The sequence below is a fragment of the Setaria viridis genome, chromosome 2, assembly GCF_005286985.2.
Source record: "Setaria viridis chromosome 2, Setaria_viridis_v4.0, whole genome shotgun sequence".
In the NCBI taxonomy this organism is placed as follows: Eukaryota; Viridiplantae; Streptophyta; class Magnoliopsida; order Poales; family Poaceae; genus Setaria; species Setaria viridis.
In genome coordinates this window covers 32,906,393-32,975,699 of record NC_048264.2, presented here as the reverse complement: position 1 = coordinate 32,975,699, position 69,307 = coordinate 32,906,393, and the positions used below count along the sequence as shown (strand labels likewise).

The 69,307-nt window shown below is 45.5% G+C and overlaps 9 protein-coding genes and 1 long non-coding RNA gene across 11 annotated transcripts in view; 6 read left to right on the top strand and 4 right to left on the bottom strand.

Moving 5' to 3' along the window:
* Positions 1 to 284, top strand: part of LOC117843204 (transcription factor bHLH94) — a 1,936-nt gene extending 1,652 nt beyond the window's left edge. Inside the window, exon 3 of the mRNA XM_034723766.2 lies at positions 86 to 284. Within this exon, the coding sequence (XP_034579657.1) occupies positions 86 to 187 (102 nt within the window). The 3' untranslated portion in view covers positions 188 to 284. The remainder of the gene's footprint in view (positions 1 to 85) is intronic.
* Positions 285 to 16,320: 16,036 nt separating this feature from the next.
* LOC117842485 (uncharacterized) lies at positions 16,321 to 17,962 on the bottom strand. The gene has a single exon (XM_034722951.2). The coding sequence runs from the start codon at positions 17,776 to 17,778 to the stop codon at positions 16,690 to 16,692; it is 1,089 nt and encodes a 362-aa protein (XP_034578842.1). The 5' UTR covers positions 17,779 to 17,962; the 3' UTR covers positions 16,321 to 16,689.
* A 1,316-nt stretch (positions 17,963 to 19,278) lies between these two features.
* LOC117841979 (uncharacterized) lies at positions 19,279 to 21,408 on the top strand. The gene is made up of 6 exons (XM_034722309.2): positions 19,279 to 19,486; positions 19,622 to 19,666; positions 19,776 to 19,886; positions 20,001 to 20,071; positions 20,265 to 20,458; positions 21,047 to 21,408. The coding sequence occupies exons 1-6, from the start codon at positions 19,419 to 19,421 to the stop codon at positions 21,158 to 21,160; spliced, it is 603 nt and encodes a 200-aa protein (XP_034578200.1). The 5' UTR covers positions 19,279 to 19,418; the 3' UTR covers positions 21,161 to 21,408.
* Positions 21,409 to 21,558: 150 nt separating this feature from the next.
* Positions 21,559 to 23,089, top strand: LOC117841980 (blue copper protein). Its single transcript, XM_034722310.1, has 2 exons — positions 21,559 to 22,341; positions 22,435 to 23,089. The coding sequence occupies exons 1-2, from the start codon at positions 22,176 to 22,178 to the stop codon at positions 22,749 to 22,751; spliced, it is 483 nt and encodes a 160-aa protein (XP_034578201.1). The 5' UTR covers positions 21,559 to 22,175; the 3' UTR covers positions 22,752 to 23,089.
* Positions 23,090 to 24,955: 1,866 nt separating this feature from the next.
* LOC117843143 (mavicyanin) lies at positions 24,956 to 26,212 on the top strand. The gene is made up of 2 exons (XM_034723704.2): positions 24,956 to 25,559; positions 25,670 to 26,212. The coding sequence occupies exons 1-2, from the start codon at positions 25,385 to 25,387 to the stop codon at positions 25,996 to 25,998; spliced, it is 504 nt and encodes a 167-aa protein (XP_034579595.1). The 5' UTR covers positions 24,956 to 25,384; the 3' UTR covers positions 25,999 to 26,212.
* Positions 26,213 to 29,346: 3,134 nt separating this feature from the next.
* LOC117842138 (blue copper protein-like) lies at positions 29,347 to 29,885 on the top strand. Its single transcript, XM_072291871.1, has 2 exons — positions 29,347 to 29,518; positions 29,629 to 29,885. The coding sequence occupies exons 1-2, from the start codon at positions 29,347 to 29,349 to the stop codon at positions 29,883 to 29,885; spliced, it is 429 nt and encodes a 142-aa protein (XP_072147972.1).
* Positions 29,886 to 30,766: 881 nt separating this feature from the next.
* Positions 30,767 to 33,360, bottom strand: LOC117842140 (uncharacterized). Its single transcript, XR_004637464.2, has 2 exons — positions 32,640 to 33,360; positions 30,767 to 32,170 (listed from the first exon to the last, which is right to left on the bottom strand). It is a non-coding gene; the product is annotated as an uncharacterized lncRNA (long non-coding RNA).
* A 341-nt stretch (positions 33,361 to 33,701) lies between these two features.
* On the top strand, positions 33,702 to 34,696 carry LOC117842139 (mavicyanin). Its single transcript, XM_034722501.2, has 2 exons — positions 33,702 to 34,015; positions 34,098 to 34,696. Exons 1-2 carry the CDS (start codon positions 33,856 to 33,858, stop codon positions 34,409 to 34,411), a joined length of 474 nt encoding a protein of 157 aa, XP_034578392.1. The 5' UTR covers positions 33,702 to 33,855; the 3' UTR covers positions 34,412 to 34,696.
* A 19,494-nt stretch (positions 34,697 to 54,190) lies between these two features.
* Positions 54,191 to 54,972, bottom strand: LOC140221707 (uncharacterized). Its single transcript, XM_072291458.1, has one exon. The coding sequence runs from the start codon at positions 54,861 to 54,863 to the stop codon at positions 54,450 to 54,452; it is 414 nt and encodes a 137-aa protein (XP_072147559.1). The 5' UTR covers positions 54,864 to 54,972; the 3' UTR covers positions 54,191 to 54,449.
* A 3,370-nt stretch (positions 54,973 to 58,342) lies between these two features.
* Positions 58,343 to 69,004, bottom strand: LOC117844752 (isoamylase 3, chloroplastic). 2 transcript variants are annotated; one of them, XM_034725533.2, is made up of 24 exons: positions 68,648 to 69,002; positions 68,461 to 68,521; positions 68,305 to 68,379; positions 67,810 to 67,967; positions 67,062 to 67,149; positions 66,126 to 66,362; positions 65,944 to 66,048; positions 65,650 to 65,754; positions 65,434 to 65,568; positions 65,251 to 65,337; positions 65,064 to 65,121; positions 64,420 to 64,483; positions 63,857 to 63,956; positions 63,154 to 63,254; positions 62,723 to 62,774; positions 61,322 to 61,384; positions 60,690 to 60,779; positions 60,524 to 60,596; positions 60,048 to 60,127; positions 59,858 to 59,962; positions 59,661 to 59,759; positions 59,364 to 59,425; positions 59,129 to 59,240; positions 58,343 to 58,938 (listed from the first exon to the last, which is right to left on the bottom strand). In XM_034725533.2, exons 1-24 carry the CDS (start codon positions 68,755 to 68,757, stop codon positions 58,825 to 58,827), a joined length of 2,334 nt encoding a protein of 777 aa, XP_034581424.1. In that variant the 5' UTR covers positions 68,758 to 69,002; the 3' UTR covers positions 58,343 to 58,824. The 2 variants fall into 2 exon arrangements, with proteins under 2 accessions (XP_034581424.1, XP_072147558.1); XM_072291457.1 differs by lacking the exons at positions 58,343 to 58,938; positions 59,129 to 59,240; positions 59,364 to 59,425 and having other exon boundaries at positions 59,697 to 59,755; positions 68,648 to 69,004.
* Between the last annotated feature and the right edge of the window lie 303 nt (positions 69,005 to 69,307).

The following is a 69,307-nucleotide window of genomic DNA, read 5'->3' as shown; positions in this document are numbered from 1 at the left end:
TTTAATGGAGCAGATCGAGATTGCAGTCTTTTTGACTCGATGCTGATGGATCATCGATCACATGATGTTCGTCTCGTTAACGCAGGTAGAGGATGATTGCCAGCTTACCTCTGTGGATGAGATTGCAGCGGCGGCTCATCAGATCGTCGAGAAAACACACCAAGAGCAGGGCTGCAGCTTAGAATAGCATCGAGCATGAATGCATGCACGCAACTTTTTTTAGATCTTGTAGCAAGTGAAGTGATTCCCTTTGTGCAAATGAATAATGTGTACTTACCAGATTAGCTAGTCTTTCAATCAGTTGAATGCATAACTTATCTTTGTTCATTGATAATGTCCATGGCGAAGCATGTAAGGTCACTGAATTCCTAGCGCGCCAGCTAGAGAACAATTCCAAATCCACGGTGCGGTGGAGATGGCATGGCATTCCCTTATGGGTGCTATCATGTTCACCACAGGATCTGTCATAACCGACAGGTCCTGTTTCACGCCTCCTGAAGGGATTCTGTTCCCCTTGTGAAGCGCCACCCCCCTGCCAAAGCACCAAAAGATTCCCAGCTGCAATCCTGTGCACATGGATCATAGAATCAAAGAGTTGTGTAAATCACAAACAAATTCACAAAAATACATGTGTCTGTGTGCAAGAGAACCGAGCAGCTCTGTCAGATCCTTCACTGGGCTTGGTGGGTATCGGGTTTTTCTGCTGTGTACCATAAATTAGAACGTTCCTGCAAATATCATATCGCTTTTCATCGAAAGAACAGGTAGGGAGTATGGTTTAGTGTATGGACATCAAGCAGGACTGAACAAGGGAAACGAGTAGAAAAGAAGCAACTAGCTTTGTATGTGCCTTCTCACTGACCCAAGAAGTATGGCAGTGCTCCTGCCGGGTTAAGTTTCAAAAAAAATTGACCCAAGAAGAGGTTCTAAAACAGGCAACCTTTACCTGACAGCCCTTTTACCATTTCTGTCTAAGCATGATTGATCAAACACTGAAAGAACTGCGCGGACATTTCATCCCTGTGAGGCTTGCATCTGATTGATTCGACCAACAGGACAAACTACATGTGCATCTTGCTCGCATGCAGCATGTCGCTTTCACTCTTCAAATGTTCTACTCGGAAGGAATGCAATCTGGTAAAAGGAGGGAATCACCTGCGTAAAAATAAACAGCACAAGTTAGAGCTGAGTCCCATGTACGATGCATCGACCAATTCACCCAAAAACTTCAGCGGCCTGATAAGTAATAAAGATAGATGAGCTTGTTGGAGGTACGCCCTAGAGGCAATCATAGAGATGATGATATTCCATTTGTATCATGATTTATATTGTGTTCCTTAAATATCCATTAAAGGCTACTTGAATTGATTTGCAATTTTGTGAATTGTATGTGAAACTCTTTACTTGTATGGTTATTCTAAAGTTGTCCCTAGTCGGAGTTCATGTGAGGACACATATGAATATTAAACTAGCACATGTATTAGTTGATGACTATGTTTCACGAGTCACGGACATGGAGATGTTAAACTAATAATGTGGGCACATGTGGAGACATGTGCTAGAACTGACCCAACACGAGAAGTAGTTCTCTCTTTACACAACATGTACGCTTTGTACTTAGACCTGAGATTGTCTCATGTACTTAAGATGTGGATCGACTTACTTAGGGGCTATCAAACGCTACACCGTGACAGGGTAGTTAAAAAGGTAGCTTTCGGGTTTGTCAAGAAGCATCATGTGAGATATGGTCAATCAAGATGGGATTTGCCCCTCTCTAATTGAGAGTGATATCTCTGGCCCCTCGAGTGATCGGATTCGAAAATGCATGGCCATGCTACGTACGGTTAAGAGTTAACCTACAGAGGGATTTCGAATCACAGGATCGAGAAAGAGCGGTCGGCTTGAAGCTAGACCAAATATCGTGAGGCAAAGGGAATAGTATGTACATAATGTTGTGACGGTTCGTCTGATATGATCTTCGTGTGCGTATAGGAGTTGGCACGTCTTGCTAGAGGCCCCTGCCGACTATTGGGCCGAGTAGGAGTACTCGGACCATGTCTATACGTATCCGAACCTATAGTGTCACACACTTAAGGGGCTGGAAGCTCAATTCGGATGTGATCTGAGTTGGATTAGGTTTAGAAGTACTAATGGGCTTCGAACCCAGAGGCCCGTCAGGAACCTCTATAAATAGAGGGGTGGGGGCGTCCTAGGGTTTACACCTTTTGGACGAAACACATCTGCCGCGCCTCCCACGTCCTCGCTCTGTTGCAACTCGCGGATCTAGCAGTCCGGCTTGCGATGCTTCCTCCCTGCACGTGTGAATACCTTGGAAGTGTTGCGCCTGCACCACTTAGATGAGCCGCCGACGAGCTACGACGAGCCGCTGACGAGCCGACGATGAGCCGCGGCACGAGGATGACCTTGCTGCACGTGGATGAGCTACTGAGGTGCCGCTCGACATCGACGTGATCGACTACGTTCGACTACGCTGATCGTCTTCGCTGCCCCGACGCGATTCTACATCTTCCACACTAGTGCGTCGAGTGGTAATCCCGTGATCCATATACGGCAGTTTTCCTGGTTTACACGGTAGAAATTTTTAATTTGCGCTAGCGTAGCCTACCTCGTAGCCCAACAGTGGTATCAGAGCCGTAGCTATTTTGTTTTGGATTCGGGATGCGTGCATATGGAGATATGCGAGTTTTCAATTTGATCTATATCCTGGTTTCGTGTTCTTGCTGCAATGGTTGTGTAACGACATACTCCTACCGGTCGGTTTCCGTCATCGGAGATAAGTGATACACGTAATGCCAGTTGCAGCGAACAAAATCAATGTGATTGGTCGAATCGAGATCCAGGTTCATACGCCAGACGCATGAGATGCGCAACAGTAGATTGGATCTACTGCCGGGTCGGAATTTTGCCGTGTGCGTGTGCTTCGGTAAAACAGTCGTAACTTTTCGGTACGATCTCGGATCGGGGCGAATTTATATGAAAATTGATCTAAAAAAAAAGTTACACATGAAATTCAACGGTCTAGCCGTTTTTGGCGAAATTAGATTTTCCAAATTCGGCTTGGAAGATAGAGTTTTGGGCCTCTGAAGTTTGGAACGTTAGAACGCCTAACTCTGTTTTGCAAGATGTATGTATCTTGTTATCAGTATGGCCCCTTTGTGTATGTGATGCATGTATGTAACTCATTCGTGACCTGCGTGTCGCGCGTACGGCAACACGGCTGGAGCCATATGTGTTGTCACTTTAATGTATTTAATGATCTGTGTACCAATCTGTGATGATCCAAGCAACTATATAATCTTCATTACTAGTTTCTTTACTAGCTATTAGGCGTAATAGCATGTTCTAGTTCTTGAAGGACTCATCACCAGGAGGATAGCGCACATGGAACATGGAGATGGAGATCACCATGGTGAATAGGTTCTGTAGAGATGGAGATCACCATAAGAAAACGGGTCATACTATGTCACAACTGTGTGAATGTTATTCTTTATATTTTACTTCCTGCATGATGTGATGTTAGAAATAGAACGATCCCTCACAAAGACTAAGTTAGTATGCCCTCCCAACTAAAACTTGCACGGTCCCATATCTTGTACAATTAGTGGTGGGTCTATAAAATTAGGGTGCCACTAGTTTTCCTTGACTAGACGGGTTTGTGTCGGACACTTACACGCATAAGGGTTGGTTTGCTTAACAAGGTTATCTTAACGGTTAAGGACCTTGGGGCATAAAGGTTGGGCGCCGAGACATGGAGATGCCACCCAACAACAGTAGTCATATGTGATATGATTAGCAAGAAGTTGCTTACCAATATACCTTGTTTGCTAGCGGTGATGCTAAAGCTCACTAGTAGACTTGTTAGTTGTGGATCCTGAATCACTAAGTATCAATAGAGGGATACTGATTTTAGTGGGAGCAGATTCTGTTAAATAGTTTAATGTGATTTGCTCTATCATGAATACGTTTGTCTTAGTGTATTTTGCATTACTTTTGTTGTAGATTAAATGGCACCTAGCAACACCACACCATTTGCTTTGCGTTCGGTCCTTGAGAAGGACAAGTTGAATGGAACAAACTACTCGGATTGGATCCGTAACCTGAGAATTGTTCTCAGGGCTGATAAAAAGGAAAATGTTCTAGACACCCCATTACCACAAGTACCTGCTGATGATGCATCTGCTGCCGTTAAGGCTGCTTACAAGAAAGCATTTGATGCCAATCTTAAGGTAAGCTGTCTTATGCTCGCTTGCATGGAACCTGAGCTGCAGATGCAGTTGGAAACAAATCATGAGGCACACGATATGATCGTGGCGCTCAAGGACATGTGCCAGACACAGGCTAGGACTGAAAGGTTCAATGTTTCTAAAGACTTTCTGGAGTGCAAGCTAGCAGAAGGCGTAGTAGTAGGACCACATGTAATCAAGATGGTTGGTTACACTCAGCGATTGAAGAAGCTGGGCTTCCCAATGGGCAAAGAGTTGGCCACTGACTTCATTCTTTCGTCTCTTCCGCCTAGCTATGGGAACTTCATCTCGAACTACCATATGCATGGGACGGACAAGGATCTGAATGAATTGTGTGGTATGCTCAAGACAGCACAGGTTGACATTAAGAAAAGTGCTAGTAGCAGCCATGTGATGGCTGTACAGAACAAGCCTAGCTTCAAGAAGAAGGGCAATTCTTGGAAGAAGAAGGACAAGGTTGGAGTGTCCAAGCCAAACCCAATGCCCAAGGCTAAAGCTGGACCTGCTCCAGATAAAGAGTGCTTTTATTGTCACGAACCTGGTCACTGGAAGAGAAACTGCAAGCAGTACCTAGCTTCATTGAAGAATGGCGGAAGTAAGAGTACTTCCACCTTAGGTACGCTTGTTGTTAATATTATAGACAACATATTTCTCGCTGATACAATTATTAATTCTTGGGTAGTTGATACCGGATCGGTTGCTCATATTTGCAATTCGATGTAGGGAATGATAAGAAGTAGAAACGTTGAAAAGGGATAAGTTGATTTTCGCGTAGGCAATAATGCAAGAGTTGCTGCGTTGACCGTCGGGATGATGCAACTCCACCTCCCGTCAGGATTTATTATGGAATTGAATAATTGTTATTTTGTTCCTAGTTTGAGTCAAAACATTATGTCTCCTTCATGTTTGATGAAGGATGGTTATTCATTTGCGAGTGAAAACAATGGTTGTGTGATCTCTAAGAATGATATGTTTATGGCTTTTGCACCCATTGTGAATGGATTGTTTGTTTTAAATCTTGATGGTTCACCTATCTGTAACATAAATGCTAAAAGGCCTCGACCTAATAATTTGAGTACTACCTACATGTGGCATTGTCGTTTGGGTCATATAAGTAAGAAACGCATGAAGAAGCTCCATACTGATGGACTTTTAACTTCATTTGATTTTGAATCATACGAGACATGTGAGGCTTGCTTACTAGGCAAGATGACCAAGGCACCTTTCATAGGTTTTTCTGAGAGAGCATTAGACTTGTTGGAACTTGTACATACCGATGTATGCAGACCAATGAGCACGACAGCCAGAGGAGGGTACCAATACTTCATAACTTTTACTGATGATTTTAGTAGATATGGATATGTCTACTTAATGAGGCAGAAGTCTGAAACCTTTGAAAAGTTCAAGGAATTCCAGAATGAAGTTGAAAATCAGCATGGCATAAAAATTAAGGCCTTGCAATCTGATCGTGGAGGTGAGTATTTGAGCCACGAGTTTAGCAATCATCTAAAGAGTTGTGGAATTGTTCCACAACTTACGCCGCCTGGAACACCCCAGAGAAACAGTGTATCCGAGCGACGTAATCGAACTTTGTTAGACATGGTTCGATCACTGATGAGCCAGTCGGACCTACCGTTGTCATTTTGGAGATACGCTCTAGAAACAACAGCTTTCACACTTAATAGGGTACCATCTAAATCCGTAGTTAAGACACCATATTAGATGTGGACCGGAAAAGTTCCAAGTTTGTCTTTTCTAAAGATTTGGGGATGTGAAGTGTTTGTCAAGCGACTTCAGTCGGACAAGATCACACCCAAGTTGGATAAGTGCATTTTCGTGGGATATCCAAAGGAAACTTTAGGATATTATTTCTACAACCGATCAGAGGGCAAAGTGTTTGTCGCTCGAAACGGGGTTTTCCTAGAGAAAGAGTTTCTCAAAGGAGAAAAGAGTGGAAAGACAATGCATCTTGAAGAAGTTCAAGATGAGCCGATTGGGCAAGAATCAATGAGTGATGCTATCGTAGCAGAACAAGTTGAGATACCCATAGCAAGAGAAGCACCGCCACAACCACGAAGGTCGGCAAGGCTTTGCGAAATGCGGGAAATATTATTGTTGGACAATGATGAGCCTACGACATATGCAGAAGCAATGATGGACCCAAACTCCGAAAAATGGCAGAGTGCCATGCAATCCGAAATAGAGTCCATGGGAGACAATCAAGTTTGGAACTTGGTTGACCCGCCTGATGGTGTTAAAGCCATAGAGTGCAAGTGGATCTATAAGAAGAAAAAGGACATGGTTGGAAATGTTCACATCTATAAAGCACAGCTTGTCGCAAAAGATTTTCGACAAGTTCAAGGAGTTGATTGTGACGAGACCTTCTCGCCCGTAGTGATGCTTAAGTCCATTCGGATTATTCTAGCTATAGCTGCATATTTCGATTATGAGATATGGCAGATGGATGTCAAGACAGCTTTCCTGAACGGAAACCTATCTGAGGACGTGTATATGATATAGCCTGAGGGTTTTGTCGATCCGAAAAATGCTGGAAAAGTATGCAAGCTTCAGAGATCCATTTATGGATTGAAGCAAACATTTAGGAGTTGGAACATTCGTTTTGATGAAGTGGTCAAAGGGTTTGACTTCACCAAGAACGAAGAAGAGTCTTGTGTTTACAAGAAGGTTAGTGGGAGCTCTGTAGTATTTCTAATCTTATATGTGGATGACATATTGCTGATTGGAAATAACATTCCTATGCTTGAGTCCGTAAAGACTTCACTGAAAAATAGTTTTTTGATGAAGGACTTAGGGGAAGCGACATATATTATGGGCATTAAGATCTATAGAGATAGATCAAGAAGGCTTATAGGATTAAGCCAAGATACTTACATTGACAAAGTGTTGAAATATTTCAGCATGGAAGAGGCAAAGAAAGGGTTCTTGCCTATATCACATGGCATACATCTCAGCAAGACTCAGTGTTCTTCGACTGCTGATGAGCGGGATCGCATGAGTAGAGTGCCATATGCCTCGGCTATTGGATCTATCATGTATAAAATGATAATTACTCGCCTAGATGTTTCATATGCGCTAAGTATGACAAGCAGACACCAGTCTGATCCGGGTGAGAGTCATTGGACAGGGGTGAAAAATATTCTTAAGTACTTAAGAAGGACTAAAGATATGTTCCTCGTCTATGGAGGTGAGAAGGAGCTCGTTGTAATAGGTTACACCGATGCTAGTTTCCAAACCGACAGAGATGATTCAAAGTCACAATCAGGATTTGTGTTCACGCTAAACGGTTGTGTTGTTAGTTGGAAGAGTTCCAAGTAGGAGACGGTGGTCAATTCTACGACAGAAGTCGAGTACATCGTGGCTTTGGAAGCCGTGAAGGAGGGTGTTTGGATAAGGAATTTCCTTATTGAGCTTGGTGTGTTCCCGAATGCGTCCATCCCATTGAATCTATACTGTGATAACAATGGGGCAATTGCGCAAGCAAAGGAGCCAAGGAACCACCAGAAGAACAAACATGTAATGCGGCGATTTCATCTCATTCGAGACTTCGTTAACCAGGGTGAGATCAAAATATGCAAAATACACACGGATCTGAACATTTCTGATCCATAGACAAAACCACTCCCGCAGGCTAAGCATGATGCGCATGTAAGAGCTATGGGTATTAGGTACCTTCTAGATTGACTCTAGTGCAAGTGGGAGACTATTGGATGTATGCCCTAGAGGCAATCATAGAGATGATGATATTCCATTAGTATCCATGATTTATATTGTGTTCCTTGAATATCCATTAAAGGCTACTTGAATTGATTTGCAATTTTGTGAATTGTATGTGAAACTCTTTACTTGTATGGTTATTCTAAAGTTGTCCCTAGTCGGAGTTCATGTGAGGACACACATGAATATTAGACTAGCACATGTATTAGTTAATGACTATGTTTCACGAGTCACGGACATGGAGATGTTAAACTAATAATGTGGGCACATGTGGAGATATGTGCTAGGACTGACCCAGCACGAGAAGTAGTTCTCTCTTTACACAACATGTACGCTTTGTACTTAGACCTGAGATTGTCTCATGTACTTAAGATGTGGATCGACTTACTTAGGGGCTATCAAACGCTACACCGTGATAGGGTAGTTAAAAAGGTAGCTTTCGGGTTTGTCAAGAAGCATGCTGTGAGACATGGTCAATCAAGATGGGATTTGCCCCTCTCTAATTGAGAGTGATATCTCTGGGGCCCTCGAGTGATCGGATTTAAAAATGCATGGCCATGCTACGTACGGTTAAGAGTTAACCTACAAAGGGATTCCGAATCACAGGATCCAGAAAGAGCGGTCGGCTTGAAGCTAGACCAAATATCGTTAGGCAAAGGGAATAGTATGTACATAATGTTGTGACGGTTCGTCTGATATGATCTTCGTGTGCGTATAGGAGTTGGCACATCTTGCTAGAGGTCGCTGCTGACTATTGGGCCGAGTAGGAGTACTTGGACCATATCTATACGTATCCGAACCCATAGGATCACACACTTAAGGGGGTGGAAGCCCAATTCGGATGTGATCCGAGTTGGATTAGGTTTAGAAGTACTAATGGGCTTCGGACCCAGAGGCCCGTCAGGAACCTCGATAAATAGAGGGGTGGGGGCGCCCTAAGGTTTACACCTTTTGACCGAAACACATCTGCCGCACCTCCCATACCCTCACCCTGTTGCAACTCGTAGATCTAGCAGTCCAGCTTGCGAGGCTTCCTCCCGGCATGTGTGGATACCTTGGAGGTGTTGCGCCTGCAGCACTTAGACGAGCCGCCGATGAGCTACGACGAGCCGCCGACGAGCCGACGATGAGCCAACGACGAGCCGCGGCACGAGGACGACCTTGCTACACGTGGACGAGCTGCTGAGGTGCCGCTCGACGTCGACGTGAGCGACCATGTTCGACTACGCTGATCGTCTTCGCTACCCCGACGCGATTCTACATCTTCCGCACCAGTGCGTCGAGTGGTAATCCTGTGATCCATATACGGCAGTTTTCCTGTTTACGCGGTAGAAATTTTTGATTTGCGCTAGCGTAGCCTACCTCGTAGCCCAACAGAGCTGCTATACTTCGAATATTTAGCGTGGAATACATGTATGTGCAGGCATGTGAGTAATGACAGATCTATGTACCACACATGATAGGTGTATTGATAAGATCACGGAAGTCGAACATGACATTGACGCATAATATGCTTAGGTGCATGTACAGAAGAACCACACATTATATATTGATTCAATAGAATGCAGCTACTTTCTCATGAATAGGACAGAGAAAAAAAAAAAGGTAGAGCAACATGGCTCGAAATCAATAGAAATAGGTTATATGCCAAGACAAGATAGTTATTAGGGGGTACTTGGATACCAGGTGCTAAACTTTAACAGTGTCACACCGGATGTTCGGATGCTAATTAAGAGAACTAAACATGAACTAATTATAAAACTAATTGCAGAACCCCTGAGCTAATTCACGAGACGAATCTATTAAGGCTAATTAATCTATCATTAGCAAATGGTTACTGTAACACCACATTATCAAATCATGGACTAATTAGGCTTAATAGATTCATCTCGCAAATTATACTCCATTTGTGCAATTAGTTTTGTAATTAGTCTATGTTTAATATTCTTAATTAGTATCCAAACATTCGATATGACAGGTGCTAAACTTTAGCGGGTGGGAGCCAAACAAGCCCTTAGTTAAGTGGACTAACTGCGGCTTTTAATGTAGTAGTCAATATAAAAACCAATCTCAACAGCACACATGGTATAGATCACGTACATACCAGACCTACACTTAAAAGGACCTAAACATGTTGAGGGCCTATCAACGACTTAACATCTTATTTCAGGATTCCATAGGGACAGCAATAGAAAACTTTCAAGTTGTAAGTTGAGCTCTTGAACCATGACAAAAGCAAAAGCATGTAACAGGAAACATTATAGTCAAGTTGTGATAGGAAAAATATTCAAATGATGTGGATGGGAGCAAAAGTTAGTAGGCTAATGTAATCAGGCACATCAAACCAAAACTCCCCAGAGCGAGAAGGGCAGAAAGCATCAGACATGTCATTCCAAAATGTACGTATTTGAGGGATAAAGCTACCCACGGGTCCCCACCGATTAGAATACTATTTAGCCCTGATAGGTGGGCTTGCCCGACCATACCGTGTGGGCTAAGGTATGAAGACACGTGGAGCACAAGCTCGGAGACCGGGCGAACGGATTCTGCCCGAATATCGCGGGATTCCGACTCAGATTGCTTTCCATATAATAACCGATTAGGATTAGATCCTATGCGATTGTAACCCTAGGTCGTCAGCTTATATAAGAGTACCTGACATCCAACCCCACCTCACATTAACTCTTCGCAGGACGTCCAACACAGGACGTAGGGTATTACTCTCTGGAGGTCCGAACCTGTCTAAACCTTACGTCCTTGTGTTACCATTCGAGTTTTTGGTCTTACGATCTCCCCCGCCTACAAATCTAACACCTGGGTAACCCCCTGGTGGACTGCCGGTCACTAAATCTGACAGTTGGCACGCCAGGTAGGAGTGATCGTGAGATCCTCCCCAACAAGCTCGATGGCACCCCGCCTCGGGGTCATCTTCCCCGAAAGCATGAAGGATTTCCTCGCTAATTTGATCCAGCTTTGCTTTGGGAGCATGCCGGTAGACTCCAACTCCACCGCATCCGTCGCCAACTCGGCACCCACTGCCAGCTCGACATCCGTCGGATCTGCATCAACGGAGCAAGTTCTCTACCCGAGAATCATCACGTCGCTTGCCGAGCAGGTCGGTGCTATCTCTCTCTCTCTCTCTCTCTCTCTCTCTGAGAGGGTCCCACGTATCCTCGCGGCAACCCACCCACCCACGCCCTCTGATCTAATCGTGAGGCTATATTGCATCAGCAATACAATTGTTGAGTGCATCAATCTCTCCTAGGCGGCACTACACGCCAGAAGGTCCGCGCCGGGCTCTCCCCGCGCCCCTTTTGGCCTCAAGAACTCGGCTGCCGTGCTTTTCGATAAACTTGCGCAGTCATTCCAGATCCAATCTGAAGACCCACCCGAACCCACCTAGTTTCCAGACTATGACGAACATCAAACACCTACGACGCTTCTACCCTTAGGACCTAAAAGCTATGTATTCTCTTTACACTTTACATTGAATAAATAAAACCTCAGAGGTTCTTTGCGTACCTACTACCTTCTCCCTTTCTTAGCCGAGCTCTTAATTACATTCGGGAGCTGTCCGACCTGTTCGACAGACCACACACTCGCCTTTACACTCGGGGGCTTCCCCCGCTATGCGCCGACCTCTGGGTCCCAACCTTTCTCCTACCCCTCTCAAGGTTGTGCGACTAACTCGTGTGGACACCATCCTAGCATGCGAAACCTAGACAACCTTGTGTTCGCCTCCTCTACAAGCTCGAGATCCGCTCTCAACAAAGTATTGGCCAGGCAAGGCTAGGTGCTTAGCGGCTACAGGCCTAGGCCACACGGTGTCCTGTCAAACATACCAAGGGAGGGAAGGAGTTTTGCCTTTACATAAGTTAATCAACAAGTTTTCTTGCCTCACGACATTGATACATTTTACAATTTTTTCATTACAAGTCCAGTTCCTTAACTACATCCTCCGTGGCTTGTTGATATTGCTCGGGCAGCTCCAGGAGGTTACCAGCATCAAGGTCCTCGGCAACACCCATTTCGACGCGTTCCACGGCCAGCCGAGAGAATTGCGTCTTCAGAAGCGCCATGACATTCTTGGTGCATTCCACGACGATCTCCTTCACCGAGGCCTTTAGCCGACTTGGCGCATCCTTCGACTCGTCCACGAACCAAGCTAAGTCATATATTCAATTCAACATTTTACGGCTTTCATATATCTCCACATGCCTCAATTGATCTATGTCTCCGTGACTTTCGTTGACCATCCTGGTCGCACCTCCGACTGCTTATACAGTTTGGTCCATCCACTACACAGGTGGTCGAGAGTTGCGCCCTATGAGTGCCCAGTGCACGATCTTTGCTTTACCGCACAGTTTCGACTGCTTTGCGGCTTGTCTGTCTCTCTTAACGATTGCTGAAGTACTTGGGTAGCACACGCTTTAATCCGTGAAACCTTATGATGCCCCATCTGCAAGCTCGAGATCTGCTCTCAGCAGAGTGTTGGCTAAGCAAGGCTAGGTGCTTAAACGTATCAGGCAAACTACCTGAGGAAATTAGAATAAAACTCCGAGTTATTCAATTATTAAATATTCTACAGTAGGCTACATAATGTTTGCATTCTAATTTTACAGCTCAGAAATGACTCGACGTGCTTCCTGCCACCCAGCCGACCTCCTAGGCTCGGGGGATGGGTGCGGGAGGTGACTTGGAGTGCTTCCGCGGCTCGTCTGGCTCCCAGCTCGGGGGCTAGGTGCTATAGACGACTCGGCATGCCTCCCGTTGCCCGGCCGACCTCTCTAGCTTGGGGCAGTAGGCGACTCGTCGTGCTTCCGTGGCTCGACCGGCTCCCAAGCTCAGGGGCTGGGCACCACAGATGACTGAGCGTGCCTCCTACCACCCGGCCGACCTCCTAGGCTCAGGGGCTGGGTGCGGGAGGCGAGTTGGAGTGCTTCTGCAGCTCATCCGGCTCCCAGGCTCGGGGACTAGGTGCTACAGACGACTCGGTGTGCCTCCCGTTGCCCGGCCGACCTCTCTGTCTCGGGGCGGTAGGTGACTCGACGTGCTTCCGTGGCTCAACCGGTTCCCAAGCTCGGAGGCTGAGCGCACATACGACTCAGCATGCCTCTTGCCACCCGGTCGGCCTCCCAGGCTCGGGGGCTATGTGTGGGAGGCGACTTGGAGTGTTTCCACGGCTCGTCCGGCTCCCAGGCTCGGGGGTTAGGTGCCACAGACGACTCAGCGTGGCTCCCGTTGCCCGACCAACCTCTCTAGCTTGGGGCAGAAGGCGACTCGGCGTACTTCCGCGACTCAGCCGGTTCCCAAGCTCAGGGGCTAGGCACCCATTCCAGGTCGGCGTGCCTCTGCGGCTTCGCCAGTCCTTGCGCTCGGGGGCTAGGTGCTATATTTGGATCCCTTTTTATGACGAAAATAATTCATTAGATTCTTGACCATTAGACCGATTACTTTAATTGCTTTAATGCTCGGGGGCTACTCCATATGGAGTGCGTTTTGCGACACCCTCCGTGTGCTTCCCTTCGATCTACAGGATGCAAGACATCCCGGAGCTCGGCAGTCGCATAGCAATGCGCATTTGGTCATACGCCTGTGGAAGCTTCAATTTTTCTTCCTTTTTTGAGCACTGCGCAGCCTCTCCATCACTATGACGGCATCGCAACTTCAGCAGAGTACATTACAAGCTTCATTGCACATCCATCAGGCTCTTGTTCGACTCCACATTGCTTAGGGGCTTGAGGGATAAGGGTACCCACAGGTCCCCACCAACCAGGATACTGGTGGGCCCACCCGACCATGTCGTGCAGGCCAAGGCATGAAGGCGCATGGAGCACAAGCTCGAAGGCCGGGTGCCCGGATATCACGGGATACTTGTTGTGGTCCGACTCAGATTGCTTTCCATATAACAACCGACTAGTATTAGATCCTATCCGATTGTAACCCTCGGTCGTCAGTCTATATAAGGCGGCCAGGGACGCCCCCTAAGGGTACCTGACATCCAACCCCACCTCACGTTAACTCTTTGCACCTGCGATTAGCAATACAATTCACCAGAACACAAGACAGAACACAAGACGTAGGGTATTACTCTCTGAAAGCCGAACCTGTCTAAACCTTGCGTCCATGTGTTACCATTCAAGTTCTTGGTCTACGATCTCCCCCGCCTACAAATTTACCACCTGGTTAACCCCCTAATGTACTGTTGGTCACTAAATCCAACGGTATGTTACACTATACAAGTACAGTATTGTTGTCTTGGTTCTTACCAACCAAACTAGCCTGTGAACAACTGGAGATCAGCAGCGGTTACCCCCATCAAACAGCAAATAGACAACAAATGGACAGCTTAACTGATGCATAAATGACTCCACTTGAAGAAAAAGATTGGGAAAATGAAAAAAAGGAAGACAATGATGGAGGAAGAGATGAAATGGGGGCAGAAAGTCAAGCATAAGTGGGTTTTCAGTGGTTGCCAAAGGAAAGAAAAGATACAGCAGCATCAGCAAAAGGCCAGTGAAAACAGAAAATACATTGTTGGTTGTTGTAATATCTAATCAGGCAATACAACATCTTCTACACTTTAGCTCCAGAACAAAGGTGGTGTGCTTTGCATATCTGTCAAGAAATGAATTTAGACGTACGGTACATGGATGGAGAAATCCAAGCTTTGAAGAAGTTATCAGTCAAATATTCTACATACTGAGATCTCGTCCAAGGTTCATGCATAGGAACCACACACACCATCAGAAGGAAACTTAAAAAAATTATTAAGCACAGATAGAATTGACGCAAAATTAATTTTCTTTCATCGATCAGTAAATGAGGTGACTACTAAACTCAATTAGTCTTTCAGATTCTGATAAAATTCAACATGTTTGCTCAACTTGCATTTACAAATGTTATGGCGCGTAAAGTGAACTTTAAGTTGTGATTTTAGCATATACTTTCTGGGTTGCTAAGTTAATTCCTTGACAGGTAAGGGCATTTACTTCATATGCATGAGCTCTCTAGTGTAATATAGAAAACGAATAGAATCTTGATGTAGCAACAGCATAGTTTTTCATACTACGACAGCTGAGAGCCTGAAAGTGAGCGACATGCTTTACCTACCGATTCCCAGGAAAACAAGGTAATAACTTATAACTTACTAAACACAATCTTTTTAAGAACGAATTTATGAGTTGTTTTCCTCACCATGCAGCTCCTATGTTTCCTAAAGATGCATTTTCAATCTTGCTCCTTGACATGAACTTCCTAAGCACTATGATAGTTTACAGTAAGCATTAAAAGCAGACCAGAAAAGAGTAGAACATAGAATCCAAATATGCACTCACTAAAAAAACATATTGTGAAATGTGATGCAAAGCAAATAGAAACAAACAATTGTGTTATTTCTTATTTCAATAACAACAAAAGTTAAGTAAAACTGGCAAACAGGATACAAATTATTGAAGCATTAAGGGGATACAAATTAATAATGAACAGTTAATTATGTTAGTACTTTTAACTAATATGTCTGTGAAAAAAGTGGCACCACTGGAAAAAATTAAAAAAAATGACTTTTCTTAATAAACATAAGCATCCAGTTCGTCATGGTTTGGGTTAATTGCAATCAAGCTTGGTGAACTCGTCATTTCATCATGAAATACTCCCTCCGTCCCAAATTACTATTCATTTTGGCTTTTCTAGATACATGGTTTTTGCTACGTATCTAGACATAGCATATATCTAGGTGCATAGCAAAAGCTATGAATCTAGAAAAGCTAAAATGAATAGTAATTTGGGACGGAGGAGTATCTTTCTATAGTACTATCTTAAAGGCAGTTAAATCAATGTTGTAACCAAATATCTCACATAAACCAAGCTGGCCACTAACAAAGGCCAAGGACAACCTTAGAGATGTAAGACACTAAGACATTAACAATATCTAAATGTATGAGTGTTGCAATACTATCACTTATGTTCAAAATGTACAAAAATTTGTAACATTACTGAGGAATCAGGTACCTCAATTTGGTGAATCCACCTTGATCTGAAGGAGAACACCACTGTGTTGTATCTGCATTTCATTTCCTATCCTGCCAACAGGAAAAAGCCCAAATGCAAAACCTGCAGTATGTTAGCACACTAGATATTCCAATACTAGTTATGCTTACTGGATCTTAACATCCACATGATAAATAAGACAATCACATGCTAAGTTACTAATTTAAGTTTGTGACCAATACATGCTCAATGCTATCCATACAGTGACACAAAGAATGCATCTAACAATATCATAAGCCACCACCAGGAAGTACTGGTCTCCCAAGCTACAGATTCATAATTTAGTATGTTTGCTCCATTCCTTTCAGACAAATAGAAGCTGATATAGGTGATAGTACATTCCTTCTTGTATGATTGCTACACAATAAATATACAGAGGAGCAAAACATCAGCTTCCCCAAATTCACTCAACCCAAGCTTAAGCTATGATACAGGAAACTTGGGACTTCAAAGCTAACACTGCCGCATCACTCAAGAAATCCTTATCACCAACAACTCATCAACTCACACCTCAAAGGAGATTTTCTCCGAGAGCGACTTCAGCTCTCTTGCATATGCTTTCTATCAACAGACACCGACACACTACCAGCTCCCGGCTTTGCTGAGGCTGCATCCCCTGGACACTAAAAAACATGCCGACTCACAGTGGCATCACAGTGCCACTGGTGCGGCCATTCCGTGCAAAGAAGAACCCCTGGCCACTGCTTGACATGGACCTGCCAATCTTAAACCGGCCTGACTGACACGAGGATGAAGAAGTGCCTGCTGCCTCCTTCTCTTTCACCTTGAAGATCTTCGTCTCTCGGCCCATTTGGAACTTGCAATTAGACCGCACGACATCATCCTGAGCTTCAGGAACAGCTACAAGGAACAATGGTGAGTCCATGGACGCGGAGCGCCGAATTGGCTTGGGCGTCGCCCTTCCATTCTCCTCCCCTGCAGCTGTTGTGTCCTCACTTTGAGTGTCTGAAGAGGCCTCAGAGTCCTCCGAGCCCTCAGTCTCCGATTCAGATTGCGATAGCGACATTTCGTCACGCGCTTGGTGCTCCTCCAATTGGACACCATCCGCCTCAGCCTCCCCGGCAGCGGCGGGGAGATCGGAGGGGACGACCACGACGGGGGAGCGGCAGATTGGGCAGTTGATGTGGGCGCGGAGCCAGGTGTCGATGCAGGGGGCGTGGAACGGGTGCGCGCAGCGCGGGAGGAGGCGGACCAGCTCCCCGTCGCTGAACTCGCCGAGGCACACCGCGCAGTCCCCGCCGCGGCCCACCCCGCGGCGATACTCCACGGCGGCAATGGACGCGATGGTGGCCTCGTCGAGCCCCACCGTGCGGATGTACCACACGTGGTGCACCACCCCTCCCCCGCCCCCGCCCTCCTCCTCGTCGCCGAAGCCGCCGTCGTCGGCCCCTTCGGCGGCGGCGGCCGCGGCGAGGCGGCGCCGGCGGCGCAGGATGAGGCGGCGCCGGCGGTAGAGGAGGAGCGTGGAGAGCGCGAGCGAGAGGAAGAGGAAGGCGGAGAGCAGGGTGATGACGAGGAGGAGGCGCACGGGCGCGTGGCGGTCGGCGTCCGGGGCGCGCGGGATCACCGGGATCGGGGGCGGCGGGGGCAGCGCGTACTGGGAGCAGTCCTCGACGCCGCCGGGGCAGGGCCGGATGCAGTCGAGCGGGGTATCCGTGCAGTTGGCGGTGACCGTCGTCGCCGCGTACGGGCGCAACGGCGGGTACATGGCTACCTCGGATCGGATGGCGGCGGGGGCAGCGGCAGCGGCAGCGCAGCGGGCTCGGCGGCGCGCATCGGGGAGGTGGCCGCGTGCGCGAGGGGGCGGTGGTGGAGGGCTGGTGGAGGTGGAGACGGGGAGTGGATTGGTCGCTGTTGGGTTTGGTAAAAGGTTTGGCGAACGCTGGAACGCAGCGGCAGCATTTGCGGTGGAGCTGCAAGACTGCCGACAGCGACGGCGAGTGCGAGCGCCCAACACCTCTGACTTTGAAACACTCTCTCTAACATACAGGGCCCAAGAAGCTCTACCACTGTACTGGGGCCACCAATCAGTGATAGGACCCTATTTCTCTGTAGCTTCTCCTCGTGCGCTGAGCAGCAGCCTGTATTGGATTCCGGAAAGTCAAGCAATAGTTGGACCAAGATTAGGTTCCACTGTCCCAGAATAAGTGTACGTTTTTTTCTTTCAAATTTTATCAAAAACAAAGTGTTCACTGAAACTCATCTAATTAAAGCAACACTTACACTAATAAAAAAAATTAAAATTGTGCTGTGAAGTGCATATAGCCAATGGTTCCAATGCACGTGTCAAATAGATTACACAGCTTTCAACCACAACTAAAGTGTCCAAATTTAGTAATTAGGGGTAGCATTTAGTTCCCACAGCTATGTGTCCAAATTTTTTTAAATGAACACTTATTTTAGTAGGGAGGGAGTGTAAGGCGTGTCCTCCCTTATTCAAACCGTTGATTCCGTGTCAGACGGCATGTGAGGCGTTTTAAAATGGAGAAGATTATTGTTGTGGATGTGATCCATACAATGGTAGATTAGTTAACCGAGCGAGCTACAAAGGCAACAAAGGGTAATTTTAGGCTTAAAAAAGGGGTAATTTTGACCAACGGGGTCGGGTGTACTAATCCGGGTTCGGTTTTGTTAGGCAGGTGCTGGTAAATTAATCATGTTTCAACGCAATCAATGGGTGCATCACGTGTCACATCGAATGACGACAAATGCTCAATGCGTTCTTGAATCTTTCCAGGCTCCCGGTATCATCAGCTCAGATGGTTTCTGAACTTGTCACCGTTCGATTTGAACACACTATATTTGAATGAAACTGGTAAATTGTACGTACAGTCTATCAGAGGATTGAGTAAATTTTTACTAGACAACGCTCTGTTTTATTTCCTTTTTTTAGGGGTCGCTCTGTTTTATTTCTGTTTTCCAGAAACGTTAACCGGGACCATTACCCGTTTGGGCTAGTTGGGCTCGTTTCCAACTGCGTGCTGCTTTGGATTGGGCTGTGCAATGTGCCAACGGGCCGGGCCACGCTGCCGAATACAAATCATCTGGCATGGGGCAAGCCACGTCATCACGCACTAATCAACGTCCGGACTCAAGAGGGCGACGCAATTATCCAGACTGATTAGCTTGTTTAATTTAAACCCCTCGCGCTGAATTTTCTACTACTACACTCCACCGCGACGTCAATTACGGCTACAACCCCAATTATATTGTGACACTATCACAAATTTAATGGTAGCGTAGGCAATTAAGCACGGAATCTATAGCTGACCCGGCGAGCTGATCTGCTCTACCCGCGTGTTCCTTTCTTGCCTTCGGGCTCACCACCTACCCCGGCCCCGATCCTCCATGGCCGCCCTCACCTTGCCGCCGACCAACGCCGCCGGCCAGACCGCCACCCAGGAAGGCTCAGCAGGGTATGTGCCCGCCACCTTTGCTGTTTCTTTCGTTTTTTTTTTTTTTTTTGTTCTTCGCAAGACTCAACCTACCATGGGATTGATGTCAAATCTGATGGTTTCTTGAATTTTATCTTTCTGATGCAACGGGATCAGGAAGCCTACCGACGGCGCTGCAGATTCAGCCGCCATGGATTCAGGGTACGTGTTCTCGGACTAGGAATCTGTGATTTGTTTTGCGCTGTTTGAGAGTTGAGACAACGACTCGTGGATTTGTCTGATGCGGTTTATTTTGAATTTTGATGAATAGGTGGGTTGTTCTTGGGAAATCGGACATCGTCCCGGCGGATTTGGCCGCGGCCGCCTCGGCCGTGGGGCACCAACGCCTCAATTTCTCACCGCTGCCGATGATACCTATCTGGTACGAAATGAGGGTTAGCATTTTTTAAAGAAAAAAAAAGGTCTGAAGCCAAACTGTTTGTGTCAAAATAGGATTGGAATTATGTGCTTAACATTCTCAATCTTTCTCTGTCAGGGTGCAGATGGTCCTTGGGGGCGTGTTTTACACTGCTGTGCCGTTCTACAAGAGGGCCAGGAAGATCGAAGGTATGTTCAGATCCATAACCACTGCTAGTTGCAGGGTGCAGATAGGTGACTGGGGCCGTGGGTGCGTAGTTCAGAATTGGTTGTCAATTTAGTTCATAGTCTATGGATGATCAGATGAATTACAAACTCCTGGTACATGTTCATATAACCCAGTTCTTAACATCTTATTGCAATAACTGAGTTACTATGTCAGGTGAAACGTTAAACAATGCGGAAACTGCAGTGGAGGTTGTGGAGCATGTTGCTGAGGTGACAGAGAAGCTAGCTGCCAATGCAGCTGAGTCCCTACCAGAGAACGGGTCTCTGCAGAAGTTTGCTGTGGAGATTGAGTACATTGCTGAAGTGGTGGATAAGGACGCACATAAGGTTGAAGTGGTCATTAAGAAGGTCTGCAGTTTGCTACCACTGATCTTACTTGAAATTGAATATGTCAACATATTAAGAATATCATATTTCAGTCGTACATGAGAAACTTAGAATCTTGTTTGTATTAATTTGTTATCGGCCATGCTTTCTCATAAATACTAGTAAAAGTACATGGAAAATCATGTGCAAGAACAACGTTCAGAGCTTTTCATTGTAGGAAAATTCTGACCACATCAAACAAAGGATCTTACTCTCGGTTAGCTGTTCATGTAAGAAACTGACGACACATTTAATCTTTTCTAGACTTCGAGCTGGGTAAAACATGTTCTAAAAAATTGCTTCTGATGCTTCCTGCAGAACTTTCTCCTTTTTTTGACAACTTCAAAGCACTCCTGTATTTGCTTTGTTTCTGAAACACTCAAAACTCACAGAATATGGTTGGGTACCTTTAAACCAAATTTATTCAGATATCCGGCTGAAACTGTACAGTATTGCATCTAGCTAAATTTAGGAACAGTTTTCTTTCATCCAGTTAAAGACAATGCCATATTTCTATTTGTTATGGAAAAACTAAACCTCTTCCATTGTCCACGCCCACCACCAATGTAGATTGAAGAGGTGAGTGACAAGATTGATGCTGCCGTGGAGCCTGTCATTGAAGCGCTCGAGAAAGACTTCAAACCGAACCCAACGTCCTCTACTGGATCAGATGCTCAGAAATAATAGTTCATGTAGAAAACTGAAGTGTTGGTTGTTGTAAATATGGTTGATTTTTCTTTCTTCTTTGTGAATCCCTTCATGTAAATATGCTTAAGATGCCTTATTGACTAGAAACTCATCATGGTATAGTAACACATGGTGATGGTGTGTATGCTGGGTGCTCGAATCTGGAGTGTCCTGATGGTCAACATGTATTCACATCAATTACACACTGGAATTTGGAATATTGCATAGCTGTTGTGTTGCAATCATTACCCACTATCACATAATAATCATGAGCTATGGAATGGAGAAAAAAGAATCAAAATGGACCACTCGTTCTCCAAGAGGTGATGCATGCAGATGAGAATGGGATGGGGAAATATATCTCAGAATTTCCTGAAACTTCTGGGTTTTATTGTAGGTCTCAGACGTGCCCTTTGTACACTCAGTCAGCGCAGAGTGTCTTGATCCATGGCCAGCATTTTGCTCTGCAGTCTGCACTTTGGCATCGGTTCCCTCACCAAGAGGATGATCAAAGCCTAATCGCCTTTGTTGCTTTGCACACTTTGGCATCAGTTCCCTAATCCATGCTCATTTTTAGCACAAGCCATACCATCGGTTCCGGTTATTCAAACCGAAGATAACTCGAGCTGTGTGTACCATTCCTGCTTTGGATGTCCTTGTGGTCTTCGATTTACGAATTGTTTACGGAAGCATCTACAAATGTTCGTTCGATGATCATACGAAAGGATTCGCTTGCCTGCAAGCCGCACGCTCGCGCAAAAAGGAGAGTAAAAAAGAGAGAGACAAGCATGCAATTGGTACGAACCAATTCAGCATAAAACATATTGTCACTTCACATTTAGCAATTCCCAAAAGGAGTTTAGTAACTACGTACATGATCTATAAGTAGACCACCCTCAAGTCCTAACTCATGGCAGGTGTTCTGTGTTCATGCTCATCTCCCTTGCTGTCCCCCCGTGTGTTTCACTGCCGTTAGAGTTCAAGTTCAACAGGTCATAAGGCCAGGATCATCATGGCCAACGCGCTGTCTCTCGTGGCCGTGCTCCTATGCGTAGCGAGCTACGCGGCGCTGTCCTCGGCCAGGACGTTCACGGTCGGTGATGACCAGGGATGGATGAGCGGCATCGACTACACCGACTGGACCAGCGGCAAGACGTTCGCGGTCGGAGACAAACTACGTGAGTGAGCTCTGCTCCTTAGTGGCTCATGGGATCTTTTCCAGCACCCAGCAGGCAGCAGGCTCATTAGCACTTCATGGGGACACCGTGCAGTTTTCAGCTACAGGAGCCAGGAGCACACGGTGACGGAGGTGAGCAAGAGCGGCTACTACACCTGCTCCGGCAGCGGCGCGCTGAGCGACGACACCAGCGGCTGGACCGTCGTCACGCTCACGGGACCCGGCACGCGCTACTTCATCTGCAACGTCACCGGCCTCTGCAGCAGCGGCATGAAGCTCGCCGTCACCGTTGCCGAGAGCGGCGGCGGCACCGTGCCGTCGGGCGCCAGCGGGGGCGCGCCGACTCCGGGAGCGGGCTCCGCGGTCGTTGTGGTGGCCACAGGGGTTCTGATCAAGCTCGCCCTCTTCTGAATTTCTGATTGGGGAAGGCCACCAGCAGCAACTTTATATTAGCGGCGGCGTTGATGATTCATTCCACTGCTGATCACAGTAATTGACAACATGTCTACTAGACTATCTCCTACAGTTTCCGGACCTTATTCTCGTTGGTGCCTCTTTTTAGATAATGTCAGAAATCACCCAAAATCTTTTCTTTGATTGTCATTATGCAAAATGTATTTGAAGATTAGTTCAAAGCTCCACAAGTGTACCTTTCGATGCGGTCATTAGGGCGAAAGGAGAAATAGTGCCATGGCCTCACCATATTAAAAAAGTAGCAACGTTGGTCTTGGTCGCTACCTTTTCAATTACGCTTCAACAAGTTAACTATTTTTTTTTGTCAAGATCACACCTCCTCCCAAAAACCTTAAGAAAATGCTGCTAGAATGATTCAAAGTTTCCACAATGCAATGCCATATTCATAGGAAAGCACGTTATTACAGACTTACAGTATGAACAAGGGCCCTATGCATTGATTGAGCACAAGAGTATATACCATGTTTATTTAGAAACCATGTGGATGAATCATTTTAGTTATTTAAGTTGCACAAAGCCACTAACGCTACTTTCGAAACCAAACCATTCACTTTGATCAACTTGTCTCCAGCTAGTGCTCCATGAAAAGGAGTATAGGACTCAGAACTCCATCCTGAAATATAAGAGCAGGGCCAGCGTATACTCGGCCAAAACTCTATGCACATGGACACGTCATCTAGGTGCTGCCCAGAACAAAACGGTCCAGTGTATAGTCAAGCAAGTGGAGTCCTACCTCAAATAAAAAACAAAACATTCCTACATCTTTCAGTCTTTCCTTATCCCTGCCATTTCCTTCCCGCGGAGGTTGCCATGGTTAGGTAAGTGGCAAAACCAAGAGCTAGTGCTAGGGTGGTGCTTTCCCAGCACCCCCTCTCGAGCGTGAGGCAGTAGAGAATCTTTCTCTAACGACTCCAAGTAGACCCCTAGACACCAACACTGGAGCTGCTCTAAGTGATGATCCTGAGTTGTTCTAAAACGAACCACCTGTTTTTGACCAATTCTTTCCGTCAGAAAAAGGTATCATTGAGCAAAATTTGGCTTGCTGCTAGCTTGTTTCTTCGGCCGGGAATGGTAGCTTTTTCCGACCAGAGGGAGTATAAGTCATGAATACCCAGTCTTCCTTTGTCCTTATGTCTATAAATGATCTCCTGTTTGATAAGTCTAAGTATGACCGCGATTTGGGTTATCAGAAAAATCTAATAAACTACTCCCTCTGTCCCAAATTACTATTCGTTTTGGCTTTTCTAGATACATAATTTTTGCTATGCACCTAGATATATATTATGTTTAAATACATAGCAAAAGATATGTATCTAGAAAAGTCAAAACAAATAGTAATTTGGGACGGAGGGAGTAGAAATTAACGATGGATAATGATCAAGATCAAACTTTCTATTTAGTTGCCCGCCATTCTAAAATGTTCCCTATACTAGAATAATGTAATAAATAGTAGTTGAATATTTATTTTGTGCTCATCATCCTACCAAAAAAAATCTAGGCCTGTAAATAGTTCAGAATCTTTAGAACTTCATGAGGTACTTCGAAGAAAGACAATATGCAGTACATGACTAGGCTGCTATTGAATTTATGAGGACAATGCGACCACTACCATCCAACGACTTAATTTTTGCACCGCTTCTTCTTGTTTAAATGGAAAAAAAAATGGCAGGGCACCTGCCAGACTGCCCTAAGCCTCTAACATTAAAAGAACTGGCCTTGCCATGCTCTGCGTAAGACCTCGCCGGAGCTGCAAAAAATTTCGAGATGATCTGGTGACACAGTAGCAGGAGAGTGCACACGAGGCATGAGAGTGACATATCCGGGAGCGTTGGTTAAGACCGGCCCCCTGTGACCTGTCGTTTGCACGCTCGGTCAATGCATTAGCGGCATTAGGTCTTGATGTTGCTCTACGCTTTGCTTGGCATCGGTCCCCTGGCCACTGGCCAGGATCCTAATTTTGCTCTAACTTGGCATCAGTTCCCTGACCAGGCGTCACTCTCTCCAGGATCATCCACATCGAAGATGATTTGAGCTACATGTTTAATTTTTTTCCTGTTTTCTACGCCCACGAGGGTCTTGATCGCACAAATGCGCTAGTGCTCTGATCACACAAAAAGGATGCACGAAGATGACAGCAGCTAGTTGTCCTACCCCGTAGCCTCTAGTGCCGCTTTCCCGTTAAGCTTTTAGTCGCACCATATGCACTCCAATTCCATCCTCCCCTTAATTCTTCGACACATTATTGCTCTCATTCCACTACTGAATAAATCAGTCAAAAAAGCTATAAAGGAATGAAAGAAACATGCAAGAAACAAGAACCAACACGGGCCAGATATTGCATTTAGAAAGTAGCAACCAGGAGATCTATCTATAAATACTAAAATAGACCATCGTCTCTAAGTCCAACCTCCTGCCAAGTGCCAAGTCTGCAGCAGCTAGCAACTAACAGTGGCGAACGAACTGGTGCTCGGTCTGTTCGTAACCCTGATCTCCCGCGCCGAACTGGTGCGCCTCCGTCTTCTGTGCCTCACTGTTGCAGGCTCGCAGCACATCGCAAGGCTGAGATCACCATGCCCAACGCTTTATTGGCTCGTGTCGCAGTGCTGTTCGCCGCCGGCTACACAGCGGCGGCGCTGGCCGCGGCCACGACGACGTTCGTCGTGGGCGACGACCAAGGCTGGACGATCGGCGTCGACTACATCGCCTGGGTCAAAGGCAAGACGTTCAACGCCGGGGACAAGCTAGGTGAGTGGTCAGCTCGGTTCCCTTAAACCATGGCTCACCTAGTCGATCTGCTGCAGAGAGTGCAGCTGCGCATGCCCTACTGGCACGTCGTGAAAAAAAAAACATTGCAGTGTTCAACTACCCGAGCGAGGAGCACACGGTGACGGAGGTGGGCAAGAACGACTACTTCGCCTGCGCCGGCGGCAGCGCGCTGAGCAACGACCGCAGCGGCTCGACCAACGTGACGCTCACGGGCGCCGGCACGCGCTACTTCATCTGCAACATCCCCGGCCACTGCACCATCGGCATGAGGCTCGCCGTCACCGTCGCCGGGGGCGGCTCGCCCGAGGTTGTCACAACACCAACTGGTGGCGTCGCTACGGGAGGCCGGGTGCGGCCGACGATGGGCTCCGTCGTCGCTGCGGCCGCGGGGGCATTGATCAAACTCGCGCTGTCCTGATGGCAGCGTGGCTATTGACTGACTGGTAGTGGCAGAGTGAACCCCACGAAATCTCAGAGTGCAGTCGTACAGATATCAGTGCACGCGTGTACGTAGGGGCGGTTCATGATTGGCGTACTCGGTAATAGGCCATATTTTGGTACGTTTTCCCGCGATTGTTCGTCGTGCACCTCATATATGTTCATGCCCTCGCTGATTGCTGAGTTGTCGTGTACTCTTGCATGATCTTTATTTGGTTGCCTCGTGAAAATGTAGAAAAAATGGTGCAGGGAAAAAAGGCGAGCAAGAATGTAGAGCGATTGCGAAACACGTGGACGACAGGGTTAAAAGGCATATATCAAATTTACGGTCATCCATGAGGTCGCTTTCTAACGGTCGATTTCAGACAGCATGTCGGGACTACCCACCGTACACACACATCCAGTCCCCGCTTCTGTTCCATTTTAAAAACAAGAAAAAGTTATAAACAAACAAAAAATATATACAAATTTATAAGCACAAATCTTGTGGATAAACTTTTTAGTAGAAAAAATATTTATACGATAAATTTATATAAAACTTTTGAAACAAAATTGGAAGGAAAAATAGGTGTTGGCACCGGTTTTTTATCAGAGTCAAACACTGAGGATAAGGTTCCAAGAGCCGATGTGAGAAGAGGCAGTCAGGACGAATCAGGCGCATCCACCAGGGTTAACAATGGAGGGACCAGAGTCTCGGAGCCGACGGAAGTCAAGAAAACACGAAGCGGACAAGGATTCTCCACCAAATAAGAGAAAGCGTGAAGAAAGTTATCTTAGGTAGTTTTAGATATAATTGTAATAGTCACGTCGTACTCGACTAGAACTTTAGTTTGCTCCAGGGTATAAATATAAACCCATGAGTTTTGTAATAATCATCAATCAATCAATACAACCTTTCGGCATCACGCCGTCAAACCCTAGGAGTAGGAGTAGAGTAGAAAGTGGTGAGTTTCTTCTTGCACGCAGGGTTGCATCAGCTTCGATCTCAGGTGATCTTGTAAGTACCGTCACCCGGTCGTTACGTTATCTGTATCAAGACTTTCTAGGCCTCATCCAATATTTTGATCTCTTAGCGTAAAGCTAGTTATTGAGTTACTTAGATTGCAAATAGAACTTTCTAGGCTTTATCCAATATTCTGTTTGTCTTCGATGTTGCTCACAGTTATTGAGTTGTTTGGTTTTATTAAGTTGCATCATATCGATCTCTTAGTTTTATCAAGCGCTCACAATTATCGAACAGCTTAGATATGATTAGGTTGTTCTCATCGGCTTCCTAGTCTCGTTTAAGCATTTACTACTTATCTGATCGTATCGGCTAGTTAGATCTTGCATGCTTTACTTGCTTTACATATGCTGTTCGATAGATCTTTACCTTTGCCCCTCGTATCGCTAGCCATTGGATCATTAACATCAGAAAGCTACTATTGAGAGCCGATGTCTCAGCTGAGTCTTATCCATATCTCTCCGTAGCATGATGACGTTATCGAGCCGATAGCTATGCGTACGAGGCCTTGCTGCCGCATACTAGTCCGTTAAGTTAGTGGGTTGACGTTAATGCCCTCTCAACCGTACTGTCTTGGTTAAGTTCAATCTACATCTCATGACATTAATTAGATCCGTTAGCTTAATCGGCTTGTAGGTGGTAGGCAAGTTGTCTTTGCTGTCATGTTCTAGGCTTTTAGATTAACAGATTGAAGTTAATGCCCTCTTAGCTGTACTGCCTTGGTTAAGTCCAATCTATGTCTCATGACATTAATTTGATCTGTTAGTTTATCTGACATGCACATGGTGAGCAAGGAATCCCTTCAATGGCTGTTGTTTTATGCATCTATGTTAGCCCGTCGGTTCATACAGCCGATGACACATGCCATTAATGCTTCTGTTTATTTACACCGCATGATTACATTGAAAACCTGACTCTTATGGTGTTTCAAAGGTTACCTATGAGTTTGAAAGGCTTAGTCGGGTACAGGCTCATGAATTTAATGTTTTCCTTATTAATTACAGGTTAAATTAATTGGCACGACTTGCACCTTCGTGAGCCGATTTGGAGCTCACAGGTCCGTCATGTTGTTAACGCAGAAGTCTGAAGCTCAGATTTTGCATCAACAACCGGGGATTTTTTTTTGGAAAGCAAACATTCGGATCAAAGTTTTGAAATACAAAATTTAGAAAAATGTAGAAGATAAACAAAATGAAAAAAATCAAAAAAGAATTGGAAGAAAAATTCTGAGCATTATTTATATAACCAAAACATTATAGATAAAACTTTGGGAAAAAATGGTAACAAAGAAAAGCGGAGAAGAAAGCTCTAGAACAAACTCTGTGGAAAAAGAGAAGGATCGATTGGCGGCGTCTCGACCTCCTTCCATGCACCACGCTGGCAGCTTCTGCCACTCCCGTAGCCCCCACCATCAACCACCCCTACCCATCCCCGGTGTACGACGAGCTCACCAGCCCGCAGTGCTTTGTGCTGCCGGACACGGATTGCTTTTCAACCAAATGCACCATAATATTCTAGTGATTGCTGAAGTAACGTCATAACTCTTGCAAAAATAAGTTAAAATAAAACTCAAGTACGAAAGACCAGATTTTACCATCCGTCACAGGTATCCACGAACAAAGTTGGTATCCGACCCCAACCCGTCTGATCTCGGGTGCTCACTCGGCGGGAGGGTTTTTACACCCATACATATGCCCATTGAGTACGAACCCCACGGGTTCCATTGTCATCTCTACCGGGTCGCCTTACGACACGGTGACGTCCGATTTCGAATCGTGCTGGGCTGACCGACATTTGTTAACGAGACGGTCAATCGATGCATAGGAAGCCTCGAACACATTTACCCTCGTGCCGGGGCATGACGTGAGCCTGGGCGTCTTTCCGTTGACTGTGGTTCTCCTCAGGCTCGGTCAACGCAATTGGTGAAAGTGAAGCAGCTCCGTCCGTTGGTTCAGCTTACTCACTGCACTTTGGCATTCGTCTTTCTTGAAAAATAAGCATTTGCCTTTCAGAGCCAATGGCTATCATCATTTCAACATTCGCCTTTCAGAGCAAGGCGTATCCCGGCTCCACTTGTCCTGAAGCCAAAGTTGATTCAACATGTATTCCTTTTTCTGTTTTCAGTGCCCTCGCGAGCTGAGGTCTTGATAAATGATTTTTCTGACCGAGAGCATCTTGAAAGTGCGTGTTCCCTCATCATACAAATGGAAGGGAGAGGTTACAAGTTACAGCACAATGCCACAGATGTTAAGTCAGGCAAAACCTCCCGTCGGCCGGTCAGGTGCGTGCAACGCGTCATAGCTAGGCTAAAGATCATCGGCGGCGATGGCGGCGGCACACGCCTCGGCCCTCTTCGCGGTACTGCTCGTTGCGGGGTACGCGGCGCTGGCGTCGGCCACGACGTACACCGTCGGCGGCGTGCGCAGCTGGATGACCGGCGTCGACTACGCCGCCTGGGCCAGCGACAAGGCGTCGTTCGTTGTCGGAGACAGACTATGTGAGTAAAGCTCTGATCATACTAGGCCTTTGTGTGTCGTTATGCTGCAGCTTACACACATCATCCAGTAGCGAAAGGCATTTTGTGACGGGGAAACCGTGCGTGCGCAGTGTTCAGCTACGTGAGGACGGATCACACGGTGACGGAGGTGAGCAGGAGCGGCTACGACGCCTGCTCCGGCGGCGACGCGCGGAGCGAGGACAACAACAGCGGCTTGACCACGGTCACGCTCGCGACCCCCGGCGCGCACTACTTCATCTGCATCGTCCCCGAACACTGCTCCAGCAGCACGCCGTCAACGTATCCGCGCCGCCCTCGGGCGCCGCACCAACAGGCGCCGCCGGGGGCGCCCTGCAGATTCCAGTGACTGTCCCCGTCGTCGTCGCCGCCGCAACGGGGCTCTGATCAAGCTCGCGCTGCTCTGATGGACGCAGCCGCGTACGTTAGCGCGCGACTCGGCGTCTCAGGTCAGAGTTTATGACTGTTGTTGATGCATGAGTGGTCCGCGTATATATGTAGCTGTCCACATCTCCGCGACTTTTAACATTTTCTGGCCATTGTTCGTCGTGCACTTCATACATATAAGTTGTCGGCATCACCGCATCAGCATGGCACAACCTTCTGGGACAATTTGAGTTGACGGAGCCTTTTTGGATTTGTTATGATTCAAAGCGATTGATATTCCCTCCATCCTAAATTACTATTCGTTTTGACTTTTTTAATACATAGTTTTTGCTATGCACCTAGATCTATATTATGTTACGTAGCAAAAGCTATGTACATAGAAAAGCTAAAACGAACTGTAATTTGGGATGGAGGGAGTATAAAGCAAGTCTTTTATCTATTGATTTATCAGCACAAGAAGAATCCATTTGTACCAAATAGAATCTACATAAAGACATAAAATGATTGAAAAAAATTATAAGATAATACATAACTGTAAACAGAGCAAAATAGTTTAGTTCATAACGCCAGCGGATTAATATCTCTAAGGCTACTTGCCTATTTTCTGTGTTCTAAGTATCACCACTGACGAATAATCTAGTAGAGAACGTCCATAGCACTATCATAGTCAGATGACATTAAGTTGTAGTAAAAAAAAATATTGAATGGCGATGCTCATGTGTATATCACTTCCTAGATTAAGACATATATAATTACTTATGGTATAGTTGAATTGCCATATCATAGTCAGATGATCTACAGAACTCCATAACTTAGTTTAAACATCTTGATCAAAATCATAAATGCACCCATAATAAGTTTCATCATGATATACTCATAAATCCATATATTATTACATCATGAAAATGAAAGTGTTTCCACCTCAACATAACGCAGCGTGTGTGTGATGCTAAATTCCGATAAAATGATGTTAAGGGATAGGGACCACATTATCATCAAATGATCTTAAACATTTGGCTCTTATTACTCAAAATCATCATGCAGGCATTAGGGAATATTCGTCCTACGCCTCACAACAGCACAGGCAAACTGTCGTACTCAAATGGGGTTCAACGGGTAACCTATTGCGAAGACCTAAATATCAAAACTGATAAGTTAGTGCTCTCCAAATTGTAAACAAAAATTGTGATGACCATAACAGTATGTTACCTTGCAACGCGGAGGATTCTACTATCTTGGGTGAGAATACGAAGTGGCTATCTCTAGTAGCGGTCACTTCACTTATCTTGCATGGTAAAAAGCACATAAATACTGTAAATCTAACTTGGTTAATAGAATTGACATTTGTAATCGTAGGCACGTCATATCTTGTTGACATTAACATGGACCGCATCCAAAGTGTGAAATTCATAAGCTGTTGGCCACCATTGCCAGTGATGCCGCAGAAGGTGTGGATCCTTCACATAGGTTATGATCAACTTTCCCCTACGAGCTACAAAATGAACTAAAATTGACCACGGGCAAAAACTATATCTACATCAACTTATGTACCTATCGTTCATTTTCACCACATGCCTGCTGGGAGGCCACCAAAAGTCTCTAAAGATCTTGAATTTTAATCACATATAGACTACCAGACCAATGGCATCTTCAAACACAACTACATATATGTATTATCTCCAAGTGTGCTAAATTTATATATTTATTCTCTGATACCTTTGAAATGCATTTTCTCGTTGTTATTTTGGTGGATGAACAATATGGATTTCCTATGTCTGCGTACCTTCAGAGTATCCGAAGATATATATAACGACAAGAAAATACATTCACAAGTATCTCTAAATAGTTTATCCTTTTATTTAAAAAATTATATAAAGTTAGTGCACTCTAAGACAATACATATAAGTCATTGTGTTTGAAGATGCCATAAGTCTTGTTGTCGATATGACTAACATCCAAGATAGAAATGACTTCCGACAGCGTCCAAACAGGCATGTGGTGATCATGAATAATAGGTGCGTATGTTGATATTAGGTTATAGTTCTTGCCATTGTTCGATTTTAATTTATTTTGTAACTAGCTGGGAGGAGTTGATCATAGTCCATGTGAAGGATCCACACCTTGTGCGACACATTGATGCATGTCGGGCTTGTACCCTTGCCTGCTTACATTCATCATTGATGATGTTGTTTCAAGTCTCCTTATGGAGTGCGACCACCACTCGTTTCCATCGTATCCGGTATCCATCTATGATACCCCAAAAGCCGCATGAACCAACGTCATAAAGTTTTGAGAGATAAGAGATGCAAACAGTACCATATTAGGTTCTTGATTTTTGTTTTGTCAGAACAAAAGAATGAACAAAATAACAGCTATTCAAGAAAAAAACACTTAGAAGAGGAGCAGCACAGATAAAATATTCAGATCTAGAATTAATATGGCAACTCAGCTAACATTTATTATGAGAATAGTAACAGACTAAACAATCCATATGGATAAAGTTGTAACAGGGATTAGTGTTTTTACGACAAACATATCATGGCACAAAATGAACACATAATCTTGGGTGACAGCAGCCAACAAACTTAAGGCGAACGACAGTGCTGGTGGCACCAAGTGTTGGGTGAAGAGCAAAATGAAAAATAAGCAGAAAAGAGTCTATGCTGATGTATGGATAGTTTGAGCGCAACAAATTAGAGGAGAGAAGAACCAGTACCTCGACGGCGTGTCATCGGCATCAGCTAGACAGCTAGTCCCAGCAGCACAACTGAGGGCATCACGGCGTTCCGCGCAGGGCATCAGGCGTGCGTCGTGCCCTCGGCCTCGGCTGGCTCGAACGATCAACGATGCCGGAGAGAGAGCGCAGGACAGACGTGTGCATCCTCGGCTAGCCCTACCGCAGGCGACGTCAGCGAGAGGACGTAGGGAAGCGGCGGTGTGTGCGCTCCGTCGTCCTCAGCTCGCGAGGCCTCAACGTCGGCGGTGTCGCGTCTGTGGTGCAGTGGCGGATCGATATTCGCGAGGCGTTCGAGCGGCGGCGGCGTGTGTTTTGGCTAGCGGTAGCGGAGTAATCGCTGAAAAAACGGGGCGGCAGGGCATGGCTGTTGTTGGCTCCCCGTGCAGTGAGCCCGCAGGCCGCAAGATTAGCAAGGCGGGCCGTGCTCTGTTATACGCATACGGCCGACGCTACCCGCACATGGTCCGTGACGAGCCCAGGGTGTGTGAAACTTGAGAACAAAGGCGGAGCCGATGGCCTTTGCAGCACTACGACACTTTGGCATCAGTTCCCTTGCCGGCCATCATTCGACGCTCGTTTTCCAGAGCAAGGCACAAACAGCCTTTCCTGCTTGATCACTTCTTATGAAATCAAAAGCTGATTCCAACGCCTGCTCCTTTTCTGTTTTCAATGCCCATGGGGTCCAAGTTCAATGCCAACGCGTGACCTTTCTGTTGGAACGCATCTAGAAAATGTGCGCGTTCTGATCATCTCATACAAAAGGGGGCGAGAGATTGCCAGAAACTGCGCACACCAAAAAACTGCCCGAAGATGCCACCACCAGCTGGCCTGCGCACAACTTTCGCGTCTCTCTGAGACGCTTTGAGTCGCCCCAAAGGCATTCCAATTCCATTCTCTTCATACACTGCACTGCAACCTTTCAATTTTCTTGATCAAATCGATGAAAAAGGGTGAGAAAACAAACCGGGGGCAGGAGAAATGTTTCCATTGACATGGACCATTTTTTTATCCTTTTCTTTTCAGAAACATTTAACGAACATGTGTTCTATAAATAGACCCTCCAACCTCCAGTCCAGTGTCCTACCATAGCAACAATAGTGATTGCCCTGTTCATCATATTCATCCCCCTTTTGCTCTCGCCCCTTCCATCGTGCGCCCAGCGCATCATCATAGTTGGATAAGGCTAGAGATCATCATGGCCAAGGCCTTGCCTCTCGTCGCGCTGCTCATCGCCGGGTGCGCGGCGCTGGCTTCGGCCGCCACGATCACCGTCGGCGACTCGCAAGGATGGACGACCGGCGTCGACTACACCAGCTGGGCCAGCGGCAAGAGCTTCTCCGTCGGGGACAAACTCGGTGAGCTAGCTTCCCTTCTGCTCCTCCACGTCTCGTTTCATCACGCTGCTGGGCATTCGTCTCAAGCTACGCGATCCTGCAGTGTTCAACTACGTGAGCAAGGCGCACACGGTGACGGAGGTGAGCAAGAGCGGCTACGACGCCTGCTCCGGCAACAACAATCTGCTCGACGACGACAGCGGCTCCACCACCGTCCCGCTCAACACCCCCGGAACGCACTACTTCATCTGCAACGTCCCCGGCCACTGCTCCGACGGCATGAAGTTCGCCGTCACCGTCTCCGCCACGCCCTCCGGCAACACCCCGTCCGCGGGCGCCCCGCAGGTTCCTGCGGCGGCGATGGCCTCCGTCGTCGCCGCGGCCGCCGGCGCTGCGATCAAGCTCGCGCTCTTCTGACGGAGCACGGCCATCGTCTCAGGGTAGAGACAGTGCATGCAGACTACGTTCTTGGCCGTTGATGGTTCGTGTGATCAGTAATCGTTGTCCACATCTCTGCTACGTTTTCTGGCGATTGCTCGTCGAGCAGCTCGTGTAAGCACGTTACTCTGCAGTGGCGTGCCTCTTGATGTCTGTGATTGTGTGTATTCATCACCAGGTGTATATCATGTCTCAATGTCTGATCGTTTTTTGTTGTGTATATCTTCCTGCAAATAAAATAAAATTTGATCATATTGTGTTCAATGGATGAAGTGGTTTGTGCAACACATCCTCTCAAGTCTCAAATCACAGAGTCTTGTCATGTCAGGTAAGGGCGTGATGATTCGGCAGGAAATGGAGGAAAAGATCGAGGGGCAGGAACATTAGAAAGCGATATTGTCGGTTGGACACTTACTCGGATGCGTGTGCATCGATAGAAGTTTCTGAAGGATGGCCGTCTTTCGATCAAAAGCTATTCTCTCTTTTTATGTTGGTTGCCACAGAAAACTCTTGAACCTTTGCAATCTGGAAAACACCGGCACCACCGCACCAGCAACCTTTGCAAAAGCTAAGGCTGAGAGAGAGGTAGACAGGTAGTTGACGTCGAGTTATAGAGACAGATCAGAAGCTTTCCGGACCACTACACTACAGAAAAGAATCTTCTTCCGTGGCCCCATGGGTGAATTGACGCTGCAAAAATAGTCATCCACGTTGAAGTATATCGGTACGTTTCGATCTTTCATCGAACAAGTTTCAGAAGAGTAATTGATGGCTGGTGCATACTCCCTCCGCTCCGTTCCAAATTATAAGTTATTTTAATTTTTTTAGAGTTAAAACATCTCAAGTTTGACCAAATTTATATAATAAAGTGCTAATATTCATGATACCAAATAAGTATCATTAGTTTTTTCATTAAATATATTTTCATAGTATATCTATTCGGTGTCATAAACCTTCGAAATCCTTTCTATAATTTAGATCAAACATAAAATGGTTTAATTCTTCAAGAAAGTTGGAATAACTTATAATTAGGAACGGAGGGAGTAGAACTCAATGTGCGCAGCGAATCGTAATGTTGCCCCACTTTTTTAGGAGGAAATCAACAGTTTATCTCGAAAAAGGGCATGTTCTACAATATCTGGTATGTGTAAGACTGAGATTGTGGATGTCGAGCCTATTGACGCAAAAAAAATCGGATAATGGACCCGACTCTTGCGTCAAGCACACGACCGGGAGAATCTGTTAGCTCCTGTTCGGATTATTATCCTGGTGCGGTTCACGCGACGTGCCAGTTAATCTGACATGTTGATTGACAAGGAATAACATATATCAAATTTCAGAGATTCGATCGGCTGGAATTCCGATCTACCGATGTAGTGTAAGGATGGCCACCTATGAAACAGCCGATAATCACATAACAAATGTAAAAGGAACTACTAGAGTAACCTAAATAATGCTACAGAAACAACACCTGAAACAGATCTAATCGGCTGTATGATAACAAGTAATGTATTGGTATAGCCGATAGTTCGTGCCTCAAACTGGATAACTAATGATAAAAACTAAAATAATAGGCAAAACCTATAATTCTAGCAAATATCGATAACTGGTGAATAAATCTAAACAAAATAACAATAATGCACCCGAAGTTAAAGCTTAGATATTACTCGAAACGCGGAACTTACAAATTGGTCGGAGATCACGTTGATGCAGCCCTGCCAACTCGCACGAACTCGTGAAAAGAAAGGGTTTGGCGAAGTTGCCAGCTTGAAAATAAAGTTGCGTGAAAAAGTAGATTTGTATTGATGTTTGTTGATGTTTTTGCCAGCCTCACGGGGCACCTATTTATACCCTGTTACAACTCGTTTCCTAACCAACTACGACTCAATATTCTATTTCTTATTCAAAGCAACAAATATTTACATACATATACAACTCGCGTCAGAGTCGAACACCATCCAATCCTCTATGGGCCAATCCTATCTTCATCTTGTTACTGCCTTGGCCCATTCAGGCCCATATCGGCCGAGCTATTCTGGCTTCCAATCGGCCAGTCCCCATCGATCTCGTCGGTTAATCAGCCAAACCACTGTAGCTTTATCGGCCGATTTCTCTAGCCATAGCTTCTTGTTTAATCGCATCGACCACTTTCTTCTCCTCCTGACGCTGACCCTAACACGTGTCAAAAACCGGCGTCAACACATGCCCCCCAGTTTCAGAGTGAAACAAATCTTTTGCTCCGAAATTTTCTCAACTTCGATCCCTTCCTCCGGAAGAGACGCAACAATAAATGCAGCAAAATCCCCTTTGCTCCCAAAATCTTCTCCTTGATGATTGCATTCTTTGAACAGAGTGCCCGCAGGCAACCGCTCTTTTCGAAATTAGTGCAGACGGTGTGGTAAAAATTCCATATTTACCCTTCTCCAGGACCATCCCACAGATATCCATCTCTTCCGCCGCTTCTTCTTCCTCCGAGCGAAAAGGGTTTCCTTTCCGGTGAATCATCCCCCGGTGTACCCCAGCGACCTCACTCGTGCCATTTCCAAGCGCATCCTGGTGCACTCCGGTGATTTCCTCGCATCCTCTACCGATCGCACCGGCTCCCAAGTTCCATTGGCAGCACCCACAGCTACCATGGCCTTCGTCCTCGAGGTAAGTCTTCTAGGCCCTCCTCATCTTTTCGAAATTTTGGATCTGCTCTTAGTTTTTCTTCGCATTTTCTTAGGAACTCAGGCAGAGAATCACCATCCCCATGGCCGACACCCTTGGATTCATCAGCCTTGGCCCTATGGGAGATCCTGACCCGACCGATCTGATTAGCTTAGAAACTCACAAGATTCCTTTTAAACAATCAACCATGGAATTAGATAATTGGGTGAACACTTTTAAGTCTTGGCCAAATCAAACCCCAAATGGAGAGATTGGTTTTTCAGAATGTCAGATTCCAACAGTCTATTGGAATGAGCGAAAAATTGGCCATTGCATAAATCTATCTCTATCTCATATGGAAAATAATGAATCTCTGCTCATTGTGGCATCTTACTTTTGGTTCGACACTCTCAATGCCTTTCTTTTCGGCCATGGACCAATGACTCCAACCCTAGCAGATGTCCTAATGCTGACTAGCCTCGATGTTTCCTCCGTCGATTCGCCTTTCGATTTCTTAAGCAAACCAACCCATCGGCTGGAGATGAAAGCCATCAGCAGATGGAAAGGCTATATTGAGAAGAACATGAGGACCGGACCCATTACGGAAAAGGAGCACACATCCTTCTTGATGATGTGGTTGGAAAAATATGTCTTATGTGGCAAATCGGCCAGTCCTACTTCCAACACACAGGCTTTGGCCGAAGCATTAGTCAGAGGCGCCGCAGTCCCTTTGGGAAAGCACTTACTAGGGTCAGTGTATTACATGTTGCATCACGTCGCCGTGAAGCTATCATCTGGAGAACCTATCGGGAATCCTGGTGGCCCTTGGTGGTTTGTCAATCTCTGGCTCAACTTATATATGAGTGAGATCTTCAAGGAGCAGATTGAGACCAAGACTTTCCCCAATGTTGAATCAGAGACCGACCCATTGGCAAGACGTCGATGCACTTCCTTTGGTGAAGTTGTATCCTATTTCCCACACGGCAAACTCGTCCCCTCAAGAATAGCCAAGCACTTCAGATGCTTTTATAACGGCTTCAGAGAAGAAGTGACGAACTGGTATCCGTATCAGAGAGAAAACCCAACTTTTGAGAATCCTGACTGCTTCGACTCGGCTTCCAACACCTTCGATGAGGGAATCATGGACACCCTGATCAAGCATAGGATTCTACCAGCAAATTTCTTCTCTGGCAAGGACTCTCCAACATACGAGTTCTACAACCCGTAGGTAGCAACTCAGCAATTTGGCTTGGGACAGATGCCAATCGGAGTTCACCTCGTCGACCGAGTGAAACTTCGAGAATCGGTTTCAAAAGGATTGGAATACAACAGGTTATGTAATCTAGCACCGGATTCCGACACTATTGATCTGAGCGCTTGGCTGGTGGTCCCTTTCTCCACTCAACAATTCAAACTGTGGTGGGCCGAGTGGAAACAGTACCTTTTCTGTGCAGCCCCTGCAATGTATTGCAATCAACTGGACCCCGCTCACGCCGATCCGAACGCAGAGGTAACAATGCATTTCTGCCGATTCCTTACTTTTCATTTTTATATGCCACAGAACTTTTTCATCGTTGTCCTTCTTCTCTGCGCAGGTTGATAGCCAAGTACCTCCAACGAATAGTCGGAGCGGCAGACTGATAGAAGCCCATCATCCGTACACGCCGTACCCTCTCATCGGCTATCACGCCCCATCATTGGAAGACGTAGCCACCGGCCGATTGAAGCATAAGCTCAAAATGTCCACCACAAAGAAGACGAGTCGTAGGGTGCGAGCTCAAACTAAATCGGCGACAACTCAGGCAGCCTACCAATCGGCAGCAACATCGACCGAGCCCTCAGTCGCACTAACCCAAGCAGATGTCTCGCTGGCAACTCAGGACATTAATCCCCTAGCAGCATTAGAAGCCGGGTCAACGATTGCATCACTCTTGGTGGAAGCCATACAAGTAATCTTTCTGCTCTGACTTCCTCATATGTATCACCGATACTAAATTTATTTCTTCTCAACAGGCCGCACAACCTATCTCGGAGCAGACTGCTCCTCAATCGGCCGATTCTCAAGCTGAAATTGTGACACCTACAAACCTTCAGACTGAGGTAAAGAACATGCTTTTCCCTTAGTCTCCACAATTTTTATAACTAAAATCGGCCGATTCTTGGCACAGGAGGCTCCAAATACATCAACCATTCTCCCTGTGCCACCGTCGGCTGCACGCATCTCAGAGGTAAGAAAACCGAGACTTACACTTAGATCCAGTATTCTTTTATACTCATAAATGCTTCCCTTTTCTCTTTCTAGGAGGCTAGTCCAAGAGCATTACCAGCGATTCCTAGAGAGCCGATCATCGTCGAGTCTTCCCCCTCTGATGAACCACCTCCGCAGGATTCTGAGATGGGAGTAACGACTCTGCCAACCCAGGTAGAAGAGATTCGTTTGAAGGAGGTAATCACCTTCTGCATCTGCCAGCCGATTTTTTACTTCTATCGGCTAAAACACTTTCCCACATCCCTGCATGAACAAGACACGCCAAACAACAGCCTCTTCTGCTTTGTAGTTGCGGTCTCTGATGACGAAGAAGTCGCATCGTGCCAAATAACTTTGAGCTCGATACCAGAAGATGTTTGTGCCAAGCTTCAAAACATGCGTACCCTTCTTCAGGAAAACATCGGCCGATTGGTGAAAGATGTCGAACCGATACGGCGGATAATCAACGAGATTAAAGGCCAAGTCCCAGAAGATGTAGAATAGGTCCTCACACCCGCACCATATATCGAAACCATGTGGGTTCCGATGTTTAAAGCCTTGCAACGCATGGCCGATCGTGCTAAGCTAGAGGTGGTGCGTCAAGAAGAAGAGTCCTATAGGCATCGTGCACAAGAGGTACACTGGCGGATCAGCCTCCTCGAGACCTCTCATCCGAGCATCGTTAGTGAAATAGACCGGCTCAAACGGCGTAGAGCAGAGCTCGCCAAGGAGATGGAACTGGTCATAAAGGCTATCGCCGCCGAAGAAAAGAAACTTGAAGATCTCCCAACCATCATCGCCGATCTGAAACAAGAAAGACATTCCCTTGCTCATGAGGCCATCCGTCTTCATTGCAACACGCCAGAAGTCCCAGGATCGACCGATCACGATCGGCAAGTGTTGGATGCGGCCGACCAAGTTCGCCTGCGAGCGATTGAGGCCATAAACAATCTTCTCGGATAGTTGTAATGAACTTTACCGGCCTTTGAATATCTTGTGTAATGTTGATAATTTTGGCATTTCTGTTTTGAATGGAAGTCTGAACGGTTCTCACGCAGCTTTTCTGACTCAACGGTCACTTTCTTTTAATGCCCTCCTTTTACTGACCGTTGTCCATCGCCATTTTATTCTATAAGTACGATCCCTTTGCACCCTTCTGAAGGCATTGGCAAGACACCCATTCAGCTATTCCTTGCACACGCTTCCAAGTCTTTGATTGAGTGATCGAGATGGCCTCTTCCTCTTCCGTCAATTAGGTACGAGGTTAATCTCCTACCTCTCGACCAATCCCTCTGTCAATTGATCATCCATTCTTCTCACAGCCAAACTGACTCAGCCGCGACCTTGAACGAGCCATTGAGATCCTCCACTCCAATGAACCACTCACTCAGGCTGACAAAGACCTAATCCAAACTCATCGCGAGATACCACCTTCCCGTGAACATTAAGAGGACTGTGGACGACATCAAGGCCAAAGCCTCTAGAAGGCAAACCCGACAGCCAGTCGAAAGGAGCTATTAGCTGGCCCGTCAAGTTGCTCTCGAAGACAATATGGCAGAAGTGGAGACGAAAAACGCCCCACTCCAAATTGAATTGGATCGACTCCATAAGGAGATTGATATGAATAAAGCTCAACTGAAACGCCGTTAAATCATTGTAACCTATGATTGTGATGGTACTTTTTATCTAAGGGCGACTTGTACCATGTCGACCATATATTCAGTCGATGTACCGAATAATGATCAGTTTATATATATATATATATATATATATATATATATATATATATACTTTTCGCCTCTTTTGATCTTAAGGCGATGCCCCTTGCATCGGCCATGTGAACACGAATCAGTACGCGTCGGCTGTGAAAGCCCGATATGCTACATCATTGGCTAAGCACGTACCCATATACTGGGGTAGTATCTTTTCAAATATCTTCCATTCAGAACCCTTGTAAATTCTTCTCCCTCAAAAGTCTCCAGTATGTATGCATTGCCTGGAGCACATTGGCTAATCCAATATGGCCCTTCCCAAGTGGGCGACCATTTTCCATACTTGGGATCTTTGGATCCTATCGGCAGAACCAATTTCCAGACTAAATCCTATTGGGAAAAACCTTTTGACCCTGACCTTCTTATCATACCACCTGGCGACCCTTTTCTTATTTTTCCTCAATGCTGATGAAAGCAGTTAGCCATTGATTCGCCAAATCTTCCAATTCTCCCCTCATGAGGGTGGAATAGTCATCAGCCGACAACTGATCCTGAAATGACACACGTCTAGACCCAGTCTTCAATTCCCAAGGTAATACTGCTTCATGCCAATATAATAACTGGTAAGGGGACACCTTGGTGACACCGTGGCAAGCCATCCAATAAGCCCACAAAAACTCATTCAGCGTCGTATGCCACCGTCTTGGTTGTTTTTCTATCTTCCTCTTAATCAGCTTAATAACCCCCTTGTTGGACGGCTCGACCTGACCATTGGCCTGAGCGTAATACGGAGAAGAATTCAACAGCTTAATCCCCATACTGGTAGTGAACTCCTCGAACTCCCCTAAGGTAAAGATTGACCCCTGATCAGTCGTGATGGTCTGAGAAATACCAAACCGATAAATAATGTGCTCCTTCACGAACTCGATCATGTTGGCTAATGTCACAATTTTCAAAGGAACTGCCTCAACCCACTTGGTGAAGTAGTCAGTCGCCATCAATATGAATTTATGCTCTTTGCTTGACGGCGGACAGACCTGGTCGATGAGATCAATTCCACAGCCTCTAAATGGCCACGGCTTTATTATCGGGTTCATAGCCGAGGGCGGGGTTCATTGCACGTTGCCGAATTTTTGACAATCCTGACAGCCTTTATAATATTTAAAGAAATCTTCAAGTATTGTCGGCCAGTAATACCTATTGTTTCTAATCATCCACTTCATCTTGAAAGCCGATTGATGGGCCCCACATACCCCTTCATGAATTTCACCCATCAAAGTTTTTGCCTCTTCGACACCAAGGCACTTGAGCAACACTCCATCAATCATCCGATCAAACAATTCATCTTCAAGTAACACATATTTTGTGGCTTGGAAGCGTATCTGCAGATCAACTTTCTTGGATGGATCCTTTAAATAGTTGGCGATGTCCTTCCTCCAGTCGTCGGCCGCCAGCTCTAGAACCAAGGCACCATGAATCAGCCAGTAACCAAAAGCGTGTTGAGCACGTCTATTGGCTTCCTCGTTGTAATCTCTGAGGATATGTTCAATAGTTACGGTCTTGAATTCTTTGAGTAACTGAAGGCATTCCTCATAATAAATCCTCAGAATATCATCCTTGCATTCACACTTTCCAGTCAACTGATCTACGATAAGCATGGAATCCCCAAATATTTCCACCGCGTCAGCCTTGATCTCCCTCAACAATTGGATGCCCTTTAAAACAGCCTGATACTCTGCTTGATTATTAGTAGCGGAAGCCTCAATCGGTAGAGAGAACTTATAACTTGCCCCCCGAGGCGATATGAGGATTATGCCGATTCCTGATCCAACCCCACACGAAGATCCGTCAACGTACAAAGTCCACGGAGCCGGCTCAACGACAGTAACTTCTGGTTCACAGTGTTGGGCGACGAAGTCGGCCATAACCTGACCCTTGACGGCCTTGGCCGATTCGTACCTCAAATCAAATTCCGAGAGGGCCAGAATCCATTTTCCAATCCTTCCTTTCAAGATCGGTAGTGACAACATGTATTTGACGACATCATCTTTACACACGACCACACATTCCGTCGATAATAAGTAGTGCTTGAGTTTAGTGCAAGAGAAATATAGGCAAAGGCACAACCTTTCCACTGGAGAATACCTAATTTCAGCATCCAAGAGTCTTCTGCTGACGTAATAAATCACCCTTTCTTTTCCTTCAAACTCCTGGATCAGCGCCGAGCCGATAGCCCATTCATCAGCCGATAGATACAATCTGAAAAGTTTATCAGCCTAAGGAGGAACCAATACGGGAGGGGACACTAGATATCGTTTGATGTCCTCTAACGCTTTCTATTGTTCCTCACCCCAAACAAATTCTTGGTCGGGCTTCAACTTTAACAATGGGCTGAAAGCTTGAATTCATCCAGATAGGATTGATATGAATCTTCGGATGAAGTTGATCTTGCCGATTAAGGATTGCAACTCAGTCTTGTCTTGTGGGGCTACAACTTTATTGATGGCGGTAATAATCTTTTGGTTGATCTCGATACCATGCTCGTGGACCATGAAACCCAGAAACTGATCAACCAAAACACCAAAAGCGCACATGTTCGGATTCATTTTCAACCCATGTCTCCTTGTGCACTCCAGCATCTTGCATAAATCGGCCAAATGCTGTCGATATCCTTTTGACTTGACAACAACATCATCGATGGAAATCTCTACCATGACACCGATAAGCTTATAAAATATATAATTCATGGCCCTCTGATACGTAGCTCCAGCATTTTTCAATCCAAAAGTCATGACTACCCATTCGAACAAACCGAGATGCCCAGGACACCTGAAAGACGTTTTGGAGATATCTTCTTCGACCATTAATACTTGATTATATCAGGCGTTACCATCCATGAACTTGAAGACCTTGTATCCCGCAGCAGCATCTATTAATACATCGGCCGTCAACATCGGGTATCCATCCATCGGCGTAGCTTGGTTAAGATTTCTGAACTCAATGCAAAAATGTAGTTTCCATTTTTCTTATACACAGGAACAATATTAGAAATCCAATCAGCATATCGACATTGCCAAATGAACCCTGCTTCAATTAATCTTATGATCTCGGCCTTTATATCGGGTAAAATCTTTAGATTACAACGTCATGCAGATTGCTGGTATGGCCGATACCCTGATTTTATGAGCAACCGATGTTCAACAATCGATCGGTCTAGACCAGGCATTTCATGATACTCCCAAGCAAAGCAATCTTTAAATTCTCTTAACAAACCCACTAACTCCCGCTTATACTCAGGATCTAACTTAGCACTAATATACGTCGGCCTTGGCTTACTACCATCTCCAAGATCTACCATCTCTAACAAATCAGCCAACATAAACCTGTGCCTAAGCTTCCCATCTTCTTGGATGAACTCGTCCATTAAGACGATTCTTCTGAGCCGACTGCTTGGATCGGCTATAGACCAAAATTGGACACCTTTAAGTAGTCGATGTCTCAGGTCTTGCCAGATATGCATCTGAAGTGCTCGTAGCTCCACTGTTGTGCATCGGCTGCGGCAATGCCCTAACAGGAATCAGCGGTGACTACTTCAATTGTGTCATTGCTCCACTGGACGAGGCACTGGTGCATTCTAGACGGTATGCAGCAATTTGCGTGGATCCAGTCTCGTCCGAGCAGCATATTGTAGGACCCTTTACCATTAATGATAAATAAGGTGGTAGGTAGGGTCTTACTGCTAATGATGAGGTCGACGTAGAGTGCCCCCCAGGCTGGAGATATGTTGCCTTCGAAGTCCTTAAGCATCATATCAGTCTTTATCAAGTCATCTTCACCTTTGCCGAGTTTTGGGAACATGGCATATGGCATGATGTTCACAGCTGCGCCTCCATCTACCAACAACTTGGTGACTGGTCTTTCATAGACTTGCCCCTTAAGGAACAAAGCTTTGAGATGCTGGCGTTTTTCATCCTCGGGTTTTTCAAAAGTGGCGTCATTGGCTCCAAAGCCAATTGCGCCATCCGCTCCTCTACCTCTGTTGTGTCATCGCGGTCAAGACCAGACTGTAGCACTTGTTCTTGACCTCTCTGAACCTCTGTATATAGCTGGCCACCGACTCATCGCTTCTTTGCTTGAGACTAGTTAGATCTGACACCTTCATCTCGTGGATCCCTGCAAAGAAGTACTTATGGAATTGTTTCTCCAAATCGGCCCAAGTGATGATGGAGTTGGGCGGCAGCGTCGTGAACCACTGAAAGGCTAATCCGGACAGGGACGATGAGAACAATCGTACCCTCAGAGCGTCTTGTGCAGCAGCTTCTCCGTACTGAATGATGAATCTGTTGATGTGCTCCACCGTAGATGTGTCATCTTGACCCGAGAATTTGGTGAAGTCGGGCACCTTGTACCGATGAGGGATCGGCAACAGGTCATAGACGGGTGGGTACGGCATCCTGTATGTGCAGGTTTGCACCTTTGGCTATTCTTGTATTATATTCTCTATTCTTGTGGTCCAATCCACGTGATGCTGCTGTTGCTGATGGACAATCGGTTGAGCCATCGACATATGCTGTTGAACTTGCGGCACAGTGATTGGGTGGAAGATCGGTACCTGCTACAGAGCTTCCGGCTGGACAGTCAGCTGAGGAGTCGACGGCTACTGATGAGCTGGGTCAACATGTCGTAGCACATCTGCTGCCTTGTCATACAATACTATTGGCGCTGCATCTTTGAAAGGATCTGGAACGCCTGCCCCTCTACCGATCTCCGGAGAAGTCTGTTGATACTGCGGGCCTGTCGGCCGGGAAGCCGATGGAAATGATGTCTGTGCCGGAGATCTTGGAACGTAAGATCCTGGAGGAACTCCGTAACCAGTGGGTGCATCCAAACCGGCAGGTATTCCTGCCGTTCCCCACGTCGCCGATGTCGTCAACGGCGATTGCACAGGAGGAACAGATGTAGGCTGAAGCGGTACTTGTGTTGAAGAAGGTGGTGCACCGCTATAGCCCAAGGGCAATGTGGCATTGTACCCCCCCCCCCCCCCGCTCTGCATCGGCTGAGGAGCCGATTGGAACACGCTGGGTGCCGCCAAGAAGCTTCTGACCGGTGTGCTGATAGGAGGGGCGTAGGCTGGCCCCTGATACCCCTGCGCCACACCATTGGCCATAGAGCTGATGACGGTATTGTACACTGTGTGAGTCATCACCTTGGACTGATCAATCAAAGCTTGATAAACAGACTGCTGGATCATCCCGGACATCTTCTCCGAGTCTTCGGCGATGGTGATCTGGCGAGGAGTCGGGAGGGCGGTCTTCTTGACGGGTTCCCCGCTCCCGGTGCGACTGTAGGATTGCAAGCATGCCTTCTTGAACTCTTCAACAGCCTTTGCCATCTCATTCTTCTGGTCGTCCTTGAGATCTGCCTCGGTGACTTCAATGTCGTTGTCTTCCGAGATTTTAGCAGCCTTCTATTTTGACATGTTGGATTTTTCTTTGGTCCCACAGGCGTGCCAAAAGTGTGGTGACGCGAAAAATCGGACAGTCGACCTGACTCTTGCGTCGAGTACATGACTCGGGAGAATCTGCTTAGCTCCTATTCGGGTTATCACCCTGGTGCGGTTCACGCGACGTGCCAGTCAATCTGACCTGTTGATTGACAAGGAAGAATAGATATCAAATTTCAGAGATTCGATGGCTGAAATTCCGATCTACTCTAAAAAATGTATCAGCGGATTGGCCGATGTAGTGTAAGGATGACCATCTATGAAACAGCCGATAATCACATAACAAATGTAAAAGGAACTACTAGAGTAACCTAAACAATGCTACAGAAACAACACTTGAAACAGATCTAATCGGCTATATGATAACAAGTAATGTATTGGTATAGCCGATAGTTCGTGCCTCAAGCTGGATAAATGATGATCAAAACTACAATAATAGGCAAAACCTATAATTCTAGCAAATATCGATAACTGGTGAATAAATCTAAACAAAACAACAGTGATGTACCCGAAGTTAAAGCTTAGATATTACTCGAAATGCGGAATTTACAAATTGGCCAGAGATCACGTTGATGCAGCCCTGCCAACTCGCACGAACTCGTGAAAAGAAAAGGGTTTGGCGAAGTCGCCAGCTTGAAATAAAGTTGCGTGAAAAAGTAGATTTGTATTGATGTTTTTTGATGTTTTTGCCAGCCTCACGGGTGTGGCGGAACCACCCAAATTAACCAGACTAAAATACATTGAAGTCGCCTGACACGCGATTATGCACTTTAAGCAGGTCAACCTGGTCGACCGTCGGATTTCATCCGATTAACCACATAAATAGGATCGAGAAGTATCGCTCACACGAAGGTGAGTAGCACAGAGATTACAACATTCTATCTCATTAACTTAGTCTCACAAATTATTACATCAGAGTTTCTGAAATTCAAACAAGTTGCAAGGTTCGAAAAGTTGGATAAAACAAGCGGAAGCTAAACGTCGATACATGACATCACGACGGAGCCAATCATGACATCAAAAATCCCTTCCCTCGCTGTCCGAGGAGGGATCCCACTCGACTGTCCAGCCCGGAGGGAGATGGGTAGGCCAAGTGGTACCAGCAACCAAACTATTGACATCACCTGAAAAGATTAAGCCACAACAAGGCTGAGCAACTAATACTCAGCAAGACTGACCCATTGAGTGAAAAATCTTTACCAAGACCTAGACATGCAAGGCTTTCTGGCTTTGGGATTTCTTTGCCAAAAGCGTTTAAAGTCGGTCCTTACTTTCAATATTTTAGCTCAAGTTCTACGTTCTTTATCCAGTCTAGATTAGCAACTCATACTAAACAAGCATGATTTCCAAGCAGTTAAATAACAAGCATCAACTTAATCTCGTAATCATGTTTCATCGTTACTCAGTGCAGAATAGCGATCAAGTAGTCCCAAACTGTGAGAGGCAGACGAATCGATTCGAATTTATTAACCATACATGGCAAACCTAATCTCACAACATCCGCGCACCACGAAGGGTCGCTTCATTTGTAAGTCATCCCCGTCGATCCCTTAGGCACGTGTCAGGGCCAACTGCCTTTGGCATGCAATGCTCCATAATCCCGGCCTCTGCCGTACTATGACCGCACTTGCACCCACATGATGCACCATGGGAACGACGTTCCAAGGACAGCCGGAGGGTATGCCACGCCCCAGTTCAATCAGGTACTAGGCTTCCCCATCCCATACTAGGTATGATATTAGTACTTTCAAACACTTGATCACGAACGCCGACACATTTCAACCTTAGATCAATTTCATTTAGACAGATGGGGAAAACCACCAAGTATCGAACATAAGCCCTACCCCGTCCGTCGTCCTTATAGTTGCAACATAAATAAACATTCAACTCCTATAACTCACGAGTGACAGGAAATCACTCGACTTTTACCGAAGCCTATTAAGCATTGCAACTACTCGAATTTAGCAACTATTATTCAAACAAGCCACTAAGTTCATGCATCTAAGGTTTCATTACAACTCCTAGAAATGTAAATGCGCAATCAAAGTATTCAAAAGTATTGCAAGTGTTCAAGATAGAAATTTATGCTCCGGGGCTTGCCTTCAGGAAAAGTTAGCGGGTCCTCGGGGTCTTGCTCCGGTTCGGGCTCGCCTTCCAAGGGGTGAAGCTCTGCAGCGGGGTCTTCCTCCGGTGCCGGGTGGAGCTCGTAGGTTCCGTCGGCGAGATTTGCTTCTATACGACATGCACATGCAAAAGTTTAGTTGGATTCGCGCGTTTATTCAACGACACAAGGCACGGCTTAAGACAAGGAATTACAACAGCCACATTCACTTCGACGAGGTTAAACTTTCATGCAATTTCAACGAATGTAGTTGGTTTAAACTTGAGTTCGAGTTGGATGGCGATTGTGTACATATATAGTTTTCTTGCACTTAGAGTTGCATAAAGAGAGTGAAAGGTCGTGTTTGGGTGGTTTGGGTGCATTAGAATAATTACTTACTTCTGAATGTTTTTACGTACCTCTTTCAATTTCCACTTATTTATCGAATTAGAATTTGTGCTTTCCTTTTATTCCTTTAGGTTGATTAATTAACCAAAATGACTTCATATCCAAACAGTGACTAAAGGTACTGATAAAATCACAGCACCTCACTTAAGCCATCACTAAGTTACTGCAAAAGTTTGGGGGCCAAAGGATGACTTAAAAAGGAGTTACATGCATTTTATTATTAAAGGTAAAATGAATTTAACTTTTTCTATCTTCCAACTTACTAAGCAACAGAGGATGAAACTTAACCAGTGTGTTAAGGGTATGTTACAGGAGCTTTGGTGAATTTTTCACAATTTTTGGAGAAGATTAACTATTTACTCTATTTCCCTTTTTAATTAAACATACTTAGCAAGGAAGGTGTTTTTCTTTCTGATTTGCACAACAATTTATATATTTTCCTGCAAACTTCACAGCAAAACAAAATTAACCCAACTAGTTTCACATTTTTCTGAGCTCTGAAACAAAACTTATGCAAAAAGGAAGATTTATGTATAGATTACCAATTTAAAGTCAAAACAGTGACTTAAAATGTTAGACCAGAGCCCTAACCATTTTTTTGAGCTCCTATACATAGAAACAAGCATCACAGAGTTGGTCTCACATTTTTTCCACTTTTCTTCTATTTATTAGGATTTAAAAGGCCTAAACCAAGATTAAAAGCATAGGATATTATTTACAACAGTAACATGTGCAAACTTATTTTTCTTAGGAACTAGATAGAGCAAGGATTCCAACAAAAGTGGTTTGGCATTTTTATAATTTTTCTATGATTTACTGGGTATTTCCAAAGTTCAACCATATTTCTGCCTATTATTAAAAGAAAAGCCGTGGCAAACTTGCAAGCTAGCCCCTAGGTTTAAGGTTTAACTACACAGGGGTCCCTGAGTTTTGCGCCCAGGCCCCTGGAAAGAACCGGGACGATGCAATGTAGTCCCCGGGGCACGCGCGGCGGCGGCGGGGAAAATTCCCGGCGGTTCGCCGGCGAAGATGGGGCAACAAGTTGCTGGAGGGGTGCGGGGGCTCACCTAAGCTCGGTTTGGCATGGTTGGGGCGACGGAGATGGCCGGCGGGGATCGGAACGCGGCGGCGGCGGCAGAGCTTGGCTGGCGGCGGTGCAGGCGGCGTTCCGACGCACCGGCAGCGTCGGGGAGGTCACGGGCTACTCGGAGACGTGCGCGGAGGGGTGGCGAAGCGGGCGGCGAAGTCGCCGGAGTGCGGGGTGGCGCGAAGGGGTGAGCTCCACGGAAGCTTAGCGGCGGCGCAGAGGAGGAAGCAATGGCACGACTGTGGGCGGTGGCAAAAGGGTGGTGTTGCCGGCGAGGGGAACCTTTTATAGGGCAGCGGTGGAGCGGAGGGTCGAGGCGGGGCTCCGGTGGGGGAAGGATAAGGCCGGGAGCGGCGGCTGCACGGGCGAGGCGGCCATTGGCCAGCGGCGCCATTGGGCAGAGGAGGCGGAGCTCCGGGTGGTCTCCGGCGGCGATTGGCCTTGGGCGGTGCGCGTCTGAGGCTTCCGGTCTATCAGGCAGGCGAAGCGGAGGGCTACCGTGGGGGTTGGGCGAGCGAGCGGAGGCGCGGGACGTCGTCGGCGTGGCGGCTTCTCCGGCGGACGGGCGGAGCGCGGTTGGCGGAGCAGAGCCGCGGTAGGGGGAAAAGGACACGCGCGCGGCCGGCGGTTGGCCAGCCCGGTGTTCGCCCCGTCCTGTCGCAGGCGCGGGTTGGGCGCCATGGCCCTTGCCCTGTCGCTGTCTCACCAGGGATAGGGCGCCGACGAGCTGCCGGTGGCCGGCGGCCACGCGGCGCGCGGGCGAACGTGCTCTGGCGCGCGGGCTTCGAGGTCCCCTTCGGGCAGTAAGCCCGACCAGCTTTAAGAGATCCTATCTCAAGATTTTGCAACACAACTTCCAAAACTCTTTTAAACAAACTTGTTCAACTCTGGACGTATTTCAAACTTGGTTTAAGGCGCTGGTTTAGATTGTGAAAGGATTTGGAGATATCTCTTGCCAAAGTTTGCCAAAAATTTGAAAATCCAGACTTAGCCAATTTTGGCCGGAGAGGTGGAATTCAGAGGTTTAGCCATCTTTGGCTCGATTTTTGGGTAGCTTCTGAGTTGAATTAGACTAAGGTGTTATTCGAGGAGTTGCTATCCAAACTGAGGACTTCAACTTCTATTTAGGGTATTTCTTGAGTTTAGCTCAAAAATTTGGAGGAACGCCCTCGCCAAGAGGTGCACTCTGAGCAGTTTTTCAGACTTAGCGTTGCGGGGCTCAGGGGCTGAGTTGACTGTTTTACCTCACTTTGACTAAGATTTTGAACAGGTTCTGGCCCGATTTGGACCTGAGTCAGAGTAACAAAGTTGGAACACACTCGAGGGACTACAACTTTTATTAAGAGCCTGACTTGAGTTTAGATAGGAAATCGTGAGATAACAGCTTGCAAAGTTGGAGGAAAACTTGAATTCCAGGACTTAGGAGGTTTATAGGGTTCTTTAGTACTCCGGTTTTGATTGCTGTTTTTGACTTCCTTCCACTTTGAATTAGTCAAAGTACCTTTAACAAAAGTTTTACAACTCTTATTTGGGCGAAATTTTAAGTTTGCATATAAAATTCCAAGTTTTATTTCAAACTCCAAAAAGAGCTTCTTAGGGTTAAAACGGTCATTTCACCTCTTTAATTAGGGATTAACCACTGGTTTACTTTTAAAAGCACTTAATTTAGGTAGAGTTGTTACAACGGGGCACCTATTTATACCCTATTACAACACGTTTCCAAACCGACTACGACTAAATATTCTATTTCTTATTCAAAGCAACAAATATTTACATACGGATACAACTCGCATCGGAGTCGAACACCATCCAATCCTCTATGGGCCAATCCTGTCTTCATCTTGTTACCGCCTTGACCCATTCCGGCCCATATTGGCCGAGCTGTTCTGGCTTCCAATTGGCCAGTCCCCATCAATCTCATCGACTAATCGGCCGAACCACTATAGCTTTATCGGTCGATTTCTCTAACCATAGCTTCTTGTTTAATCGCATCGACCACTTTCTTCTCCTTTTGACGCTGACCCTGATACGTGTCAAAAATCGTCGTCACCAAGTCCATTGATACGTACTAACTTTTGATGACAAGAAATTTCAGGAGTCAGTCAGATCAAGTGCATAGGGTTCCCTCTTTTTTTTCCCTATATCAATCTTGGGGGGCTGTGAGCGCAGATAACTGATAACAAAGAAATGGGCTGGGCTAAGAACTTCTAATGGGCTGGCCTAACAAATTCTAATGGGCCTAATCTAGATCCAAGAACGAACTTCTTCAGATAACACTTTACTGACTACTGTAATTTAATTTTTTATTAGGTTGAACTTCAGTTTTGCGAAAAAAATTTGGTAAACAGCTAATTTGTCAAACTAAGAGTCCAAGAGAAAAAATGATATACGAAATATTTGGGACGAGCGATTCCGCACTTCCTGAATTTAGTACTAAGGTGTCCTGAAAGGAACTTCTTTCAATGTATACGCCAACCGAAGAAATTTGAAAGTATTTTTTTGTCTCTTTTTTCTTTTCCTTTTTCCCTGTATAAGCATTTCAGCTTCCTTTTGGCAGGATCACAGTTGGCAGACTCCTCGGATGCCCCCGGATCCTCCCCGATCCCTTCATCACATCACCACATGTATCACTACACTTGCTGAGCAGGCCCCACAAAGACACCGGCCGACAAGTGGGCTCCACAGACCAGACAAAACGGAGCAGGCGCTGCATGCCTGCATCTCAGAAAAGCACACGCTCTCTCTCACCTGGTTTCATCTGAGAATCCATTCCACGGCGAATTTTCGGGCAGGCCGCTTTTGCCGAGAAGCCACGGTGCGGGATGCCGAATGATCCGCGGCACCAAACAGGAGGGAGCCCTACGCGCACAAAATCCAGCTTTGAGCACATGCTCCACGGTCCACACGCGATTTAGCGGCAGGGCTGCAAGAAAAAGGCCAATTCCCAAAGCCACTCTTTTCCCTGTGCTCCCCACAAGCAAAGAAAGCAACAAGGGAAAGAAGAGGCCGGGGGTGTGTGTGGCTTCTTTACAGCTCCAAAGTCGCAAGCGGAGAACGCAAAAAAAAATAATGCTGCGGCTAAGCAAAGGCGACGAACGGAGCATCCATCCAAATGGAGAAGGGACGGGGGCGGCAGCGGCTGCGTTGTGAACGCACGACAGTCGGCAGGTAGCCGATTTTTTTTTCTTCACGGGAAACGCCGGCAGCGGCCGGTCCGGGAAATCGCTATCGCAGTTGCAATGGAAGTGTCAATGGCTAGTTAAAAGGCTACCGGGACAGCGCTGAAAACATAAACTAGAGCGAAAGAGCAAAAGATGCATTGCTCTCTATCATATGAATGAATCATATGATCCCATGGGTGTGCCGCCGCCGCCCCCTCCTAACCTGCCTTTTCAGCACCGCGCGCGGCCTGCACGACGGGCCTGGCCGGCCCGCGTCCGCGCCAGCGCCCGCCTCGGCACCCGCCCGGCCGCCGTGCAGGCCTGCGCATGGGGTGGGCACGGGCACGTGGTCGCGCAGCCCCACCGCCCAGTGCGCCCCCGACACCTTCGCCATCGGCATCAGCCAGCCACCGTTCCCCACCGACCCCGCCTGCCCCCCCCCCCCCCCCCCCCCCCCCCCCCCCCCCCCCGTGGCGTTTTCTATTTGCTGGCCTGGCCTGGCCTGCCAGCCGCTGCCTGCGAACCCCCAGCTGGCCTCCCGTCACCCCCAGTCCCTACTCCACCGCGCGCCGATTAGTAGGGCGCGCGTATAATAATGGCCCCTGGCGGCTTGCGAGGCGCGCCCAGATCTGGAGCACAGTAGTTGTGCTCTGGCCCCAGATCCACATCCGCACCCCGGCTCGACTCCATCGATGTGCACGAGCTCATGGACGCATCGCACTACCCGCATCGATCGCGAGTGACCTGAAGCCTGCGCTTCAAGCTCAAGAACAAGCAACATCTTGAAGCTACATTACTCTACAAGCGCTCTTCAAGATCTGATCTGACTGAAACGAGCTAAAATGCAGATGCGGGGGCAAGCAACAAGTATGTAAATAACTGCCAAAGATGGGGAAGATGTGAAATAAATTAACGGGGGATTATACAAATGGAGAGGATCACAACACCACCGGGCCAACCGACCGACCAACCAATCTGTCCAACCCACAATCCTACACATATAGATGCCGGGAGTCCTACTGAATCGAATGCCGAATGGAATATGGAAGAGAGAACAAAAAAAATGGCGAAGGAAACAAAAAATCAACAGCTCAACACGGAGGATAACAATAAATTACAGCACGGGACGGGACGGTGGAGATCCCATCTCAGTAGAAGGCGGCGGCGGCGGCCACGGCGGCGGCGGCGACCCACTTGGCGGTGGGGGAGACGCCGGCGGCGGCGCTGGGGGGCGGGGTCACGTCGCTGCTGGGGCCCGGGGTGGGGGCCATGGGGGATGGCGCCGGCGGGGAGCTCATCGTGGGGGTGGGGGCCTCGGCCGTGGGCGCCGGGGCGGAGGCCTCGGGGGCGGGGGCCGGGGTGGTGGGCGCCGGGGCCGGGGGAGGCATGGCCGGGGCCGGGGCCGGGGGCGGGGGCGGAGTCATCGGCGCCGGGGTCGGAGGTGGGGTCGCCGGCGGGGGGGACGCCCTGGGCGCGGGCGTCGGGGTGGCGGCCGGGGCCTGGGCCGCCGCGGCGGCGAAGAGCATGGCCATGGCCAAGGCCGCGAGCTGGAAGCGCGCCATTGTATATGAGAGCGAGCGAGAGAGGAGGCTCGAGCTTGTGAGAGTGAAGAGGAGGCGCTTCAGCTGGTGTGTGTGTACTGTAATGGTGTCCGGGATAGTAGAGGCGTGCAGCTTATAAAGAGGTGGAAGACGAGGTTACCACACGTGATTACAACTAGTACGAGGGGGGTTAGTGCTAATTTCCGTGCAGATCAGCCGTCGGATTGATATGTTACGGCTGGATGGCGCGTTTTGGCTAAAGCGTGAGGGTTCCGAATCTTCAATTCGAGCATGATAAAATCTGAAAATGATTTGGCTACATCCTCCTCTTATCTTTTTTTTTTTCTATTTTTTCGAAATCCTCCTCTTATTCTTGTTTCACGCGCAAATCGATATGGTCGGTTGTGAGCTGGCCGCTCACTGTATGTCTGCCTGTCTGTTGTCTGGTCGTACGTACCCAATTTTGGATTTTCATGAAGTTTGGAAAATGCGGCCATGTGAATTTTTCCTCCTTTGTAGCATCTACTTTGAACTCTAGAAATGAGCGCCTATGATAACGACTACGGTTGAAATGGACTATTCAGATGTTAAGGACTCATTGGATATATATGATGATCAGCTCCATATACCCAATTGGTCCCATTAATTTGGCACCACTGGAATTCCTTTTTCCAGTTTCAGTGAGAACTATTTGAATATTTTTTTTCCTGCACAATACTTTCTTACAGAATATGCCCCTATATAATGGGTGAGAATTGTGCCGCCTTTCATGAATTTGAGAAAGAAAACTTTAATGCGGCGACACTAGCCGTTGATAATGTCGTTGGCGCGGCCACTTGTATACTCCAGCTAACGTTGGTTGCCTAGAATAATGCCTTTTGAAGGAGATGATTAGCTTGTTGAAACTAATCAATGAAGCCCATGTTCCGCCCCCATATTTTATACTCGGACTAATGGTAAACAGGTCACTACTAGTTTACTGAACTACCTCCAGAACGGTCGCAGCTTTACTGACAAAATGAGATATAAATCAAACTAGTATTATACTATATAAACATCTCTGTGAAAGTCCTCTTGCTTACTGATTGCTCGGTTGACAATTTCAAGAATATTCTCTTCTTCTTCTTTTTTTGTGGAAGGCGTGTTCTGCTTCAATGGCAGATAGGAATTTTGGTTTTCTTGTGACTTGATCCATAGACAAATCCAGTGATTTCCAGCCTAACCAGCAGATCAGATCCTTCCAAGGCTAAAGTTGCAGACACTCCTACACAATGGTCAACTTGATCGATGTAACATAACTCTAGTGACTTCCCACCTAACCAAACCCTTCCAAAACCCAGAGTTTTCACCACTTGGTGACGCTCAACTTGATCCGATCCTCAGGATAAATCCAGTAACATCTAACCTGCTCAAATGGGCAAAAGCCTAAAAGCTCCACAAGTCCACCAAGCACAAGCTATTAAATTCCTTGTAAAACCGTAGAACACATGGGCAGATTGGTACTTAGCACCTGCAAGATCGAAGAATTGTTTACGCTTAAACACTAGTCCAGTATATAGCTGCGAGACATGGACGTGCTTTTCTGCCGCGTTCTGGAATGATCGATCATGCGTGAGATGACCTCCCAACGTACCCAATTTCGGGACAGCGAGCTAGCGTTTCTCCATGCAATCCACAACATTTTTTCCCGGTGACCATCCATCCGCCCATCAGACCGGGCTGTGCCCAGGTTGGAAGATTCCGGCCAGCCAGCCAGTCAGCAATGGCGACACCGACGTACCAACCAGGCAGGCCGGACATGCCGCCCACCTCCCCCCGAGCGGGCGATCGAACGGCTCCGCCGCGGCGTCGAGTTCGCAACGTGACGACCACAAGTTCACTTGGAGACCGTACCGCAAGCCACCATGTATTTGTCCCCATGGGCTGTGCCGTCCACGACGGATGAAAAGTGTGGTACAGTTGGTATAGTCGTGGGGTGGTGATGAGAGGGGCAGGACAATCACGGAAAATCTTTGGATAACAGTGACGTGTCAAGTTCGGGTGATTACTGTTGAGCTGCATGCACCCATACTTAGGTATCTGCCTTACTTGCAGATTGTCCCAGGACTCAAACGTGGAAATAAGAGTCGGCTGCAAAGTTACGTCCTTAGTAAGATTCAAAATTGAGATTATCCTGTCCTCACAATGCTATTGAAACTACAGAGCCCATCATGGTGTCAAAACGACAATAAAGAAACGTGTGAGTACCCTACGGTTGATATATACTCCCTCCATCCAAAGTCATTACAATTTTTTTGGAGAATTAAAGTATCTCAAATTTGACTAAATTTATACAATAAAGTAATAACATTCATTCATGATATCAAATAAGTATCATTAGTTTCTTCATTAAATATATTTTCATAGTATATCTATTCGGTGTCATAAACCTTTGTGATTCTCTTTATAATTTTGGTCAAACATAAAATAATTTAACTTCAAGAAAGTTAGAATGACTTGTAATTTGGAACGGAGGGAGTAGCAAATTAAGAAGTGTAAATTCTTAGTTGGTATACATGAACTTCAATGCATTCTCTTTGGAGGCCGGTGGGGAGACCAGCTTCGCGTTGATTATTAAGTACCGGTAGTGGTTCATCAGTCACCCATGCCATGAATGATCAGGATTGTGCTAAACAAAGTGCAAACTTCCATTATCCGTGGGGTAAATGGTGGTTAGTACTAACGACCCAATCGCTTTCGCATATAGTAATATGCAAACCCATGATGGCAACCACAGCTTTGCAGAGCATTACTGCATTAGCATCAGTACTCCCCAAACAAGACAGCTAAGTACGCAGGTTCAGCTAAAGGCGTCCGCATAATTCCGTTCGCTTTCTAACTCGGAAGGTGGTTACTGGTTACCAGCCAATGATTAAGGGGGAGGATCCCATTCATTCATTTGGCTGTGGCCGGATCGGAGCTGTCCGCATTGGTGGCGTTCAGGTGAGACGGAGATTAACTCGTCACATGCCCGGTTCTGGTTCGGGTATCCGCCGGCCCGGCCCTGCCGATGGCCATGTTATCCTGTCATGTCGCCGCCGGCTGTTCTTTTGGCCGCACTGGACAACAAGGGTAACAGGTTGGTGCTCGCCTGGGAGCCCTGATGCCTGATGCTTGCCATCCTATCCTCCCCCGTTCTCACATGCAGATTTGATTGTTTCTTCTCCGCACCAACCGCCGTCGCCGTCAGCCGGACACGGGAGCCCGCCGCCGCGGCCGATACGCGATGAGCATGCATGCCACAGATTGCCACTGCCACGACAAGGCGCCAAGGCCGCTGGCACGATCAGGCAATGGTTTCAACACTCTGGGTACTGGCATGTTTATTCCAATCAGCTAGCCACTGTAATACGGAGGCTACTGGGGTATTTTCAGCTTCAGGCTGAACTTGGCTAAAAATTCAAGCGGCCTGTGTGGCCCCACCAGTGCAAGCAACCTACAACAACATGCGCAAACAGACGACAGCAAAAGGTTCTGGCATCCATTCATCAGCTTATTTGAGTAGAGGAAATCAAGCTCTCATTACGGTATAGATATGCCGAACATGGGAATGCCACGTTAACAAAACAAGCGCTTGTCAGCCACTTGCAGGTCGAACGGAAAATGAAAGAACATTTGTGAATACTAGTTACAAACGAGCCATGCTTCCCCCAACCAGAACTCCAGTGAATAAATAAGGCTTTTCTTGCTTCTGTGTGCGGGGGATTATTCACCATGTGTTGTTATAAACAAGTCCTCCTTGACCATACCAATTGCAACCATAGCTCCTTCCAGTCAATTTTCGTAAAGATTGGTCCAACTTTATAGATCGAAGTTCGCTTTGCAGCGCAGTTGGTTAAGACTTATGAGCTTGGAAATGTAAGCCAATCTTCTTAACCAGCCAACCAAAGCTAGAATCAACATTATTCTCATGCTTCCTACAGAACGGCTTGCCTCCACCTTGCTAAGGCTTTGCCTTGAGCAGGATGGAAGAGTAGGGAGCAATCCTATACCGTGAACTTGTCAATGGCACTCCTTCTGGGATAATATCATTTGGTGATTCCAGGTTGGTATCCACCTGCAGAAAGGCAATGAGGCATTGTAAGCTAACCAAACTGAAAGGGAAACTCACAAATTGAGAGAGAAACAGCACTAAAGCTAATCAGACCAAGTAACGACTAGATCAAAATTTCAGTACACAATGCTATTACATTTAAACAGCAAATTACTCTGTATAAACATTTAGCAGGATCAGACAGAATCCATACCACGCGGCTCCAAGATTTATGGTGTGGTGGTGGGGGAATTACAGCATCCACAAAATACTCATGAGCATTGAATGCCAAATAAATATCTCCACCAGAATTGTGATCATGTATCCTGCACCAGAATCATGAACGACCAGTTAAATATCCAAAATTTGCAGTAAAAGGGGCATGAGGAAATACCATCCTATGGACAGAACGTAGCACTTATTTAAGTGCAATAAGATAACTTCCTTACGTGAACGCCAAAAATTTGCTTTCCTGGTTCTCCCAACAATCTTCATGCCAGGTGACATCATTCTACCAACAAGAAAAATATCAGTGCAATGGAAACATTTAAAAAATAAAATAAACCAAGAGTTGCATACTGTAAAAAAGATGGCTAATTTTATCATTCCTGATCATTCTGTCTCTAGTTTGCGAGCACCATGATATTATACTTGGATACATGGCAATACTTTTTTTGGCAAAGGGGAACTTATTAGCTTTACTGAAGCAGTCAATTGCAAGAATAACACACTAGCTTTGAACTTACTTTGCTGAGAAACCTGTCTCGTCTCAGTATTGGATGGTTATGACGAAACTTGATCATCTCTGAGAAAAACCTGAAATGGCCATCCTTTCTTTCTTCTAACTATATGAACATGGAGATTGGAGAGGACAAATTAGCATTTAAGGCTGTTGCATGCATCACTACATATTGCTAACAGAAAATTAACATAATTATGTAACCTGGCCCCACTGAAAATTATTAATGTGAGTATCATGTCCATAGCTATTATTGTTTCCATAACGTGTATGACCATATTCGTCTCCCATCAGCATCATTGGAGTGCCCTATTGTATATAATGTAACTCGTAAGTTGACACGATTCGGTTACACATAAAAAGTAACTATATGGTGAATCAATAATATAAAAACCTGAGAAATCATCAATGCGACATGGAAGTTCTTCATTTGCCTCGAACGAAGACTTAGCACATTTAAATCATCCGTTTCTCCTGTAACAGGGCAAGAGCACAAACTTTAATACCCAATGTAGAATCAAGTGAAATAATTTTTTCCCCTCAAAATAAAAAAGGATAAACCTCCATGATCGTGCTTTGTTTGAAAAGGTATGTCATACTTGTATAATTTCTTGGCTTAATCTTGACACAGGAGCTTCAACGATATGAATAATCTTTTTAGTTCAGTTGATAAATTATGCAAACACTGATCCATCACAAATGAAGTTTCATTATTCTCCTGATCGCTTTATTCAGGCATTTAAAAAATGGCATTTAATTACTTTGAGCAACTTTACAATGCTATTCTTCATTGTGATGTCAAAAAAAAACATCTCTCAAACTTTGACAATTCCAATGTACAGAACAATTTTTTATCAGTAGAGCATGTACCTTCAACGCCACAGTTCCAGCTATAGTTGTCATTGCACCCATCACGACCACTTTCTCCATTTGCATCATTGTGCTATATGATTTCATTCAAAAGAAAAGGCAAGTTAACATGCAAAACACATTGTACATAATAAATCGAGACCCCTGTGTTGTTTGCTATAGTTACCTTGGAGTTATATGAAACAAGGTCGCATAAAGTAAATCCATCATGAGCAATTATAAAGTTTACGCCATGGTAAGGCTTCCGGTTGTTCACCTGTCAACCAAGACATCAAAGGACTTTATTTTACAAATTTTCACCTGTCGAAAAAAGAAACCAGTCCTGCTTTCCATGCCAAAAAACTTAGAACTCAACAACAAATGATAAAAAATTATCCATAAAGAAAAAATGAAATAACATGTGACAGCATGGACAACTGGCTTTACAATTTCAAATGGCGTCTCAATAGTCACTATGGTACTTGTTATACAAATACTCCTTTTAAACAACTGGATCTAGGCGAAATTAATATGATAACTCTAAACAAGGCAAAGCAGTTTCCATAAAGACACAAATTTGAGCCTATTTTTCTTGCAAGATATGTGATAGGTGTTGTTAACTGCTGCAGTCTAATGATGACACAAGATACATATAAGTAACTCTTGAATAATTTTGACCAAACTGCTCTTAACACAGAAAAGCATTGAGCAAAATCAAGGTCCCAAAGCAAGTAGCGCTTCAACGAAGGAATAACCAGGCAAGCAATGTTGTCAACAAAGGCTAAATAATAGGCCGGTAAAGAAATAGCACAACAGAACCTGGTAGAGATCCGCAGAACCAGAAACACGAGTTGCAAACACCCCCTTCATACCAGGATCTCCCTGCAAATGTTTAGTGATATTAGGTCAATGACCATTCCTTCATGATTGAGAAATAAGAGTTAAGAGAGAAATAGATGAATCAGAGATCAAAGTCTGCACATATTCCAACAGAGTGCAACGTACATTCAGGTCTAAATTTGTTGAAATCTACCGATGTGTAAAATAGTTAACTTTCTTGGTGCATATCCTTTTTTTCGAATAAAAAAGAAAAGAAAAAAAAGAAGGGATCCATCTAATACTTGGGTTATGGTCAAGCACAGTGCTTGAGAAACTAAATGCCAATTGCCAACTACTGAAGATGATCCTTTCGAGCTAAATAGCGCAAGCAGACTACTAGGCAGGACACTTGCATATAAATGTGAAGTGGAATTCAACAAATGAAGCAAGAAACTGGAAAAGGACGCTCATAAGCAGAACATTAAGCCAGTCTGATACAGTTGTGCTCTTTTCAAAACTTTTTAATGATGTGGATCATGATTGTCTACTTTTCCAAAAGAAATGATTGGTGCATATGAATAGTCTGCAATAGACTCAGTAAACAGGATTCTAATTTGGTGATAATGCTGATCCAGAAAGAAGGTAATTACCCTGACTGGGACACCCTGCTGTCCATTTTCCAAAAGTTTCTCAGACAGGCACTGTTTCAGTTACCATTTCAAAGCAAGGTGTATATCTCCCTAAGCTAACCCATACATTACTGAATGTTTGGGTGTTCATTATCCCAGAGATTAATTCATAGAAGCTGCATCATTTATTAGTGAATAAAAATATGTTGCAGCATTATTTAGATCAGCGGAGACTTCCGCACCACATTCAACAAATGTCTTCATTGTTTTCTCACCACTGACTGCTTCCAGCCTTCCACAATAGATTCAGTTTTCTGTTAAATATCACATGCCATGAAAAACATTTCTAGCTGGGATCAACTAAATGTAGGGATGCAAGTGGGTACTCAATAGTGTTTTCTGGGTCAGCTGATTAACTACGATGGCATGCCACCCTAGTTTATTTCTCCCCCCGAATTATTTACGCAGAATGTCATTCTAGTTCATTTTATCAACATTTTGGGTCGACCCAATCACCCAAAATATTTGTAACTTGCATCCCTAACTAAATGATAAAAATGGGCACCACTGGATATCAAGCAAAGCATCAGTACATCACCAAAAGGGCAATCCAATATTCCAATGTAATGGCTATAGGAAAACGTGTGAATTGCAATTTATGAGCCAAACAAACAATAAACTAGCATAAGAATCATCTCCATCAAAGCATCAGTAGAACACTTTGATATGCATATCATAGGATATACGTCTAAAGTCAAGCACATCTTAGTACCTTAATAAATCTTCGAATATCATCCCTGTATTGTCCGTTCCATTCAGCCCACCTACAGGACCAATGGCAAACAAATTGCAGCTCATCAATTCTTAGAACTATATGAGAAATAAGATAGAAAAGCCTATTTCTGAGTCCCAAATGAACAATATAGTGGCGACAATTCCATTTAACAAGGGACCACCGAAAACTCATTTGAAAGGAGTTTGGTTCCTAAGTAATTCAATAATGAGTAGTTCAGAACTACAGTGCTATCATCCATGGTAGAGAAGACATTACTCTTTTGCATTATGTTCATCGTAATGTTAAAGTAGTCTTAGTACTAAACAGTGGACAGAAGAAATGGCAAAATAAACACCCTCAAGTTCATTTGTTCTACTATATCTATAGTCATATGGTCAAATTAGTAGATTCAAAATAGATCAAATTACCTGTCCCAGTTAGGGAACCTCCCTACTAGATAAAGGCCACCACAGTCCCACGGTTCCGCAATGATCTTACACCTAGACAATACAGAGTCTTTGGCAATTTCCTTCAACCAAATAAGTAAACAATCAGATAAAATCATTAAAAACATCTGATAGGTTTACAAATATGACTAAACCAACTGGGACGGAGAATGACAGGTCATATTTGGGTTGTTTTCACAAGTCAGGATCCATCATTAACAATTTTCTTCAACTGATGACAGGGATAATTAAAATGTTTCGATGTCATAAAATCTAGCCATCCATGCCTCATCCAACAATAGACATTGAAAATCTGCGTAAATGCGTTCAATATGAATTTACAAATAGATATTTTCCCAATAAACACTTAAAAACAATTAAAAAACAGGAAGTAAACAAGAAGCATAGTGCTACAAAGTATATACAAGTTAAGATGAATTTGATAATTGGTTTCTCGTAGTTACTACACCATAACCTATGGCCCACAGTTCAATGTAGGAACCTTTTATTACAATACAGTAGCATTTAATAATCGATTTCTTGTGTTAGCATCAAACATATTAACTTGATTTGTCTAGCTAAAAAAGGCACACAAAAAAAGCTAGACAAAGAAGAAGCCCATTACGGGCCTGATAATTGCCATTTAAAATTCGAAACTTCAGTCTACAACTATGGCAATAAGTACCTTAATGAGTGGAGGTGCATCAAGAGGACTGCCATCAGGTCCACGACAAAGAACACTTGCAAGGTCAAACCGAAATCCATCTATGTGATACTCTTTAACCCTTGAAGCAACAAAAACAATGATGTGAATCAGAAACAACACTAGAATGAAACTGTTATCAGGTAATATAGGCAACAAATCCATCTTACTGCAGCTACTAATGAAACTCATCATACACACGAGCTGCTGCATCAGCTATATCTTACCACAAGCCAAATGATTGCTAGTTATCAACTAACAAGAGCACACACTGTATCCTAGAATAAATTTGCATGGACCTCAGTGTGTATGAGATACAGCATCTTGGTTTGACCATATACATCTAAGAGTTAAGCTCCAGATAGATATTTGTATACCCGTGATAGTGGGGGCAGACAAGTAAATACAGTAGTAATCAAAGCAACAAGCCACCAATTAATACTATGAGCAAATATGTGATCAAGTATTCAAGTGAACCTGACAAAGTATGAATGATATTATACACAGGTGTCAAAGAAAAATCATAGCTGTAAGTTGTGCCATACCAATGTCTCAAACTGTCGAGTACAAGCTCCTTGACAACAGGATGGTTGCAGTTTAGTGTATTCCCTGGATCAAACCGGACAATTTATAAAGAGCAAACACAAGCCCTGCTAGTTGTAAGATTCAGAGCAAATCTCCAGAATAGCAAAATATGGCCACCTAGAACTAGAGTACTAGGCCAACACGACATTTAAGCAGGCTTTCACAAATGTTCAACAAGGCTTGCCCTACAGGTTGCAGCTCTCAAATCAATGTAAGGCTGTAAATCTATGTCTTCTTCACCCTTCTATCAGTTAACATAGAACCGCATTAAGCATTTAATTGCCAAGTACAGTCTGCCGGCAGTGTGAAACATGGAATATGCATCAAACCACAGTGTATCATTCAAAGTCCTTTGCCAAATTAGTTGCCCACAGGTACTGTTTAATCACTAGAGACACTTGAATAAACACAATAACAAGATGAATGCAAAAGATATGCAATAAGGAACAATAATAAAACCACCCTAAATCCAAGGAAAAGGACACAAATGCAACTTGACAGGTTTTACTCTAATATTAAAGTATCAGGCTGCATCCAAAAAGAATGACACATAGTGCAATGCACATCTCAGTTCAGAAACAGAAGTTTAGGACCATGGTTTTACCGCAACCCGAGAAGTTCAGCAGCTCAGCATTGTTGTTTAGATCTAACATGTAATACACCTGCAAGAACAATGGTTTGTTTTTTATATCAATTCGTCCAAAAACTAATAACGGAGAAGTTCTCTCTACGGGCCGACAACTTAAAAGACAGAACGTGTAGCAACAAAAAAAGAGGAACTCTACAATCACCTTGTTATCAATGCCACGGAAAGAAGTCATGTAAGGGTTAGCATCATCAGCTTCATTTGTATGGTTGTAAACAACGTCCAGAATAACCTATTGAAAGATGGTTATACAACTAAATATTTTGGTCCAGGGTGTTAAAAACAATGCCAAAGAAAAAGATTTGCCATGTATAAAGGATGTCAATACCTCAATTCCAGCATTGTGTAATGCTTTGACCATCTGCTTGAGCTCTTTGCAAGCAGCCACAGGTCCACCACCAGCACTAGCATAACGACTCATGGGTGCGAAAAAGTTAATTGTAGAGTAGCCCCATGTATTTACCTTCCAAATGAAAAAGACGGTATCACTCCACTGATGAATGCGAAGGGCATTATGCGTCAAAAAGGTTTATCAAAATTTTACCATGTGGTCCCTTGGGTTAGGGAACCTCTTGAACTCGAGCTCATCAAACTCAAAAACAGGGAGTAGTTCCACTGCATTAACGCCAAGTTCCAGCAAATGAGGAATCTACGAAATCAGAACTATTTCATGTATAAGTCATTAAGAAATCAGCATGTAAACTGGAAGGTAGCCTGTGTTCATTATCAGGTACCTAAAACTAAATCAGCAGAGATAATAATCTGTGATAATAGACTGGGGGAAGCTAAAGACCAAAAGAATTTATGTTGCTACAAGTGATGGAATAGGTAACCTTACTTTGTCAATGACACCTAGGTAACTTCCACGAACAGCTGGACCAATCCTGCTTGACTCGTCCGCGGTGAAAGCGCGGACATTCATTTCATATATAACAAGATCTGTCTAGATTAAGGAACCAAAGATGTGGTGAGAATTACATGTTAAGGATATTTGTGCACTACGCTAAATGATATTAATACCTCAGGTAAATTAGGAAGCTTATAATCGTCACCCCAGTCAAAAGGAGAGCTATCAAAATCATATGTTCCGAACAGCTGACTTGGCTTCTCTTCTTCAACCCCAAAGTACTTTCGACCAGAAACTAATTTTGCATAAGGGTCCAGAAGAATAACTCTGTCATCAAACCTATGACCTTGTTGCCAGCCTTGAGGACCATTAATGCGATACCCATAAAGAACACCAGAAGCAGGCAAACCCTGAAATTAAAAAAGACACAGAAGGCTTCTTTAAGTTTGACAGACAAAGAAAAAAAAACTATAACCGTAGTACACTACATAAAAGCAAAATGGATGAAGATTTAAGAATAGAGTATGCACATGAGGGGAAATGTGTGAATGTGCGAGTAGCATTGCGGTAGATTCTCCAGTGCGGAGGCTACCAACCAGGTCTCGAACCCTGGGTTTTGCATAAAAAAGATCTCTCGCTCAGTAATGGCTTTCAGCATTATACAAAATCTTTCTCAGCCATCGTAGACTCATAGTGGGTCTTCTCCTACGCGGAATGCCTCAGGCGAGGTCTTCCCCAGGGGTTGAGGTTTTTCTTTTTTGAGGGAAAATGTTAAAGTCAGCACCAAAACAGATCAAAGCAAAATAGCTTGTTTTATGCGCCAGTACTCAACAGTTATTTTTGTCAACAGGGATGAAAAAGCTCATAACACAAGGCCAGCATTTCAGAAATATTGGGAAATTCCATCAGGTATGGTACCTCCCAAATGCAGCTGATCATTATAAAATGGAACAGTCATTTGAAGAATATATAATCATAAGACAATATAAATCAGAAAAAATATTACAATTCTTGTTGTATGAATGTCAGTCCACAATAAGTTGTCGACAGAAAAGAATAATGTGCTTATCTCTAAAGCTAACAATAATATCAGAACTAAAGAAAACTACCTCCACCGACACATGCCATATATCTCCAGTTTTGTTCTTTTGGAGATCTAAAGCAAACTCGACAACTTGCACATCATCTTGGGTGCCTCTAAAAAAGATTACAGAAAGTCAGAAATTTACATATTGAGTATGCCATACTACTTTGGAAAGAGCAAGAAACAAAGGCTACAGGTACAGTGCTTTTCAGCAAGTGATTTGAACCAAGCTCCAACCTCATGATCCAGATCATTACAGGAAATAAATATTAGGAATCATGAGTTATATCATTCCTTGTGCACCCTACCTGTTAATAGCTCGTCAGTTTTGGCTTTTATTTGGTCTGTTGGTATTCTTTTTGTCTGAGGAACAGTGGGGATGAGGGTATTCACTAAAGCATTTTACGTTTGAGTGTAACGCATCCCGAGACACAAAATAGCATGTAGTAAGTTGTGCAGACAATTTTCCCAGATCCTAAACATGAGTAGCCATGGACTGTCTGACCAAAGTTTTTACACAAAGTACAAAAGTCCCAAAGAAAGCAGCTATGATAACAAATGACAAATACAGTAGTAGTGCTAATCAAAATTGGAATGGCGAATTCCAAGGCAGCCAGGAAACAATACAGGTTCATGTATGAGGGGAGAGGGGAGACAAAAGAAGTTCAGTAAACTTTTTTTTAAGAAGTTCAGTAAACTAGCGAATGGTTAGGTCGAATGACATCAAAAGAACATCACAAGTTCACAGCACAGTTTTGGGGGAGAAAATGTACCTCTCAGGAAGTTTCAGACAAAGGGTGACAGAAGAAGCATGCTGTGAGAATATCGCAAAATTCAGCCCAACTTCAACTTGCGACACTCCTAGAGGGAAAGCTTTGCCGGAAGAATATTTCAAGGGCACTTCACTGTCAGATGATATGTGTCCCATTTCCTGTTGTTACAAAATGGATAAACATTATCCCCAAAATAATACATGGCAAACAATGCATACTAAGCACGGAAGCAAAATTCAATTCCAGAACAGCAAAATATGGCAGGATACAGCTTTATAATTACAAAGTATGTTTGCAATTGCATATAACAAAGTTTAACTTGAATGATACCAACCCATCACATTAAAATGGCCACGATTATATCAAGCAACACAGTAATATCGAGCGGTGGCTGATACCAACCCGTCACATGAAAATGGCCACGATTATATCAAGCAACACAGTACTATCGAGCGGTGGCTTCTATGAATAGTGCAGCGTGGTGTAATTAGATACCTTGATCACACTTCTCCCCACCTTCCGACTCTGGGCTTTCGCTGCCGTACTCCGCGCGACGTCAGGTCGCTGCACCTGCGCCACCACGAAATTCCCTAGGACCAGTCAATACACAAATCAGCGTGCAACGAACAATACCAAAATCGAGGAACCTGCCTTGCCAAAATACCACCCTCCTCCACACGGTGGCGCAATCCCGAGCTTAGTCGCCGCCAAACTGCACAGGCCCAACACAAGCTCAGCGTTCAGGTCGACCTGACCCGCGCCACAAATCGAGAGAATGCAGCACGAAATCAACATCCAGAAAATGGGGTGATCGAGACCGAACGACAGAGCCACTCACCGATTGCTGAGCGCGTGGTGGCGGTGCGGCCGCGGCAGCGCGCTGCTCCGAGTGGCTGGGGCGGCGGCGACGGAGCGCAGCTGGGTGCGATTTGTACCGACGGAATCCATCCAAGCGTGGGGGATTGGGGGGCAAGGAGAGGGAGCGAGCGCGGGTAGGGGAATGGTGCCAGTTCTAGGGGTGGCGGCCCCTAGGCTCGCGGCTGTCGAGGAGACCGGACTACCGGAGGGAGTGGGCAGTGGGGGGAGCGGCTGGGAGGAGACGGTGGCGGTGATCTCACCTTGGGGAGCGCGCGCGGACAGGGCGGGCGGGGGGTGAGCCGTGAGCGGAGTCTGGGGGACACGTGGTTGTGCATGCGCGGGGTTGGAGGCTTGGAGCGAGCCGGGTGGATAGCGAAGTGGACGGAGGACCTTTCTCTCCTGGCCCGATCATGAGTTTCTCGCCTACTCTTTTGCTCTTTCTCGCTCTAGATTTTTCTTTCCATTTTGGATTTTTGCCAATACCTACCGTTTGTAATCAACCTGTATGCCAATATCTGTATTGATTACAACCTTGTGGAATCCTTTACAGGGCCTGTTTGGTTATGGGTGCTTATTTATAAGTTGCTTAAGTTGCTTATTGTAGTTGCTTATTTATAAGTCTAGGTGTTTGGTTTGGGTT

Excerpts from the sequence above, each read along its gene's own strand:
- LOC117842138 (XM_072291871.1), top strand. The coding sequence starts at position 29,347 with ATGGCGGCGGCACACGCCTCGGCCCTCTTCGCGGTACTGCTCGTTGCG. Across the intron at positions 29,519-29,628 it reads CGTTGTCGGAGACAGACTAT|TGTTCAGCTACGTGAGGACG; the intron begins GTGAGTAAAGCT and ends GTGCGTGCGCAG.
- LOC117841979 (XM_034722309.2), top strand. The coding sequence starts at position 19,419 with ATGGCCGCCCTCACCTTGCCGCCGACCAACGCCGCCGGCCAGACCGCC. Across the intron at positions 19,487-19,621 it reads ACCCAGGAAGGCTCAGCAGG|GAAGCCTACCGACGGCGCTG; the intron begins GTATGTGCCCGC and ends CAACGGGATCAG. Across the intron at positions 19,667-19,775 it reads TCAGCCGCCATGGATTCAGG|GTGGGTTGTTCTTGGGAAAT; the intron begins GTACGTGTTCTC and ends TTTGATGAATAG.
- LOC140221707 (XM_072291458.1), bottom strand. The coding sequence starts at position 54,863 with ATGGCGCGCTTCCAGCTCGCGGCCTTGGCCATGGCCATGCTCTTCGCC.
- LOC117842485 (XM_034722951.2), bottom strand. The coding sequence starts at position 17,778 with ATGTACCCGCCGTTGCGCCCGTACGCGGCGACGACGGTCACCGCCAAC.
- LOC117844752 (XM_034725533.2), bottom strand. The coding sequence starts at position 68,757 with ATGGATTCCGTCGGTACAAATCGCACCCAGCTGCGCTCCGTCGCCGCC. Across the intron at positions 65,338-65,433 it reads TACACAATGCTGGAATTGAG|GTTATTCTGGACGTTGTTTA; the intron begins GTATTGACATCC and ends ATCTTTCAATAG. Across the intron at positions 59,963-60,047 it reads TCGCATTGATGATTTCTCAG|GGCACTCCAATGATGCTGAT; the intron begins GTTTTTATATTA and ends TATATACAATAG.
- LOC117841980 (XM_034722310.1), top strand. The coding sequence starts at position 22,176 with ATGGCCAACGCGCTGTCTCTCGTGGCCGTGCTCCTATGCGTAGCGAGC. Across the intron at positions 22,342-22,434 it reads CGCGGTCGGAGACAAACTAC|TTTTCAGCTACAGGAGCCAG; the intron begins GTGAGTGAGCTC and ends GACACCGTGCAG.
- LOC117843143 (XM_034723704.2), top strand. The coding sequence starts at position 25,385 with ATGCCCAACGCTTTATTGGCTCGTGTCGCAGTGCTGTTCGCCGCCGGC. Across the intron at positions 25,560-25,669 it reads CAACGCCGGGGACAAGCTAG|TGTTCAACTACCCGAGCGAG; the intron begins GTGAGTGGTCAG and ends AAAACATTGCAG.
- LOC117842139 (XM_034722501.2), top strand. The coding sequence starts at position 33,856 with ATGGCCAAGGCCTTGCCTCTCGTCGCGCTGCTCATCGCCGGGTGCGCG. Across the intron at positions 34,016-34,097 it reads CTCCGTCGGGGACAAACTCG|TGTTCAACTACGTGAGCAAG; the intron begins GTGAGCTAGCTT and ends GCGATCCTGCAG.